The following is a 72,089-nucleotide window of genomic DNA, read 5'->3' on the forward strand; positions in this document are numbered from 1 at the left end:
CAAAACTTCTTTTACACACAACACAAAGATAGCTCCATGTTAATTTTTTTTGTAAAACAGTGTATCAGCTGCACTGCAAACTTCTTCCAATTCGCTCATACATTATTGATATATGGTAATCAGATGATCCTTAAGAACTTAAAATGCAAATTTGATACCTGGTATCTGACATGTGATTCCTGAAAACAAGACTTTTGACCAAAAATTGGGGGAAAATAACACATATATACCAATTTTATGCTTTTTAACCAAAATATTGCATACATTGTTCCTACTAACATATGTACCAAATAATAAAGTAATAACTCTCTTATCAATATAACTATTGCGATTCAATGTTTTTTTCTTATTCTTTTTATCAACGCCTTCAAGGTTAACCATCTAAACATTCCGAAGCTGGCCACATTTAATGTTGAAATTATTCAGTTCTGACCTCCATACACTTGGTCTACAGAACGACTGGTGGATGGATGGACAGACAGAGAGACACACACAGACTGGCAGTGACGACATTGGCTGCGTAGTGTGCCCTGGCCCACAGAGAGTGAAAAACATATACCAAACAGCAGAATGTATTGATAAAATTTATATTTAGGCACTCAGAGTGAATATACATCAATTTGATTAGTTTCTTGTTCTCTTTCTACTTATGTGGTAATTTCCCCCTCATTTGCATATTTTGACACTGACATGTTCATTCGAACAATTCACATCTCCACCCTAGAAGTAGCAGTTTTAGTGCTGTCATATCACTTTCAATTGACGTGAGTGGACAATGCCATACCCCCGGGGGGGGGGTAACTCCATGGCTAATAGTACGGGGGGGCTCCGCACGAACATGGAAACCCAAACTGTTGTGATACCAGTTTTGAGCGAAAAAACCTACCCTTTCTGATACCTAGTTGTCGAAACGCAGCTATCTCTTGGCGGGGGTAGCGTGGGGTTGACCTTTGACCCGCATAGCAACTCACGCTACCCCGCCAACATACAATACCATACGTATACAGATACGGGTCGACTCACTCGCCTTGCGTACCAGGGGTACCAACAGTCAAACCGACAGAGCTGAAATATTGATGGTAGATCTGGGATGTAGATACATGGGTTTCCAGTGTTCACAGCATGATTTTTAACAAATGTCAGTTTGTGTTTAAAACCGGACCCTTTCTCATACCAACACCTCGTGAAAAGTATACCCTTTCTGATACCAAACAGTGCAAAAAAAACGACCCCTTTCGCGCGGACCCTCCCCGTATAGCAATCTATGGGAGTTACCCCCCCGGGGCCATACCTATTGGAAGATGGTTCCTTCCATATCACATAATAAAGGGCCAAGGTTGGTGCTTTTTTCTTGTGATATAATTACATGGAGATGATGAAGCCCTAAAATGCAATTCTGATGCTACTTTATCCGTTTTTGTAAAAAAATCACGCGAGTTATAAATGGTAAAAATGGTTTTTTTCCGGAATAAGCGACCAAAAAGCTAGCACATGTGTAAAATCGCCCTTGATGAACTTCCCCTTTAAGTGACTGTAATTGTAAATAATTAGTCATGTTGACCATAAGCTTATGTGAGAGAAAAACAATTGACTGCGACGCAGACTTTGAATGCGAAGACATATGTGAGAGAAAAACAATTGAATAGGACGCAGACTTGAATGCGGAGACATATGTGAGATAAAAACAATTGAATGCGACGCAGACTTTGAATGCGGAGACACAAGCTTATGTGAGAAAAAAACAATTGACTGCGACGCAGACTTTGAATGCGAAAACATATGTGAGAGAAAAACAATTGAATAGGACGCAGACTTTGAATGCAGAGACATATGTGAGAGAAAAACAACTGAATGCGCCGCAGACTTTGAATGCGGAGACATAAGCTTATGTGAGAGAAAAACAATTGAATGCGACGCAGACTTTGAATGCGGAGACATATGTGAGATAAAAACAATTGAATGCGACGCAGACTTTGAATGCGGAGACACAAGCTTATGTGAGAAAAAAACAATTGACTGCGACGCAGACTTGAATGCGAAGACATATGTGAGAGAAAAACAATTGAATAGGACGCAGACTTTGAATGCAGAGACATATGTGAGAGAAAAACAACTGAATGCGCCGCAGACTTTGAATGCGGAGACATATGTGAGAGAAAAACAATTGAATGCGATGCAGACTTTAAATGCGGAGAACAGGTAGTTTTGGGCCACCGTATTTAAGTGTAAGCAATAGGACTGGCTTCTTTGGAAAAGAAATTTCAAATAAAAAAGAAGATGGACGCTTCCACTGCCAATATGGGACGAAATATGGTGGACAGCAATCTTTCTGTCAGCTCTGCATCACAGAAAGTGGAGCTAACAAGAACAAGGTTGTTGATTATTGTTGTATCCAGGTGTAACAAAGTCTTGAAGTCCTGTTGTAAGTGATATTCATACAGAAGTTACATTGGGTCTGGCAGTTAAAGAGAGGACAGCAGTATAAGTCCACAGATAGCAAGACAGAATTCAACATACCTGATGTATTGTGGCTGAGTTGGCAAATTCTGTCCTTTAGCTGGCAGTGAGTTATTCAAATGCGCCAACTGATGACCATGTAGCGCCCACTATTCTCAAGAAAGTACAAGTCATCACAGGGAAGTTAACAGTCACATGTAGCAAATTGTCAACAGGTACTGTAAGGTCAAAGGTCGGAGGCTATCAACCATTTTATCGCAGGGAATTCTAGCAAGAACAAAATGTCTCTCAGCAAAGCCTCTCCGTTAGAATGTAATAAATGTTAGTAACTGAATCATAGACTTTTGTGATGGTATAAAGTTGGACGGCTTCACAATATTCATGCCTTTACAGACATAAAACTCATTGTATTTAATTCATCTAACCTTCTTAAGAAGTACTGTGGGCCTGTAGGTATGTATAGAAAGTTCATCTAAGGTCATTTGGTTGGTATTGTGCCTGAGTTTTATGTATTGTATCACAACATTTTTACAAATGTGAAACATCGAAAAAAGCCAGCAGGTGGAGGCCTTGTATCATCCAGTGGGAAGTAAAACTATTGCATAGTATATTTTGGTTTGAAGATTATGCAGAATTTTCACCTCAGAGTCCACACACAATGGTTAACCAACCTCTTTCCACTCTTGCTTTCACGTCTAATTCATATTCAAATTGTGACAAAGACGTTTGAAACAAAGCATCAAGTTGGCATGATGACAAATAAAAATGTCACTTAAGGTTAACGCAAGCCACAGAAATGCTATATTGAAGACAACATTTTCAAGTTATAGATGTTTTCAATGAGAAAATCCCTGTCACTGATACAGTTGCACTATAAAATATCAACGGTCAGTTCAGTAAACTTACCGTCTTGCATCACAGCATTCTGATTGTGTAAATCTTTCTCATCAGTAGATGAACTATAGTCAGTTTAACCCATACTACTCAGTGGAAAAATCACATGTACACAACAGCAGAATTTCTATTGTCAATGAAATTTCAGCATGTCTGGCAAACAGTTAAGCTTGGCAAACTTCCCATAAGACAGGAATACAATTGGCTGAAAGCATTTTTTACACCCCGTACGAAAGATCAAAACTTGCTACATATTAGTACATATATGTTACAAATTTGATACACACTTTAATTGAACATGTGAATATGCACCAAGTTTGTACTAGTTTGGTACACACTATGGGATTTTCACCATGGTAGTTGTGACATTTGTACCAAGCTTGTAGATATATATGAAATACAAATCAAGTTTGGTACGAACTTCAGATTTTTTTAGCTGTGACCCTGTGGCACTGTTTTGTCACAGAATGAAACAATGATCGAACTACGTACCCTGTGTTCATTGTACAAATGACAAATTAATTCTTTTTATTCAATTTTTTTTTAAATACTCTCGGTTGTTAAACACATATGAATTAGGTTACGCGTGGAATGCACAAATTTATAAAAACCATTGAGGTAGCTACCTCCATATCAAACCATTGCAACATCATGAATGAAAAACATCAAAAGTCAACTAAGCTGCCATTTTTCAAACAATTTCCTTGGACATATTTTAAATGATAAGGATCCAAAAATGGTACTCGAATTCCATTTAAAGACTTTTTGTTCCGTTCACTAGTCGTAACCACTGAAAGTACCTGTCATGTGTCCGCCAAAACACATTCACACTGTCATACCAGTACGCTCAGAGCAGGGAAAAGTCATTGCCACGGCTATAAATGATTACTTGCATTATTACACATGTCCAAAGACCATGGATCCCAGCTGACACCAAATGTCTTCAAATGATTGATTTCAAGTGCATAAAAGTTGGTAAAAAAGTAATATACTCTCCCATTTCTCGAGAAACTGACGTTTCAGATAAATGAGAGCATCGAGGTCACAGGTCACACAGCCTATTATGTATTGAACTTCGACCTTACAAGATCACATGTCGTGAAGAGAGACACTTGATTGGCTAATTTGGCCAACACCAGCATTTGAATTCCACTGCACCATAGCAAGTCATGGATCATGCACTGCTTCAGCAGTCAAATTTACAACGTTTTTACCTGCCGTTTTGGGGAGAAATTGTAGACTATTTCTGTCATCCGACGATTAAGGGAACAAAGAAGAGATTTGGGAGTACAATTGTTGTTTGATGAAGGACACATTGCCTCCGTTCGACACCGAGAGTTTATGTAAGTTAAACACATTCAGTGGATCATGGATGTCCGTTAATACACTCAAATGACCTTGGACAATTCCGCGGGATTTCAGTTAAGTTTCAAGCTAGAGTTTGCTGCTTTGACACTTTCCATGCCACAGAGGACCATTTCAAACCAACCACTGTTCATTGAGAACATCATGATGACAAGAAGTGAGACTGTCCCTATCGATCATTGCATTGGTTCTTATGATAGAAACTCCACTGCATGCTGTGCATTGGACAAATCGGACATGGCAGAGTTATTTTCGTCACCGTAACAATATTTTGGACTCGGCGGAACTAATCTATCATCCAAGTGATGTGGAATGTGGTTGTGTTTAGTTGTTTGCTTTTTGAAGTTGGACTGAACACTAAGTGTCTGTTCAAATATCGCTGTTAAGTCAAGGTCATCCCATGAAGTTTTTATTTTTTTGTAGCTCTGGACAATGTTTTTCGATGATTTTGCGTTTTGATTTGAACATGTAATAATACAACATTAAGTTAAAACTCTTATGTTTTCCATGTACATTCAATCGGAAAGGTATTTTGAAATGTTTAAAGTGAATTTTATTCGTCAACAAAAGCATATATGTCACAAAAATTACAAATATTTTTTGAATAAGTTTTTCATAGTTAACTATCTATGAGACTTTAATATTTTTTCACCACTCAGTTTCTATTTGGTACACATTTAAAAAAATTGTGATCTGTATGATCTTCTTTAAAGAGACAGAATTTACCATTTTTCAATCTAAATTCCATGTCAGGGAATGTTTTGAATTAGAGTGTACTGTACATATATGCCAAAAAGAATATATTTTACAGCTCAATTTATGTATAAAGTACAAAGATTGTATGTTTATTATAGTAGAGATACTGTTTTATTCTGCAGTAATATATTGTGTTTTTAGTTAACAAAATTTATTGTGTGAGAAGTTTTTTCTTTTTACAGTGTAGTATAGTTGAATGTGTCGTAGGGTGAGTGCGTGTTGGATGTAGTAATATCCTCTCAACTTTTTCATAGATGTTCAACCTAACATCTGGATACATGACTCTAAGGTGAATTTTAGAATCTGCTGCTCACAAGGTAAACATATCTAAAGAGTGTACATTTATAAGCCAGTTTAGAAATTATCATTTGTATACAATACAATGGGGAGTAGCAGCACGATGATGTCATGTACCACATGTTGTGTGAGCATTACTTTGAAAAAGACGCTGTCAGGAATTACAATCATCTAAATCCCCTGAAATGTAACCAGGGCAACAGTATATGTCTGTTGTTGCTAAGGCAACAGATACCATGCCCACGATATTGAATCCCCCCCCCCCCCCACATCTCCAAGCTTGGTGCACACTCAATACAAACAAAAACAAAATGACCTCTACATTCTCTGTACAAACTTGGTGCAATGTTCATCACACTCTCCACACATACTTGCTGCAAACTTAGCCTATTTTTGAATCAAAGTGTATATAACTGACTAGCAAGATTGGTGCTTGTTTGGATGTCAGAATTGTATCAAGTTTGTAACAAATAAGGAATGCAAACTTGTGGCAAATTTTGATCTTTCGTAAGGGACGTTTCAATGTCAAAATGACCTTTTTTGAAGTAAATTATGGACTCATTATTACACCCTTTGTTGTTGGATGCCATGGAGAACACATGAAGGGAGACAGGTGACATAGTCATTGAATTTGACTTCAAAAGTCACAAAAATTGTGTAAAAAATATCTGATGACACAAACACTTTCATTTTGAAATCATGCTAATAAAAGCGTGATTTTTGTGATACAATTATATGAACTTACAAGGTCAAGGTAGTTGCAAGTGAGTGATAGACTTTGCACAAGTGCAGCATTCAATTTTTTCACAAAAGTCACGGACTGTGTTTATGAACATGTAAGGGGATTGTATACTGATGAATGATAAAATAAAAATACCGCCAATGACACAGTGTTGCTCACATTTGATTGGAATACAAGTATGGGTGCCAAAGATCAACAATGAATGTTGTTTCTATCTGTTTAATGCAGCAAAATTCTACGTTGATGTTACGACCATGCTTTCTGCACAGTAAAACCGGAAAAACAATAATGACGAAAGCAAATAAGATCTGCAAATTAGGTACTGGAGGTCAACATGCATATCAATTTCTATGGCAATGGGACAAGCAGATCCTTCCTACATAATAGCAAATGTCAATAGAAAAAATCAGCCTGAGAAGGCTTGACAAAAAGAAAAGGTGGGAGAGGGGGGCAAAAATAATGTACAAAGGATCAAGTAAAAAAATTAATGCTACCTCATCAACCTTCTACACGCCTCCCTCCCCCATATAAAATTGACGAATCGCTCAGGCTTGTTAAAAACATATTTAGTTGTTGTTCTCGAGAACTTTGACTCTTCTATTTACAAATATTTTTATGATAACTTCGAGCTTTTACATATTCCTTCCGCGCTTTTTCATTATTATTTTCATTAAATATACCACTACTATAGGAGAGTGTTCAATGAAATACTCTGGTGTTACACTCTGGAACCAAATCCAAGAAAGTATAAGATCTTTGAGATCTAAGTCAAAAGTTAAAAGACACCTGAAACGTCATCTCTTATTTATCTGACAGGTTTCTTCTTTCTCATGTATATTTTCTACCATAAAGTTTTATAATATGTACTTACATTGACATAGAATTTATTTCAAATATCGAGGATAGTGTGACCGCTTGGGGTGAGGTGGTTCGTAGATACCCAGAGAACAGAACGAACAGACGCACGTGTTCAGTTGACAACAGCAAAACTCAACTCAGCTTTATTCCGCCAAAGTCTCAGAACCCACGTGCCCGTGAAAGAGGGCGTGGTACAATACAAATATGGAAAGTCTCTCGGTGATTGACAGCGAGACAATACGCCAATAGGCAGAAGGCAATAAACATACTCTTGTTCTCAACATTACTCTGCCCGGCGAAAGTGCTGCAATTACTGAACAACTGAATTAAACTGTAACTGAATCTGCAAACACAATAATAACACGATAATAAACATGACTCCTTCAAGTTTGCAAATAAAACATGGCAATCAAATGTTTTGACCTGTAAACGAAAAGTCAATGTTTTTGCGTCCGATTTGAAAAAACACTATTACTGTGACGTACGTATCACACAAATGTCCAATGATGCTCAATGAAAACTCGATAATACTAATGTTGTGCAATGACAATGTTCAAATGTTCACAACAAGTGAAATTAAAGTCAGTGCTCGTATGGTGAGTATTATACTGATAGATCACATGAAATAGCTCTCTATTTCAACAGATCATGTGTCCACTTTTTATACATTAACGCGCTTTCTTGGCAGCAGCGCGGGTAAGTTTGTCCGGCTGAGTAAGGGAGCATTCAGTATTATGGCCGGGGGTGGGCCGGCAAAATCCAGGGGGGGGGGTTTCATCTCAAATTTGAAAACTGCAAAGGGGGGTCATGTGTTTTTCAAACAGCTCAGAGGGGGGTCACTTAATTTTCATAAGTATCTGTCCCATCAAAAAGCAGTTTCAGTGTTCATAAATATTCTGAGAGATAAAAATGATTCGTTGCATGATTTCATTCTCTGAAGTTATTCACCTGTAAATCTGAACAAAAGTATAATTATCTATCACATGAACATCTTGACTTGACAACTCTGAGGCTTGTCTTATTGTAAATCAAGCTCACTGAACTGAGGGCAATGAACAATTCCTATTACTTACATATTAGAGATATAGCATGTTTTGTCAGGGAAATTATTTAACCTGTACTGAGACTACTAGTACCATGGAAAGTTAAGTAATACTTTTAGGTGAAATTCCAATATAATTGTTGTCCACATCCGAACTTTTAAATACCCTATTTGAAGCAAGTACATTTGTATCAATTATCAAACACCTATAAAAGCACAAATTAATTTAGTTTAGCATTGTAAAAAAATTATTTCTAGTTTTTTCATAGAATCCAATGTATATTGCATCAACATTTCGGTGAAATTCCAAAATCCAATTTCTTGCACATATATCAACCTTTAACCATCCTAGGCTAACTAAGTACTTTAAAATGAATTATCAAATGTCTCTAAATACACAGATTTTGATATTTTGTATTGGAAAAAAATTATTCATATTTTCCTCATAGACTCCCATGTACAGTGAATCTACATTTTGGTATAGTTCCAAAATCCAATTTCTGGCAAACACATCCATTTGTTACCACCCTAATCTAATCTAGTACATTGACATCAATAATCGAGAGTACATAAATACATTGGTTTACCAATTTTTGTATTGGAAAAAAATTATTCATACTTTCCTCATAGACTCCCATGTATAGTGGATGAACATTTTCAGTGAAATTCCATAATAAGATTTCTTGTACGCATAATACCATCATATTCTAATCAAGTACAATTATGTTAATTATTGAACGTCTGTATATGCACAAGTATACCAAGTTTTTCATATTCACAATTTTATCATTGACTCCCATGTATAGTGGATGAACATTTTTGGTGAAATTCTAAGGTCAAACTTTTTGTCCACATGCCAGTTGTAACAACCCTATTTCATTTAAGTACATTTATGTAAATTATCAAATATCTATAAATGCATATATATAGTTTTGCATTGAAAAAGTACTACATAGATTTCTCATACATGTATGAGAAAATATATGTATACCATGTATAGTGAATCAACATTATCAACAGCTGATTTTTAATTAAATCCAAATATCAAAATTTTGTACACACACGCTTGCGCAAAAATATTGCGTTCCACCAGTTATTTCTGTCCAACCCCTTTGAGGGGTAATTTCAAAATTATAAGCAAGTCAGAAGGGGAAATCTGAGCATCAACACCTTTTGAGTTTGTAAGGAAGGTCATTTGAAAAAATCTAAGCTCTTTTTTGGTGGGTTCTATCGCTCCATACCCCCGAGGTGTTTGTGTGTGCAACTTTACTCAAGCAATGTGTGGGGGGGGGGGGGTCATGAAATTTTTGTCATCTTGAAAGGGGGGGTCATCATTTTTTTGGTACAATGGGTAGGGGGGTTCACTTATTTTGACTGATGCGCAGGAAGAATTTGCCGGCCCACCCCCGGCCATAATAACTGAACGCTCCCTAACAGTCTTTGATTCGTTGCAATCCGTTTGACCATCATTGGTTTCAGAGCTGTTGAGATCACACAAATTGTTGCCGTCGATGTTCGCACCCAGTTCCAAAATTGGGTATAGTTTCTTGATAGGTCGATTTGTGCGACCAATTTTGTTTTGATTTCTGCCGAGCGTACGAGATTGTCGTTACCATAGTTCAAATCTCGACGACAGCAAGATTCCATTTCATTCGCGGTACACGATTGTCCTCGACTAGAACAATGTCACCGATGTTAATGACATTCTCATTTGTTCCTTTGAAGTGTTCAAACTGTTCCGTTCAATAAGTGAGGTGAGATATTCCCTTGACCAACGTTGCCAAAAATGGCCAAGCAATTTCGCGAGAAGGTCTGATCGTTTCTGGAGAGCTGATTATGTCACACCGCATATCAGATGTTCCAACTGTTCGATATCCGGCGTGTAGTATGGTAATCCAGTAAGGTGTCTACCATGTAGGAGGTGTGACGGCGTTAAAGGTTGATGATCGCCGAACAGGCTCGCCAGACGTATACGTGAGAGACCGATCATTGATGATCGCTTCGATCTCCGTAACTTCTGTTTGTTGTTCATCGAACGTAACATATGATCGTCCGAGTACGTTCTTCAGAGCGATCTTTGTGATGCCAATTAGGCGTTCATAGAAACCCCCGAACCACGGGGCCCGCTTAGGAATAAATTTCCAATCGATTCTGCGATTTGCTAGATAAGACTTGACCGCTGGCGAATTGAACAGTATTTTCAATTCATCTGCTGCGCACTCGTAAGTTGTGGCATTGTCCGAAATCATGTAGCGAGGTATTGATCTCCTTGCACAGAATCTACGAAATGCGCGTAGGAAAGTTTGAGTGGAGAGGTCATGTACGAGTTCAAGGTGAACAGCACGAGAAACACAACACGTAAACAAACATATGTAGGCCTTTTCTTCACGCTTTTCACCCAGCACGAAAAGTGCCCCGGTGAAGTCGACACCAGTCACTGTAAATGGGGGCGCTTCTAGTAATCTCATAGATTGAAGTGGTGCTGGTATCGGAATTTTGTAGAAGAATTTTGTGTAGAATGGATTTTACGATTTGTCGTATCTTGGTAATCCAGAACCTTCTACGGATATAGGTGACTGTAGCATTCAGTCCTGCATGCGCGACATTTTGATGCGCGTCTGATATGAGCAGCCGTGTGAAATGTTCGCGTGTCGGCAGAAGCAATGGGAACTTAGTTTCAAAGTCTAGAGGAGCATTGTGTAGTCTGCCTCCGACGCGAAGTAAACCAATCTCATCTACAAACAAGTGAAGTTGTCTGCACAATGATCCGATTTTTTGAGATTTCGTTTGAAGTGTATTTATCTCGTTCTTGTAATGTTCTCGTTGAATGCTCTTAATCCACGTAGTTTCAGCCGTTTGGATTTCTATAGCGGAGAGCGGTCCGAGCATTCTTTTATTGCTAGGCTTTGCGATATTTGACGTGAATCTCATCACAAGCGCAGTTACGCGTAGAAGTTTGTTGTATGTGCTGTACCGGCTTGGATTAATAAAATTCTTGATATTATCGTGTGTGTCACGCTGACATGTGACGGTTTTAAACGCAGCCGTGGTTTCTTCTGAGTCGCGTGTGGTGATGTCAACATCTGACTGTGGTATGGCGTCATTCATAGCACAAGTTGGCCAGTTACCGTTTCCAAGCCAACGGGGGCCATTCCACCACAGTGAATTTTCTTGAAGTTTAGATGCGGGGATGCCCCTTGTGATTATGTCCGCGGGATTGTCTTTCGTAGGACAATACATCAGTGCGTCGAAAGAAGTTGATCTGATCTCTCTTACGCGGTTTTGTACGAAGACAGGCAATTTCTGACTATTATTGTTGACCCAGTGAAGTACTATCTGGCTGTCTGACCACAAGACACAACGCGTGATGTTCACAGGTTTTGTAAGACTTTCACGGATGAATTTCGATAATCTAGCAGCAATCAATGTGGCCATCAATTCGAGGCACGAAAGTGTTACTGTTTTGACCGGTGTGACTCAGGTTTTGCTCATAATTAAGCGGTATTTTGTTCATGGCGAAGGTAGGCTACAGCACCGTAAGCTTTGGTGCTGGTGTCTTCAAATACATGTAACTCGAATGGCTCTCTGCAAGACTCCGTACAACAAAAGTACTTCCTGTCGATGGAAAGGTTGCTTGTGGGCGGCAGAAAATTCAGCATGGAGAGTACACAAAGTATCACTAAGTGATCGTGGTAGAGGTTCGTCCTACTGTGTATCACGTGTCAAGAGTTCTTGGATAAAGCATTTTGCAGTTCCGTAAACTTGCACCAGAAATTCAAGCAGGTCGTATATGCTAGCAGTACTCCGTACGACCTCTCTAGATCTCTTTGTGGCTAAATGTCCGTCTTCCATAACTTTCTCTTTGTAGGATAACTTGTCCGACTCTGTATTCCAAAGTAAACCCAAGGCGTTCACGGTCGTTTCGCTGTCTAAGTTTCCTTGCTCCCGAGCAAGGTCGCGGAGTTCTGTGCAGTTTGAAGCCCACGAACGGAGGTTGAATCCGCCTTTCGACCATCTTCGCTTGCCAAGGTCTCCGCTCCGGGCAGCTGGATGCTTCCCGAAATCAGACCTTGGCTGATAGACCCCCTAAATCGTGTTTTTTAAAGCGCCACCACACGACTGTATGTGACCAGTAAATAGCCAATCAGATAATCGGTTACAGCGAATGTAGTTGTATAGGTCTTTTCCCCACTTTTTTCTCGGTGTTACATTTACAAGTATTCGTGGTCGCTGTTTACATTTCATGCTACTGAAATCACTGATGTGTTCAAAACGTTAAAACAAAGGCCCAGCCGCCAGCGCGTCGTACCGCAAGATATTCCCGTCGCTCAACTTGTAAGGTGAAAACATCAACCCGCCAAACTCAAAAGATAGTGACGCGAAATAGAAAAGTTCTACCCGCCGAAGTAACTCTGTTAACCACTCCTCCAATTTTGACCTCAAAATTTCACGATAAACCATTACTCAGACGTTGTTCAGACATTGTTGTCCTGTCAACTGGCGCGGCCGACAGCTATTCTGTTGTTCATATCTTTGGAAATTGTGAACATTGTGAGACGATTAACAGGATTTACCAGAACAGAACACCGACACGCCGCGGGAGAAACAACTGGAAGCGTGGCTCGAAAACGTGGACTAGGACTTTGTGAAATATGCTAGAACTGGAAATTAAAGAACCGGATTTTGTTTGGGTGTCGTTCAAAAAAAAATTGACCTATTCATCACAGCAAGCAATATACTCATCGGTGAATTTTTCATTGACTACAAGCGTCAGCAAGCAATATAAGCTTACTCATCGGTGAATTTTTCATAGATTACAAGCGTCAGTTTTTTCAAAGTCATCTTCTGCACTATCGCCATATTTATTCGTCGATTTTTTTTCTTAGGGAGATATCTAATGCCCGTAACTTTATCCCCACCACGCAGTAAGATTTCCATGCATGACAATCAAATCCTGTATTAAACTCGGGCAAGATTGCCTTCCCACTCCTAAATCTCCGTTTGAGCCATTAGGGCATTAGGGTGTCGCAGGACGAATGTAAACCAGAGACTTGGTTCAAGTCGGTGAATTTTCAAAAAATAAAATGATTTGTAAAAGTTCCTCGTGTAAAATTTGGTAGCGATCGAACGCGTTTTTAGTCTTATTTAGTCTGTGCAGCTATAGCAGTAGTGAGTTAGTTTGTGCCGGGTATAACTGCCCTGTATCGCGTTCACCCGACTCAACGCGTTCACATAATCCTACTCACACATTTCACATGAAAACAGAACACAGATCATTGCATTCGAGACGTTCACACAACTCACATGTTCACAATCACGCACTTGAACCAAGTCTAGTAAACCAGTAAGTAAATCGAGAGAAAAGCTGTGCACAAACAGTGCGGTGGTCGGCGTTTGGAAGGTAGGCGTGGTTTTCTCTTTGAGTGTAACGCGTGCTCTGATTGGTCCGCCTGATTTTCTAATTCCATCAAACTCCTTAACGCAAAATAGTGGGGGTATCCCGCACGGCGTGGTTAGTGGAAGACTCCTGTCTGGCTAACGAGCCGTGCGAGCGGACGATGCCTTACGACATCACCTCATTCGCTTCGTTATGATAATTCAGTATGTTGTTACGGAGATATTTTATCCCTCACAAAGGTTAATGAACCTAGCGGTCATCGACACCAGTAAAATGGTTAATTAAAACAACAAGATCTTAATTATAAGTTGATTTCCATAAAAACATATGTGAGACAAACGCACCATAATGCTAATTACGTTTTACGAGGATGTTTACGGAAGTCTGGATGAAAACAAGAATATGTTTGAATTATATTAAGAATTATGAAGGTAGTCAATTACGTTTGCATATTAATGGAAACCTGTCAATGTAAGATCAAGACCTGCATTGATGTTTATGATTGGATGTATCATTTTATCTTTAATTCATGTCTATCGTATGATCAAAGCCACGCCTTAAAGATAATGTTTAAAATCCCATTCTAAAACAATACAAGTAAGATTAGATTGGGATAGAGAGAGAGGAACACAGCGGACCCAAGACATTTAGACTATGGGAGAAGCGTATCTTGGGCGATGGCAACTGTCAAGCTTGTCTACAGAGAAATAAAGTCTATGTAGTACCAACGAACTCTAAACGTCTCGTGTAGTCAATACACTGAAGATCCCCAGGTTACCTCTCAGCGGCCAAGGCGAGTTTAACAAACAAACATCCCCCTTTTGAAAAAACGAATAGTAAAAGAGAACGTTACTACTACAATGAAGAAGAAAAAACGCTTAGTAACAATGTCTTCTCTGGTTTGTGCTCCGCTCATTGCGTTGTCAACATAAATGTTTTCCTTTAGATCTTGACAGACGTCGGATCCATTTGCTTCAAGGTGAGAACGGACAACTGTGTTCAAAATGAACGGCGAAGAGACTGCTCCGAACAACACCGATTTGAAACGGTAAACATCAAAATCGCTATTTGGGTTATTACAGTCCGATAACCATAGGAATTTCGTAAAGTTGCGGTCGTCTTCATGTAATCCAATTTGTAGAAATGCCTTTTCTATGTCTGCTGACAAGGCATAGCGATGAACACGGAAGCGAATCAGTATTGATACCAGATCGTTTAGTAGCGGCGTTCCTGTTGACAAACAATCATTTAAACTGACTCCGTTCCCTGCCTTGCAACTGCAATCATATACGATTCATATGGGGGCTGTTTCTGAGTCCTTTTTCCCGGGTGGTGCGGTAGGTAGTGTCCTTGTGACGTATCATCGTCTATGACTTTCTCTATGAAGCCCTTGCGCTCTTGTTCTTGTATTATTTTGTCATATGTACTGCGCAGATCACCGCTGAGTCTATTCACCATTGAGCGAGTGCGCGTTTCGCTGATTGAGAAGTTTGTCGGGAGCGGTGGATGGTCCGGTTTCCAGGGAAGTTTTGCAACATACCGGTTGCCATGGAATTCTATTTTTGTACTGCGGTAGAGCTCGTAGTCAGCTGCACTCTCTGTAGCTTGTGGGTCGTCCCTAATGCCGATCGATTCTAATTCCCAAAATGAGTTCATATCAGTTTCTTCTTGTTTGAGATTAGTAGCGACGTGAAGGACAGTGTTCGTCTTTGTACTGCGGGAGTGAACTGGACCTGACAGAAGGTATCCCAGTTTAGATTTGACAGCGGTGGGACCATTTCCGCGAATAATCTTGTCTTCGATCAGCTGCCAGTAACAATCTGCGCCAAGGAGTATAGCTATTTCAAATGTGTCAGTGTCCGAGCGTGGATGAGCAAAATGTAGCCCTTTCAAATGTGGCAAATCTAGTACTGATTGATTTATCAGATTTCGCATGGGAGCAGATATTTTGGGGACGATCAATGCGGTTATGTCTACTTTTGTCCCGGATGTAGTATGTAGCGAGAAAGTAACTTGACTCAGAGACCTTGTTTGACATGTTTTGTCTCCGAACGCGGCAAGTTCAATTATCTGCGAGCTATCTGGCGCCAATTGTAACTTTTCCACCATGTCCTGTGTGATGAACGATCTCGTCGCGCCTTCATCGAAGAGAATCGTTGCTGATGTGGTTACCGACCGACTTGAAACTTGAGCGACTGCAGTTTTTAGTAATACAGCTCCGACATTGGATGAGGTCGCGAGGGTAACGTCACCGACACCTGTAGCTACTGATTTCGCGTGGACTTCTGCGGGTGCGGGTTTAACTGAATTTGGTTTTGTGTCCGTTTTGGAGGTGGGTTGCGACGGTGAACATAACGATGTGTGATGTTTTCTCTTACAGTTTCTACAGCGGTATTTCGATTTGCAATCAGAAGCCTTATGGTTTCCTAGGCAATTGAAGCAGAGGCGGTCATGCTTGACAATTTCTAAGCGTTGATCTGGCGAGTTGACCTTGATACAGTTCAGCGGTTTATGTGTAGTTTCCTTGCAGAAGGCGCATTTTCGCGGTGGCGGCGGTTTTGTCTCACTTCTGGTTAAGAATGCGGCGGTTGCGCGGGGTTGAGTATCTCCATGGTTAGATGAACCTTTCAATAGTTCAAATAGCGGCTGTCCAGCTAGACTCGCATCTATTTCCCTAGATATAGCTTCTCTCAGTTCCTGAAGTGACCATTCTCGTGATGTACCATGATCTCTTGTTATGAGTTCGCGGATTCTGCTCGGTAGTTTTTCCATGATGATTGGTACGAGGAGGTCGCCGTACGATGATTCGTCTTTTCCAACGATTGTAAGGGACTGGTCAGTTTCTTTGGCCTGGGAGGGGGGGGGGTTGGATTATTTTTTGCCGACGTCAAAAAGTGGCTGACCCCCCTATTCCAAATTTTGAAAACAGGGTGACCCCCCCTATTCCAAAGTTTGAAAACAGGGTGACCCCCCCCCCTGCACGCGACAACCTGTAATATGTAATAATATACCGGTAATACTGTAATACACACACACACACACACACACACACACACACACACACACACACACACATATATATATATATATATATATATATATATATATATATATATATATATGTGTGTGTGTTTTGACGTCGGCAAAAAATAATCCCCCTCCCCCTCCCAGGCCAAAGAAACTGACCAGTCCCTTGTCATGAATATGCATTAGGGCTCGTGAATATTATATTACTAAAACAACACTGCCTAAAAATGAGATAACAACAGAAAATCTCTAAAATTACATCACAAACGAAGGTCCTAACGGGAACATCATCGAGCCAATGGATTGGCAAAGAACACACTAGTGTTCACAACAAAATATAGCCCATTAAAGCACTGTGTGGAAATTGGAACACAAGGCCGATCATCGCATACAAACAAAATCCATCCATCAGCCATGCTAAGGCCAAAGTCCACGGCATCAGAAATGACGTGACAAGTGTTAATGAACAGAGTCGGACACAAAACTATCAAAACATGAGTATTCTTGTTTCTCTGCAAGAAGAATGCAGAGATCAACAACATAGATACAATATAAAATTAAGGAAGAGATATGCTTATGTCATGGAGGTACATTAGGTACCTCCATGTTTATAAGCCAGTAAGGAATGAACTGGTTAGGAAATGTGGGGTCTAAAGGTCATGGTGGTCTAAGACATACTTCCACTTCTCACTATGGCTTTAAAAACCCATTTGTTCATTTTCACATCAACAATCTTACCCTATACAGACAGAAACACATTAAAGCACATACAAGACAAGAGGGATGATGTGCGAAACCACTTTCCAATTTACAATTATAAACAGTTTTAGTAACAGGCGATGGGGTCATGACCTTTTGGATAGCTTGCGAGATGGCCCGATTGCGTACAAAGCGACCAGATTTCTTTCGAAAACTCCAATTTGTAGATCGCATTTCCCCCCAGAAAGTTTGCTATTCTCGAACTAAGGCTTAAAATATCTCTACAACCATACCTTTAACATATATGATTTGGTAAAGTTGCTTTAAAATATTATCGAAATTCAAAAAGAATAGACTTTTCCTACGATTCGTACGCATTTGGCAAAAATATGAAGCGATTAACTCAGAAATATTTCTTTGAAAAGGATGCTGATCGATTGTACTGAACCCAATCTACTGTCATATGCCGAAAAAATATAGTTTAAATGTGGTTTACAAGTTGGAATATGCCAGTAAATAATATACTCGATTTTGGCGGGAACGTGTCGATATAACACTCATGTGACACCTTTTATGCAAATTTAAGTGACAAAAACTGAAAGAGCTGTCAAAACTACGTCTGTGTACCAAATTTCATCACAATATGACTGGTAGTTTTTTCAGCTCGAAATTGGTCTGGGCCCCTGACTCAAACTCACTTGCATACTTAGAAATTGTACATATGACATATGACAATGAACAAGTAATTGGAAAGCTGCCAAATGTGTTTTCCAGATGGAGAATTCCAGAAGAAATATTCTCCAACAATAGTCTGCAGTTTTCATCAGCAGATTTCCAAGAGTTCGGCAGACAGAAAGTATGGATTCCGATGCACCACATCAAGTCCACATTACCCACAATCCAATGGGGAGGCAGAAGTGGAGTACGCATAGCCGAGAAAATCCTAAAGTAAGATGACGTATTTCTTGCATTAGTTTAAATCCATGAAAATATGCGGTTCCACTACGATCAAGATAGTTACTGCAGCGCGCCTACAAAGCTAGAATTTTCCATAATTCCATCATTGATACAATGTTTCAAGTTATGCGTTCAAGCTTTACCACTATCACAACATGAATATAAACTAATTGAACTAGTATCCATGGATACTGAACCAAAACTACCTCGCCAGCTGTTCTTTTGGATGCATACACTACCTGTCAAGCAGTCACCAAAACTCAATGACAGGCAATATTTTGTCTTTTCCAAGGGGGTATTATGACTAGAAACAACAACATATTCACAGGGCTCTACACTATGTGATGGGTTGCCATCATAAGGACGTCTTTGCTTGCTGTGTGTTATGCGCGATTTTCGTGTTGTCAGTAACTTTTTCAGGGCAGACAATGACTCGAAATGCGCAGTTTGCGTAATTGCGTAATTGAAAAAACCCACTATAACATGTTCAAAATGACAAAAGTAGGCATATTTTGCTCTTTCTTTTTCATAGAAAATATAACAATTGACCAATAAAACCCGCTGACACTTGAAAATTAACAATAAAACATGCTTTTTATTCAGATCACTTAAAATTGCCATGGGTACATAGATGTGTATAAATAGAGACCTGAACATACTCATAACAAACAACTATTGATTTACATGCATTATCTTTTAGGATTATACAATATTTCCCACCAGACACGAATTATTGCCGCGACTACAAATCTGCACAACTGGTTGAATACATCCAAACTTCACAGTAAAATTTATAAAATATATATTTCTCTCTAATATTCAAAATACACTTGAAATTTAAAATTAGAAATTCAAAATTGTACTGGCTGACAAATAAGCCTACCAAACAGTCAGTCTATTCAATAAGTTACAAACGACTTGCTTCCTTAAAGTATTGATACATCAATTTCCACCAATAAGCAACACAAAACGCATTGAAAATATAACTCATAATATTTTTGTAACTTACCAACAAAATGACTGTAAAAACTCTGAAGGAGCATAATTCATCACATAAATATACATCTGTGAAATTCGTCGTTAACTGAAACAGCTGTGATGTTTCTCGGAAAAATCTTTATGTATGACAGTACAAAGTATTTAATTTTCGCTTCAAAACTTAATGCTAAAGTTAGTACAGATAAAAGTACAATGCGATCACATGACTGTTGTATATATAAAAATCACGAGGTGACGTTCATATATTCTTGTACATATTGGTAAAAGTTGGATTGAAATCTAAAATATAAAGATTTGGTATCATGAATTTCACAAGAAATAAACAACAATGACATAAATCGTGATCTAAGCTCGTGATCATATTTCATGTTTGTTTACACACGTCTGGAATGTAAGAGTTCTTAATTACTGCTCTAACTTTGATACATTGTTTCTCGAAACTATTGCAATTTCATCTGGCAGCAACCACTTTTCTCAGGAAGGAGACAGATTATTCTCTCCCTAACGATCGAGATTAAGCTGTCCAGAAAATATCTAAAATACAAGTACAAAATATGGTACATGAAGAAACCACTGTGAATTTTTCAAAACTACCCCATAAAAGTCTGTACAACGAAGAAATGACTCAAGTAGACCTCTCTGTCAACATAGTGAGATCAAAGGGAATACATCATGTAGTTCTTGAACTTGGAATGGCGTAGATCACTAAGGGTAAAGTTGTTGTGGACGTTTTCGGCAAAAATGTCTCAAAATTTGCAAGATTGTATGGTCAGTACACAGATGATGTGAGCGACTGCATCTCTGAGATTGTCAAATCCACAATTTTAATTTCAAAGTGAAAAATAACACCAATATTTAAACATCAACAAACATTTTTGACCAATGTTTTCATTGATGTATGCCGTGTACAATGGCAGTCAAATACCTCCATGACAAATTTGTCAAAATTTGTCAAAATTGTTGATAATAACCACATTACATCTCCGTTTTCGATTTCTAATATCCCAGAGATGAATGAAATGACCAAAATCACAATCAATTTTGGTATTTCTAAATTTGAAAAATAACCTTGCAATCAACTTGTTGCCATGACGTTGTTGTCAACGATGCCGTCGATGCAATGTGTTCAAACTTCAACACTCACAATATTATTTCTTTCAAAACGTTCCTCCAAAGTCTGACATTTTGATGTCATGTAGAAATACACTTCATATTGGTGTATTCATCTACTGGGAAAATACTTTGATTTGATCTCTGTTCCTCTCTACAACACAAATTGTATTACCCATGACTGCAATCCACATTGGTTGTATCACATCATCTTTCAATAGATCACATATCAAATTTCCATCACATTGATATTTTCTGATCCTATCTCTGACATCACAAACATAAATATTATCATCTTCATCCACACTAATGTAGCCCTCAATCTCCCCTGGTAGCCGAATTTGCCCGTATTGATGTAAAAAATTCAGTTCACTGTCAAAACACTTTATGCACCGATTGCCATTGTCATAAACCATGATGACATTTTTGCTGTTTACAGCCACAGACATGGGCCATTTGAACTGTGTTTGGCCACTACTTTGACCACCAACCTCTGCAACAAACCGTCCATTTGGAGTGTACTTGACCAGTCTGTCATCTCTTTCATGTCTCACGTGGATGTCTGGAGAGATCAAGCGCAAAGTTACCAAAACAAAGTCATCCATCAGAGCTATGTCCCAGACTTCTTTGGTGTTTTCAGGTAGAGTAATTATTTGTATAATTCCACCGTTTTCATCACAAACAACAATTTGTTTATTTTCATCATCAAGTATGAAATAGTGGTTGAAATGTGAGATGGCTACATTCTTTGGCCGGAATGGCTTTGCAAACTGACCATCAAAGCTTCCTAGAACTTTGTCACAGATATAATCTTTGTTCAATATCTGTACAATATTGTTACCACTGTCACACACCACAAGTTTATCTCGGTGGAAAGCTAAACCTCTTGGACTCTTGAACTTTTGTCCTTGGTCTTGATGTTGACCATTGATTAATTTCAAAGACCAGTCACCTGAAAGGTCAAAGTCACATTACTCAATGCATTGTTGCACAACTATTTTTTGTTCTGCTGTAAAAAGAAACATACTTTTCCTCACACTTTTTTGACTGCGACAAAACTTTTTGAATACATAAATTCTCTTCAGTTAATTTGTATCTACAGGTAATTTTGCTGGTTTTCCTATGTTTTGTTCCCTATGTTTTGCTGAGATATATGGCTGAAATTTGTGTAAGCGCAAGCTGTCCTAAGGATCTTCTACAGTGCGTCTCAGAACATTTACAAACCTTCTTGAACTTTTTTTATGCCAGAGAAACTTCCAGAGCTTTTAATTTAACCCAACTGATTTCTTTAAAATTGTGCTCTAAAAAACTAAGCAAGATATAAAAAAAATCTGAGAACGCTTTGGAAGAGCGTCGTGACAGCTTGCAAGTTTGAGTCAGATATTTGGAATATTGAGACAAAACATAGGGAAACCGATTTTGGAAAGGTTATGCAAATTACCTTTCACGTGATAGTTATGTAAACAATGGTGACACTATGGTTACCAAAATGTTTCCCAATATCTAGGCTTTCAGAATGGGGCAAGTACCATGCCCTGGGGTGCACCTGTATTTGTGTTCAGAATCTTGGAAAGAATGGTGCTATGCTTACCAGAGCCAAGTCTAACAAACTGGGGCCTGTTGGTGAGAGAATCAAAAATCCATGCGGCTATTGAAGGAGATACATTCATTTTCCGCAACTTTTGGACTAAGATATGTGGTTGGATAGTGTTAAATGCGCTAGAAAAATCTAAAATCATCAGATGGACAGAATTTCCACGTCGATCCAATTGTGAATAAACTGTACTTTTAACACCTGTAATATGGCGTCATCAACACCATTTTTTGTTCTCTATGCAAATTGAAGTGGATCAATAAATTGAGAAACTTTTCCTTGTAAATGGTTTAAAACAATTCTCTCACAGACCTTCATCACTGCTGACGTAAGAGCAACTGGTCTGAAATCATTCAAAGTGGTTGCGGAAGGCTTTCTAGGGATAATGCATGACATTTTCCAGGTACGTAGCACATGACATAATTGTAGTAGATCCTTTGTGACAATAATTGTCATATGCAATAATTAGAGAGGTAATTAAATATCACACATAGCAGAATGTCAATGTCAGCATTAAGTATGTAGCTTAAGGACTGCTGCATCCTGAAAGGACGTGGTTAGATCGGTGAACTTACCAACTAGATCTGTGTCATCACATATGATTACATCAAAATTTCACATTTCTTCATAACATTTCTCTTATTCAAAATATGATGATTATACTCTAGTATGAACAGTTATCATACTGTTGTCAAGATACAGTCATGGAATGTCTGACTGTTGTCCATGCATGGCAAAAGTTTCATGATTGAAACTCAAAAAAAATATATTTTCTTTTCATAACTTTTGCTTTTCCTTGAAACATTTGAAATCGATTTTCTCGGAATTTCTGACCAGTACTGTACATAATTATATTTGCTCATAGACACTTGTACTGTCAACGAAGTTTCTAGGTCATTTACATATTGCTATAACCTTAGTGCCTTAGTAGAAATATAAACAAATATTACATTGAATCTATTTCATATTGCGATTTTCTTCCATTTTAGTCGTACTGATTGTCAGGCATGGTGTTACGGTTTTAGAGATCTTTGAGATATTTTGTGAAGACAATATCCTTGTAAGTATCTAATTCTTGCAAACGTATATAGGTAATTTACAATATTTGACATTGACAGTTCATCAGGTCATTCAACATAAACGCCATTATCATATATGATCACATCACATGTCACCAAGATGGAGAGATATGGGCATTGGTATATATACCAATGCCCGTATCTCTCCATCTTGGTGACATGTAATGTAAAATATCAGCCATATTTCATGATAAGGTCGGGTTTAGCACTGTAAATATCATAAGTTTTGGAGTTTTCCTGGGCTACATGTGCAAACTGAGAGAGAAGTGTGTAATGTAGGTGATTTTCCTCCACCCATGACCTGAGTTTAATGTCAAGAACATTCTGAAGGTCATTCCAGGTCATTCTACTCTTATGACCTTGCATTCAAGTATTCATGTTTATAATGCTCTCCAGATTGCTCTGATATTTTATATAATCATTTCAGTATAAATACCAGGACGGTACAGATTTTCAGAGACACTTTGGGAGCACTTCAGCAATGTTAATTGAAAGGCTTTTCAAGACCTTCACTCTTTTGTGAGCTTTGCACGGATCGACCTCAAGACTACAAGCCAACGGACTGCTCACTCATAAGTCTTTCAAACTCTGGAACTTTGTACCCTCCCAGCTGTACTTTATCACTTGACTTAATGAATAGGTAATATTTTTACTAAATTTTATTTAAAGAAAATCACTGACTTCACCATTTTTTCAATGTAACACTTTAAAGAGTTAAGATGAGTTCGGACTGAGGCTTTGAAGAACCAAGGTGAGTTAGGACTGACACTTTGAAGAGTAAAAGTTAAGGTGAGTTTGGACTGAGGCTTTCAAGAGTTCAGAGGAGAGGACTCAGACTTTGAAACATTAACGTTAGTTAGGACTGGGACTTTCAAGAGTTAATGTGATTAAGCACTGAGACATTGGTGACTCAGTACTGAGACTGTATAGAGTTAAGGTGAGTAAGGACTGAGACTGTATAGAGTTTGAATACACTACCGCTAAGTTGAGGGAAAAAGAGGAGGCTTTATTGCAAAAAGAAGAACAGAAACAATGACAAAGTATAGAATAAAGCACAAAATGAAACGGCAAATATACCGGTGCAGATAAAGTATCGCTCAAAGCTTCGCTTTTTTAGCCTCATTATCGTTTCCGTATCGTTTCCGCATCGCCCAACCCCAATCCAACATCACTCACTCAGTTGTTTCGTATCGTTTCCACATCGTTTCCATATCGTTTCCGTATCCTTTCACTAGCGCATCGCCTCATTCCCGCCCATAAAAGGTGTGTCCTTTCATTTTAAACTTGCATCGCGTCGAACAATAAAGAGAACGATACAAGTTGTCTATAGAGTGAAGTTCAAAAATTTGAATATCAATTACCGCCCCAGGCAAAAAAAACTCGTTTGTTCACGCTGCAACATCATTCTCCATTATGAATTCAAACGCAATGCAACCAGTTCGAATAAATCGCCTGAATATGTACTAACGCAGAAGAATAGTCGCTCTGAAAAACATTGGTCTGCGAACAGTGGATATAAAACTTTGCCTGGAGCAAGAAGGGTAACCAGAGAAGTCGGCCATTTGCGAACTCAGCCAGCGCCGGTGCAACCAACTCGCCAGTGGGAGAAGTCAGCGAGGAGAAATCGGCCACTCGCAACAAAGCAATATGATTGCATATGCATTCTCTTCACAGTTGAATACTTAATTGGCACAAGCCAGTTTTAACTTTTTTACTACCATAGTTTTTGTTATTTTGTCGGTTTAATATTACTACGAACATTCAGAAAACAACTAAAAGAGCTCCCATGTCCACCCTGCAAAACATGTACGGTCTGCCTCAGTGTTTCTGCAGATCGTGCGCATACCGTATTAAAGTTCAGGCAAACATTATGCCATTTCTTCATGGCTTGAAGACCCTTAACTAATTTGCTTCACCATCTCCTATGACTTTTTAACGAACTTCAAGTGTAACCATGACAAAGGCTGCAAAACTCGCTGCCACGATCGCGATACACTGCCATCTTTAATTTTACCCAATGTGTGTATTATCATACGTGCGTTGAACTGTGATCTGTGAAGTTTGCAAACATTACGCTCACCTTATGCATGACATTTAGATCGCTTTCGCATATAACTTTGGTGAGACATCAAAAAAAGAAACGCTATTATAGAGCATATATTCTAATGGGGTGCATACTGTAATGGCCGAGTTCGCACACTGGCCGACTTCTCCAACTGGCCGAGTTCGTAACTGGCAGACTTCTCCCACTGGTCGAGCTCGCAACTGGCCGACTTCTCTTGTATTCGCAAGGGGAGGGGATCATAGCGTCTCGATGTGTGATCGGAAAGTTTTTGAAACGATACCGAGAAACAGGTCGTTTGAAAGACCAGCCAAGAAAGAATGTGGGCCAGAGAGCTGTGCTTACCATATGTACAACCAGGATATCCAAATTTATACTCATTTCATTTTACTTGGAAAAGTGACCAAAAATAAATTCAGATAGTTTTACTACACTGAGCTACTGTTAACTTGAATGTAAAAGTTGGTTTTGAAAAGAAGGTAACGTAATTAGGTCACTGCCATGTTACAACGTTGGAATGATTTATGAGCTGTGTTCTATAAACTACGTAATGTGATAGCCGTGTACCTATATACCTGTCGCCAAAATGACTTTTTTCAATTTAAGAGACACAAAAGTACTTGAGATTATGTAAGTGACAAGTGTTATATATTTCAGACGCACGGGCGCTTGCATGTGGCGTTGTAGGGCCTAGTAGTCAAAATATTGTAAATCGTGTTTACACAGACACTTTGAAATTTCATTGACGGTAAATTAGAGGTTAAACTAGTTCATAGATATGGCGATAAAGTTAGAAAACACAGGCAGAAGTCAGCCTGGAAAGGATTTGTCGGTTGAAAAGATTGAAAGATTATCAAAATTAATTTTTTTAATGGATAATTGGTTGCGGAGTGTAACTCTATTTCATGAATTGCGTAGCAATTATTGAAACACTTGGAAGTTCCCGCTATCAGACTGTTATCAATGTGTTGTGGCTAAAGGTCACGGACTTCCTTCTACGTCATAATTTATTTACGTCAATCGGGTTTAAAGGTCACTGTGTAAAGTGTTAGGAGAATTCATGGCGGCATCACCGTATGTGTTAAACTAGTATATGATACACTGCAGTTATTATTTTAGCAATTCTCCTTACTTTGTACGGCCAGGTTTTCTTGTGCGCTTTCACCGAAGTATTTATGCGTAAAAATACTAATTTCTGAAAATGGTCATTCGCATACAGTACCGCACATTTCTGGGTTTATAGTCAGTGGAAAAGTTGTCCCACGTCATTTTTTGACACTTGTCTCATCGGGCAACCGGTACTGGTGTTTCAGTTGCAGTTGCCCGAACGCGACTTTCACTTGCAACTGTTAATGTCTGTCCCTGGCAGAGTGCTATCTTGTTACAAAAATGTTCGCGAATAAATAAGAGTTTAATAAGAGTTAGTGGTCTGTGGTATGTAGATATCGACTTCTTGTGATAACTGACACGCTTATTTCGTGCCCGGCAGTGCCCTGTGTGTCGCCGGGCAGTGCCGGGCAGTTTGAGTAGGACCCTTTTGTATACCTTTTCTCTCAAAAACATCGGCAATGCCAGGCGGTAAAATTTCCGAAGACGGCAACTTTGCTGTTGCATTTTGAGTGAATATAACTGGCCAATTGGGACCATGAAATTGACTTGATACAATGCAGCAGCGATGTAAGGCTGTAATGAAACGATATAGTAAATAAACAAACTGAGGCAACAGCGATAATGAGGCCATGTCGGAAACGATATGGAGGCTATCTGAAGCAAAGTTTATGCCATACTTTATGTGTAAAGCAGTAAAGGGCATAGAACTAGTGCCCTCGCAGATCCCAAACTAAGTACTACCAAAACTTACAATACAAAACAGTCAAAATAGAAGTAGGAAACTAACCTACGAAAAAAATAAGCAAAATACACGGGAGAGGGCCCCTTCAGTCAAGCAACCCAGCAAAGGTCATTGGTGACCTTGGGGTCAAGGTCTGAATGACCTTGATGATGAATCCATCCTGAGAGGCCGAAATGTGGGAAAGGAGTGGAATTCCCAAGAAATGGGGGTCAGGATGGAATCCAAAGCCCAAACGAAGAAGAATGACTGAATTAAGTGACCCCCCAAAAGGAGGGAAGAATTGAGAATGATGTTAGTAAAGGGGTTCTTGCACCCAGGAGATCAACGTGGTGGTGATACAGCCTAGGGGGGGGGGGGTCCTGGGGGACAGGTAAACTATACGAGCCCAGGAGGAAACATGATAAAATGAAGACGAGGTTCTCGCACCCAAGGGATCACCGCGATGGTGATACGGCTTGGGGGAGGGGGTCCTGGGGGACAGGTAAACTTTACAAGCCCGGATGGAAACACGGAACGAAGACATGGTTCTCGCGCCCAAGGATCACCGCGGTGATGATACGGCTTGGGGGAAGGGGGTCCCAGGGGACAGGTAAACTGTACGAGCCCAGCCGGAAACATGGATGGAACAAGACAAGGTTCTCGCGCCCAATGGATCACCGCGGTGGTGATACGGCTTGGGGGAAGGGAGTCCTGGGGGACAAGTAAACTGTACGAGCCCAGGTGGGAACATGAATGGAATGAAAGGGTGTCTCATGCCCAAGGGATCACTGCAGTGGTGATACGGCTTGGGGGGAGGGAGTCCTGGGGGACAGGTAAACTGTGCGAGCCCAGGTGGAAACAACGTACATGTAGGAACGTTAGGTGACAGAACACAGACATGAAACAGGAAAAGACATATAATGTGCGAGTCATAATGCAATAAAATGAGGCTGACTTGCAGTGACGAAATGGACAGCAGTTAAAAAGTGTTGGAGTGTTCACGCAGTGAGTCCAGAATTAAACAGGGTAGCGCTATGAGAATTAGGAGGCTAGCTGTTGAAAAGCATGACGCAAGGAAGTTTCTGATGTTCTTATGTAAAGTCGGTAGCAGTTGCTGGACCATCTGCCTAATGTCTGGATCAGGTGGTCTGGGATTTGTGATGCTGCGGCTGAAGTGGCTGCCCCAATGCGGAAGGAATTGTTGGCGAAGAAATCTGGCCGAAGAATGATACGTGATAAACAGTCCGCAGAAATGCTGTGAAAGTTTTGCGGTCTAATGGTGTTCTTTCTGGCAGGAGGAAAAAGGGCTCGGATGCACTGGGAGACATAGCTTGACGAACAGACATGAAACAGAGTAGTGCGGAAAAAGGACAGATCGGGGTACCCGTTGGGAAGAGGCGCAGGTTGAAGCCGCAGCGAAATTGGTCAGTTTTTGACTACTTCAGTCATACTGACAGACAGGAGACCCGTCCGTTGGATGCAGTGGTGGTAACGTCCCCAAAGCAGAGGTTACACCGAGGGTCAAACTTATGAGTGGTGGATGTGAACTCATTACAGCGCAGAAACCCGTAGAAGGCGAGGAGGAATGCCAATTGCAACAGAAGGTCTACGTATGGGCCGAATACTCCTTCATTGAGGATGTTGCACATGCGCCGGAGAATGTCGGCTGTAATAGGGAGGCGTGGTGTTGTGCTTGAACCTTGTACATGATGGATCCCCTTGAGAACATTCTTGAGGCGCGGGTAAGGATGGCCGTATTCTGACACGAGGGGATTGCGATGGCCATTCATAATGTAATAGGAGCGTATTCTCGCTAGATACAGTTTAATAGTGGACAATTTCAGGTGAAGGAAGGTGGCACAGTGGGAAACGAAATAGACTAAAAGTTCTTCAGACACATCAGGCAGAGACGTAGAACTTACAGAAACATCTGACAATGAGCAGAAAGTTTTCCGTGCGCGAACCCCGATGTATAGGATCCAATTGTCCTCTTGCTAAGTGATGCTTGTTTGAAGATTGCCACAGCTTCATTTAGTGGAACATTACTTCTGAGGGCACCAGGCAGGGGGCTTGATCCGCATGTGGTGCCTTGTCCTGAAAACGCTGCATCTGGAAACAAGACAGAGAGTCAGCAATCGTGTTCAACTTCCCAGGGATGTGTTCGGCATGAAACATGAAGTGATGTGTGGCTGCCAGAAGAACGAGGCGCCTCATTAATTTCATGAGTGATTTCATGGGTAACTTGGAGCATCCTTTGTTGATGATGTGGACGATAGCTGAATTGTCGCAGTGGAACAGTATGCGTTTGCGCGCCCAGAGATGGCCCCACAGGAGAGCGGCAATGACAATCGGATACAGTTCTTGGAAGGCTATAGAAAGTGCAGGGTCGCAGTCTAAACACAAGTTGCTGTCCCAGTGTTCTTGGAACCAGTGGCCGATAAACTAGCTGCCGTGACCGATGCCACTGGCATCTGTATAAAGTTCCATGTCTGATGCCGCTGTTGTACTTGTGTCAAGGAACATGGAAATGCCGTTCCATCTTACAAGAAAATGGTGCCACATTGTGAGATCAAGCCTGCTTTCTGATGAAATGGTGATGTGATAGTCGAGTTTTTGTGTGGCCTTGGACAATTCAGTAAGTCTAGAATGAAAGTTCTTCCTGGAACCACGATGTGACATGCAAACGTGAGATGACCGAGTAGACTGAGTAGTTGCCTTTTCGTGCATGATTTGGAATTTAGGAAAGAAGTGACGAGATCGAGTATTCTGTCGAGTTTCTCTTGTGGCAGGCGGGCTTGCATCTTTATGGTGTCTAATTCAATGCCGAGGTATTCTAGGCAGGTGGTGGGCCCAACGGTTTTGTGCGGTGCAATCGGGATAGCGAGACGACGGAGTATCAAGGTCAGGAGGGCCATCGTTTGATTGGCATCAAATGATGGAGCTTCGACAGTGAGGAAATCGTCAAGGAGATGGAAAATGGTGTCGATATCGTACACTTCTCTGCTATCCAAGAGATGGCGGTTGAAAGTTGGTCGAAAATCTTTGGGCTAGAACGAGAGCCAAAGGGAAGACATACTAAGAAGTAAAATGGCCTTGCCACGGGATAACGTATAGATGCCATAGCGATGGATGGATAGGGATCAACTTGAAGGCATCAACAATGTCCGTTTTGCAGAGCCAAGAACCCTTTCCAAGTCTGAGAATAGAAGTAATGGCGTCATCAACTTTAGGGTATGATAGACTGAATTCTTCCTTGTCAATAAGTTCATTTATGCTTGAAGTGACTGGGTCGTTACGCGGCAAGGATAGATCAACAATGAGAGGTTTCTTCAAAGAGTATTTCTTCTCGGTGAGACTAATAGGACTACAGTGGAAGTTAGCAAAGGGTGGCTGCTCAAACGGGCCGAGCAAATACCCCTTGCTTACTTCAGAATCTATTAGTTCTGAGACAGGTTGTGGCTGAGAGCGGGCTGAAAGTAAGTTACGGCCGATGTAAGTTTACAACGGTGCATTGCGGACACCTGTGTGGAAGCCATCTTGCAAGCCTGAAATTAGAGCGTTGACAAAGTTCCAATCCGGATGAAGGGCTAAATGGTCAATCAGACTTGCAATATTAATTGGAGTAGAGACCTTTAATGGTAGTCAGTTCGTTGTGGGGTTTTTGCTAGAGCATTTTCCTTGGGCTTTACTGTGTTTATATGAGAAACATTGAGAACAGTAGTGCGCATATGGACAGTTCACCTTGGTGCAGCCGCTGGAGGCATTGAAATTATTGCATAGTTCTCTACCTTGATGGAATACACGCAGTCGTCCTTTTCTGTCTTGTGACAATGATCGAGTGGTAGCTGCAGAAGAAACCGGTTTCCTACTGTCTGGGGCCAGTTGAGGGCAGATTTCTGTAGCATGGGAAACGCTGCCGCAGAGGTTACACAATACCGCCCGGAGACCAGAAAAAATAGAGCAGAAGAGGTCGTTATCACGATAGGGCCCAATCGACTTTGGTATTGTGATTGAGAGGTAAAGCTGCCGCCCCCGTGGAAAAACGCCGTTGGTACTCGTAAAATGCTAGGCCACTGAAACGGCTGGACATGTCCATGATTTCACGTTGATACGTATCTAACTGCGCAACGGTTCGAGAAAGCCTTGCACATAGATGGAGAAGGCTAGGATGAATTCCTGGACAGTAAGCAAGCGGGCTACTCATATAGCGGTTTCAGTGATAGTGCTTCGTCGCCGATCACGATGTGAGTAAACAGGCAAGATTCACATCCTTACCTGCCAGAATATCGCTGCGAATCGCTGGAGACACCATTTCAATATGTGGTAGGCTTTCTGAAGGCGTTACGCGGGTCCGTAGAAAGTTGTTGGACAACAATGAGGAGGGGATGACATCAACGTTGTTAGAATGTTGGGCGCCGCCATCTTGGATTGTGTTGTTTACCTTCTGGAGTGGAACTGTACATCAGGGAGTTCATAGGTGACTCAGTGGCCGCTGGTCGAAGTTGCTGTTGCAGGATATTGGATAGCGTGTTGACCGAGTCTTGCAGCTGGGTAAACATGGCAGTTGTTACATAACTATCTTCTTGGTGGTAATGAATGTTGGCTTGGGACGCTGCCTGCCGAAATGCTGGCCGAAGGGACCATTGCAGACAATGGAACTTCGGAAGGTGACCTGGTTCCGAACTTGGTTTGAATGCCAGGACCGTCATTCGCCTGAGGCCAATTAGAAGCATTGTGAGTAATACGTGTAGTACCGCGGACGTGTTCCGTATTTGCAGCTAGAGTATCCAATGTTGCACTTGCAGCGGAGCGGGACAGGGATCGAGTGGCCGGCCTTGTGTAAGGCTGCGTGCTGGGTCTTGAAGCTGGTCGAGCATTCGGACACTGAGATTTCTTGGCTGTCTTTGGACGTCCTTGTCTGGCATAGTTGTTCAATGGAAGGGATCGTAAGCGAATCCGGACGTAGAGTAACTGGCTGAGTGGGAATGGCATGAACCCAGTGGCTGAATGAATGAATGAATGAATGGGAGCGATGAGACAAAGGCTTGATTATGTAGTGTCGTGTGCAAACGTGGCTGATTGGCTGGGAAGGAGGATTGATAAAAGTCATGGGTAGAAGAGCCGATTGGTGAAGGGAAGACAGTGAAGATGTAAGGAAGGCAGATAGCTAGGTGTAATCACAAAACACATCTGTGAAAAAACATAGATTCCACTTAAGGTGAGTTAGGGCTGAGACTTTGAAGAGTTAATGTGAGTAAAGACTAAGACTTTGAAGAATTAAGGTGAGTCAGGACTGAGACTGAAGAGTTAATGAGTTAAGATTGATACTTTGAAGAGTTAAGGTGACTTAGGACTGATACTTTTAGATGTTGAGGTGAGTTAGGACTGAGACTTTGACAAGTCTTTTGTACCATGATGTGACAGAGTCAAATTAATTCTATCATTTTCAAAATATTCAATGTGAATTAACTAAAAATTAGTGAAAATTAGTTCGACATACTCTGGTTTGTTGGATGAAATGAGCATCTGAGAGGTTTCACAAAGGGCAAGATGTTTATCAATCCTCATACGAGCATTGATTGTTTTCTGAGATCAGGAAAAATTTTCATGTTTCAAGAATCGGATAGGTTATCAGGCTGGTTGATAACGTATCAGCAAAAATAAAAGATGATCACCATAAAACCATTTTTTTTTCACAATGCTTTTAGCGTCCACCTCTCCTTAAGACAATAATTTTAGTTTTATCAGTGCTAACACTGAGTCTCCATTGACACTAATATCCATGTAACTGGTTGAGTAGTTTATGTAGCTCTATTCTAGAATCGCTGACAAGGGGGTGAGATCATGTGCATAAAAATGTTACATGATTTCAATAAAAACAATCTCACTATCGGAATATTGGTGCCTATTACTCAATGTTTTACCGATGTCATTGAAGAAAGTACTGAATAAAAAGGAGATAATACTGAGACTTATTGAACATCAAAGCTAAAGGCCAAGCAGTCTTTTGAAACATTGTTTGGTTCTCATGAAGGATTTAACATTTTGATACATGGAATAAATAACTCTGTACATTTTTCTCTTTACTCCATAGTTAAACAATTTGTAGAAGAGACAGCAGTGATCAATACGATGAAATGCCTTCTAAAAATTGATAAAGGCGATGTACACTCTTTCTATTTCATGTGCTATAGTATTTCGAGTTGATTATTGGCAAGATAAATATACCAGTATTATTTGAAGGTCAGTAAGGTTTACGAAAACCAGCTTGATCTCCAAAAACAGGGTGCTTACTTTCAAGCCAAATTCGGTTTATTTTTCAATAATATTGCAAATATTTTCCCCAATATCTGTGGTAATATAATTCCCCTGTGGTTGTTGACACAATCTTTATCACCATTTTTGTAGATTGGAGCAAAGATTCCTTAAACCCATTGAGAAGGGAAAGTTCCACAATCGAAAATGGCATTGAAAAGTCTACGTAACATTTTTATAAAAATAAGTTGATAATGTTTAAAAATATCTGGAGTGAAACCATCTACCAGTATACAAGGAGCCTTGTCTATTTTAAGCTTATTGATACTTGAGTCTACTTCTTCTAAAGTAAAACATCATCTTTATGGTTTACATCAATAGTTGCACTTTTGCTCGCATATACATTGTCACCAAATTCTTGATTGCCTCATCACAAAAATCACGAAAATCGTCGTGTTCCATTCCACCTATATTCAATAGATTAGTGAATCCAACTATCATTATCAATCTTACTTGATGAGGAAATTGCTTTGCCCCTTAGAAATAACTAGAAATACTTGAAGTTGGTTTGTTTGGCTCCAATTTCAAATTTGTCTAGATTGCGAAGATTGTAGCTCCTCTTTTTTCTCTTTACCAACTCTTGAATCAAATTTCAACAATTTTTACTCGTATGAGTTGTACACAGATCTGTTGTTTCTAAATCTATTCATCTGACGATTTACGATACATTTAATTCTCTGGCACGTACTTACTGTCATACCATGAGTTTTCAGGGTGTTGTACAACTCTGTCAGAACTCTGCATATATTTGCTTGTACGGTATGTTCCATGCAACATTTCCAGCAAACAAGGCGTAGCGTAATCAATATTCAAATTTGCAACAACAGTATTAAACTCTGCTATAGGCACACTTGTTTGCGATAAATTCCAATAATCAATAAAGTTAGACGGCAGTGTTATCCCAAATAAACTTAGTAAATGATGAGGTGAAACCAGCATTTGAGTTACTTTCTATAAAATTAGAGTCTTTACTACATGGCCCATACCGTCATCATTTGACTGAAAATGAATCAGAACTATTTTAAACTTGACAGCTGTAAGATTTAAAATATTCAAATTTCATATTTTACATAGTAAATCAGGTTGGTAAAAAACTTATTGCTAAAAATTGATAAACTGCATGACAGAAATTTTAAAACTGCATGACAGAAATTTTAAAATACAGATGCATCATTGATGTTGAAAAAAACATTCCATTTTTCAAACTGATTTTCCTCTAAAATGGAAATAAAGCAAATGATTTTCATTTGCCAACAAAACTTGGACATTTGGAGTGAAACCTATGTAAGAGTGGAATGTAATAAAAACATTTTGGCCAAAATAGTGGGCTAGGAGGGCATTGGTGAAATGTAAGTACATAGGGCATAAGTCCTGGTAACCTTGTGGTAAACCGTTACTAAGCTCCTGTCTATAAATGAAGTTTTCACCCCTGGTGAATCGAAAACACAATGTCCAAGATACTGTACCTTTTTCTCCTGCTTTCTTAAGGCTAGATGGTTCCAATTTCAATTCTAAATCATCCACCGTATCCTGAAGTTCCTTTTTCTGCTTTTCCTTCTTTTCAAGTTCAGACTGTAATTTCTGTCTCTCCACACTGTTCCAAATACGTTGACTGACCAATGACTGCTCAGTGCTCTCTAACTTCTGTGTCAGTTCCTTGCATCTCTCTTCCAAGGTAGACTTTTCTTCTTTTGCCTCCTTCAGTTGAGATTCAAGAGTTGCCCTTTTCATCTCAAGTTTAGATTGGATATCTTCCAGGGCTGGCAGAAACAAAAATGTACAGATTTTTAAATATAATAATAAATGTTTAACATTTCATGGCATCATTTGATTGTATAGCAATTCAGTGACTAATTTACACTATGTCATTGGATCCAACAGTAGTGTATGTCCAGGGTGAGTGGGAGTCACCGGAGTGTGTTAAAAGATCACAATTGCATTGTGGGTTACATGTGAGGATTCAAATGCCAATAACGATACACTCCTCAGTAGACAATCATAAATACTGATCAGAATATAAATTTTGTGTAATTTTGGACTTTAATATCTGGTGTTCTCCCACTGAAATACACAAATCTAAATATCAGTCACTTACATTTTCCTTGTTCATTCTCAGAACTACTATCAACTCTTTCTGTGACCATTGTGTGAGATTTCTGATCAGCGACCGTGTCGTCATCCTGAAATTGTTAATGTAAAAGTACAAGAGCTGGGATATGTATGATTGAAGTCTCGTTGGTTTTAATGGCATCATATGCCATTCTGTAGCACATGTGCAAGCACACAAGCACAATAGCTGCAAGACAGCAAAAGGTAGCTGACCACAACGTTGCTGGGGCAAGAAGCGGCTAGAAATTGAGATACTCTAATAGATGCAAATTATACAGATATCACATTGGAATAGGATTTTTTTGCAGGTTATTTTGATGACTTAATATAATTATGCCAATCTGATTAAATCAGATGTAGAGAACGGTGACGTCTATCCTTAAGCGATATTCTCCTGCTGTTGTTTCTCACTACATCTGAGCAACTCCCATAGGTCGTGTTCAAATTTCACTCTCTGATGCTGCAAATCAGATTGTATGTTACTTGAGGTCAAGTTTGTCGATGCGATGCGATATCTATGTAAACATCCGATCGCTGTTCAAATCTGCAGAGACAATTACAGAACACGACATACTTTCAATTTTTTAGTCTAGAAATTTGCGGCTGCTTGGCTGTCTTGTACACATTACACTGGAGTGTATCAGTAACAGTAGAGCTGAGCAGCCAAAGCCGTGCACTGAGCGCTGCTCACTGTATGTCTTAAAAGTAGCCCTGTACGATGGCTGTGTGTTCCCAGCATTTTTATGGCCTCCCACCACAGCCCTGACTCTCATAAGAAAACATGCCAATCGCTGTCCTGATTTAGACCGAATAACTCAACCGCTCACAGACTGCAAAAATTGCTCTCCTGATGTCCCAACCTGTAAGTTTGCCGGTGACACATGGTCAAAGGCCAAGTGGCTCGCAATTAGATATGTTAATGCAAGATACCGGTATGGCCAGCTATGGGACCCTTGACAGTGAACCGCTGGTAAACTAATGGTTTGGGATGTCACGAGAGCAATTTTGTTTGCAGTCTGTAAGCGATTGAGTGATTGGGTAGGCATACATCGAAATCGAGTTGATTTTGGCTGAAAGTAGTTAGAAGGGGTTTTTCGTGCACTGTCAAAATCGGAGCCGTGGTCGCCGTGTATTCTTATGAGAGTCAGCAGGGCGGGGAAGCCGCGGTTCCGCCAGAACACAAATTGTACACAGGGCTAGTCTCAAAAGCTGCCGCATGATTTCCGTTCGACAGTTATTAATAAAATGCATGTTTCAACATTGAAACAACAGACAAGTGATTTTAAAATTTTCTGTGCACCTGTGTTTATAACTGAGTGGATGGCTCGGTTGCACACTTTGATTCAATTTTCATGTGTCTTCTCGCTCGCGAGTCATACCTATTGTTCTCTGTAAGGCGCCTTCTGATAGGTCATCTGTTCTGGCCAGAGCATGAGATTTGAACGCGACCTTCTATGGGAGTTCAAGTGACAGACATATTTTGACAATTCTGTGCTGTTAGCGTATGCCTTACTCCGGAAAGATTGGACATGATTTGCATAGCATGTTTTAAATGTGTTGTCAGTTAGACCCATGTAATGTTTCGCCTCATTGGCATCGCTTGTAACAGTAGCTTTATAGATTATGGATTTAGATTGGCAAGCCCCCTGGAGTGGGCAATTGGTCTTGATGCAGCATTTATATACGTCAGTGAGTTTTCTATCATTGCGCTGGGTGACCCGTTTGTTGTGTGATTTATAAGTCAAATTAGGCTACAGCTGCATGCAGAACATGGACAGTATTATAAAAGCACACAACAAATGGGTCACCCAGCGCAATGATAGAAAACTCACTTATATATATATATATATATATATATATATATATATATATATATATATATATATATATATATATATATATTATTCAGTCTGGTGATTGCAGGATGCATGAAACTTAAGTAACAGATATTATTACTTTGTACTTGCAGTAATTTGTATTATCATTATAACGCTCTACTTTAGCATCGAGCACTGTAATTTCCCATGAGGACATCTGTATACTTCAATATATATATATATATATATATATATATATATATATATATATATATATATATATAAAATATATATATATAAATATATATATAAATATATATATATATATATATATATATATATATATATATATATATATATATATAGTTATGTAGGTCATTTTCCCCCATACTCATGACCTGAGTTTAATTAATCTAGAACATTCTTAAGGTCACTGTCCTTCATGACCTTTAATTCAATTAGTCGTGTTTGGAAAGTTCTGGAAATTTAATTAGTCTTGTGTTTACAAGAAGTGGAGTTTTTTTGGAACAGCAATTAGCATATCAATAGAAGTTCCAGATTGTTCTTATATTCTTTTATATAACCATAAAAGTATAAATACTGGGACAGCAAGCTTGCAGTCAGACATTTTGGGATCGTGTCTCATGCGTGTTACTTCAAGTCTTTGGAAGCTCCAGCAGTATTAATTTCAAGACTGCTCAAGACCTTCACTACCATGCTGGATTTATACTGTGGACTTTGTGCAACTTCAAGCCTGCAAGCCAAAGGACTGTTCATTCATCCGACTGACTGTTACAACTCTGAGACTGGAGCTTTGCTGTCCCAGCTGAGATAAGTAGCCTGTACACTTTTACAGTTTGTATTCTATCCCTGACTTAGTGATTAGTTTAATTTTTGTAATAAATTTCGTTATATAGGAAAATTGCTGAGTTCACTTTTTTTTGGTTCACTGTCACAGCTCAAACCAAACAGACGTGTTCCACAAACTTGTAAGTTCCTTTCTGGTTTCTTTTAGGAATTACAGTATTCACCTTTCAATATATTGCATTGTTTAATTTTCCTACTCAACTTCATTGCCGTTTTCAGCTATTTCATTTTTTGTTTGTTCCTTCTTTACAGTAGTCACATTTGTACTATAGAATTTACATGCTACCACACCATTTCTACATCGCCTAATATACACTAAATATCTGCGTATTTGTTCTCATATTCATCGACCGAGTAGAACAAAAATGCAATTTTCGTCCCCTTTTTTCCATTGGGCCTGTATAGCCTCTGATGAAGGTCATCTATATACGTCCCAAATGTAAGGAAGAATAAACATCTATTGTATAGTAGCAGATGGGTCTTGTCAACTATTTTTCACACCAGAAGTATCCATTATCTACAAGTACCCGCTGCAAATTTCACATATGGACTGTTGGACTATCCCACTTGACATTCACCACTATATATATATATATATATATATATATATATATATATATATATGGAATATATTTAGAATATAATACAGTTAGTTTCAATTCAATTTCTGACAGTCAGGCAAACCGTACTGGGTCAATTCAGAAATGTTTTCTACGATATTTACATCGTAAGCAGGTATATCACAGTGACTCTCATCTTGGTGTCATTGTGACTATAAATTGCTCTGTAATTTATTCAAAATTCAACCTTTGTTCTCACGTAGGAATGTTTGTTTGTAAATGCCTTTTATCTTCTTATGACTCTACAGATTGTACAGGTTTTTATGGCCTAAGGGTACCTAGATACTCTGCTAAACATAGACCTCTATTACACATCCTCACTGTAGAGTTGATGTTACAAAAATGGCCTGATTGGACGTACGTCGTGACTTTTAATGATTTTATTGATAAGGTTTGCAATGTCGATGTTTTTGTTTGATTTCATTCAACTTTTAAATACATGTCAGTGTTCGCGGTGACTTTTTCTCCTCGCGTACGGCATACGCATTAGTCTGCTAAAATTGCGTAATGGCTGGATTTGAGTGCGTAATTTCACTTCCGCACTCGATTGATGAAAAAACCGACAGCAAAATACAATGTGCCGTTGAATAAACCTACACTACATATTCGGATTGTACGATGTAACATTATTTTAATGAAAACAGTTTAACGAACAACTTGAACAATGTTGAAACGTAACAGCAAAGGGTATACATACAACCGTCACAACACATCGGGCAACCCAAAAGTTAGAGTTATGGCAGCTTATCCAGACGGTTTCTGGACGTTTCGGCACCAAGTCGTTTCGGCCCAAGACGTTTCGGCCTTCCAGTTTCAGGCCCCAAGTCCGAGTCGTTTCGGCACCGCAACCCAAGACGTTTCGACACCGCTGAAGGCTACCTGTGGGAACTAGTGCTGGAGCGTAATGTTACAAATCAAAGTACTAAAAGTATAGTGTCAACTAACATTCATGTACATGTGAGAACATGGGAAGTTACCGTAAGAAAAACTTCATATCATTTATAAATCTGTGACACAAGTTTATCGATATCAATAGCTGCCGACACAGAAAAAGTTTGAAAGCGGTGAGGAAACAGCACGGCAAAATTCACACAAAATGCACATAAAGTACTGGTCAGAACGCAAAGGCCACGCTTACGAATATGACGGATCAGTCAATTACTAAACAGTTTGAAAAAAAATCGAAACACAGATGCCGAAACGTCTTGGGTGCAGTGCCGAAGTGACTTGGGACCGGAAATTGAGAGGCCGAAACGACTTGGCCGAAACGACTTGGTGCCTGAACGACCAGTTACCATCCAGACACTTCTGCAGTGTTCAACATTTATCGGGATTCCGATGAGCTCTACCAATGAATCATTTTTTTCACGGACTCGTAGAGCAAAGTTGAAAGAAATTAAAACAGATTTGTCTGCTTTGACGCCATGCTGCATGTGTGCTTGATCAAAATTTGGAACAGCGTGACGCGATGATCGTGCACGGTTGGCCTTTATATAATTTGTCGCAACATTTCTGTCAATCACTCACTTCAGAAACTATCGCTCGCCTGAAAATTAGCAACGTAATTCATAGGCACAGCTGACATGATAACGTGCCTAACGTGATAACGTATGGACTACGATGCCGATTTTTCAGACAACGCCCAGAGAATTCGAAACTTTCCACACAAAATGAGTGATTGACAGAAATGTGTTGCAACAAATTTCGTCTGGTTGTCGCCTAAGCTCAGTCATGGGGAGTGCTTTCGGTGTTATCCTTTGCATATAGAAAACGCATAACGATGAAAAAAATGCGTAGAGAGTCAATTTCAATGCGTAAATACGCACGATTTTTGCGTAAACGCGAACTCTGCATGTTAATTTTGTTTTTGCCATTGTTTGATGTTTAGGGTACTTAGTTTTTTATTTAAATTTTAGTGCATATTATCCTTTTTCTTTTATTTTATTGTCTGTAAGTGGCTGCCTGATGGCGCTGTTGATAAGAAAATAAACAAATAAGTAAATAAATTGTTTTTCTATCAGTTGGGCCTCCAAAGATGTTCTTAACAAAAGAGGGAGTTGTGGCAATTTTGGTTGATGTTGTGATAGGCTACAGTTGACAAGACATTTCCTTTTTATCTCCCCCCCCCCCTCAATTCTACACATTCCCTTCATTAACATCTTATTGACAGGGTCTCGTACAGCACTTCAGAGCAACAATGAATTTACATGTCCTATATCAGGTCTGCTTTATTACATGAGCAATAATTCTTGATGACCGGTTTGCTTTTCAATAAATAACTAACATCAATGTGTACCGTTATCTCTTCAGCATCCTTTGCTACATTGAAATCATCATAGAGTTTGACTGGTTCAAGTCCACCACCATCTCCTGAATGACAAGATATAGAAACTATCATGACAACTTGCCTTTTGAAAGCTAATATGCTTTTGTAAAATTACCAATGTTGATAGTTATGTAATTGTTCTTTAAATTAAAATGAAACTCTGACACTTGGTGGGAAGTGTATACAAGATTAAGATATATGTAATCTTTTGGACTTATAATGAAGGGGAGAGTATAGAAACGCAATAAATTGTATCAAGAAGGTGTCTGTATTGTATGTCTGACAGGAGCATAGATATGTGTAAGATTTAGAGTGCCCTGTGAGGCAGATTGACTAGATATACCTGGTATTACATCTTTAGTGCAAATAATTCATGAATCGTTAAGTTGCCTTAAAGAAATGAAGAAATGCAAAGTACGGTACAGTGTAGTGGCTCAAAAAAAAAACTAAAAAGAACTATAAAAAAAAATACGCTTTGGTGATAGTCGCTCTAAAAATATGCTCAAGAAGAAAAAAAACAAGAAGTTGTAGCAGCTCACACATTGACTTGTATCTGACTGTTGTCATATACATTATAAAAATATTGGACAAAATCTGAATATTATCAGTAACAGTATGTTATTGTCATAAACTCTTGAAACATCAACTGTGCCATTAAGCTTAACCAATTAGTTAATAAAGACATTTCAAGCTTACTGTTTATGAAGAACAGTTCCAGTTCATCAAATCTGGCTTGGTCATATATTGCTTTCAACTTGAGTTGTAATCCAACTTTGTCAGCTTCCTCTCTCATCTTATCAGTTATCAATAGTGGTTCAAATGAGTCAGGAAAACTACCAGATAGACATGTTTGTTTCAATCTGTACAGGTTATACAGAGTAGGTAGGTCAAGTGAGATTGCCAAGGAATCTTGTTTCATACTGGTCACTGAAACTTCACCAAAGTTGTCCCTACAGTTTTGATCTACTCTTTGGACAGAATTGTTATCTACTACAGCTTCACATTCAGTTTTGTCCATTCTGCTTGGATCTTCTCCCATGCTGATTTCAATTGCTCCTTTTTCTCCCTGACACTTATCGTTTGGACTTGACTGTCAAGATCTCTCATTTGTTGCTGGTAGGATTCTTCAGTAAGTCCAACATGAACTGTGAAAGCATTTGAATCTGGAGTACAAAAACCAGGTGGAACTATTTTATTTTGTATAAATTACCTCTCCACTAGAATCATACATGCAGCCAGGCTTTTGGATCTTCACTCCGTAACACCTTTGACTCAGTGCTGTCAAACTTGAGGGTAAGCAATACTATGACAAATCCCCATGGTGAGACAGCACAAGACGTACTCAGGGTATTTGCATAAGGACCTGTCGTGTATTCTGCTATTCCAATATAAGCTAGACACTCATGGGGATAGCAGACTACATCTCAAGCCTGGTTACATTTATGACAAGTCATTGATAATGACATAGTCCCCCTTGTAATTGGGACTTTGTCACTGGAAGTGACTAAAAATTCAAGTCGATGTGATGTGCATAAAAAAATAGATGCGGTTACCAAAGCCCTGTCTGTGACTGATGCCCAAATTGGGTTGGATTGTAAACAAGCTAGTAGACATCATTCATAGTAGAAATGCCCAAGGGATATGTCCTTTTACCAAGTTGGACAGAATCAGGTATGTCATGCCCTGGCTTTTAAATGTCAAAATTCAACTAATATAGGAGAAACTGGTCCAGGCAAGTCTGTGTAATGGCTCTTGACATAAAAAGTCAGAGCGCCAGATGTGAACCAAAAATGTCCTCATGTTCAGTACAGAAGAGACTTCCTTTCATTAGCTATTGAAACTTCTAAGATTAAAATACCTTTCTTGACTGATAAATCTTTGAATGATGAACATCTGCAGCAAGTGTCATCAGATTTAGTGCAGTAATTCAGAATATAGATCTCTCATTACAAACATTGTTTCCCTATTCAGCCAATCTGAGCTGCCACCCTAATCACAAAAGGTCATTAAATAAGTCAATAAATAATTTATCAACAGGATGTCACTATTCACTTTTACACTACTGGAAGATCAACATCTGTACCATGTTTCATAAAATTTGATGCAGGATTTCTGGACGTATCACACTAATTAGTAAAAGTCATTAAATATGCAAATTAGAAATTAATTAACATGATACTGATAAATGTCCTTATACACAGTTAAAGCAACATGAGCTCAACATCTATACCAAGTTTCAACAAATCTTAAGTATTTCTTGACGTATCAGCCAAATTATGAAAATGTATTAAAGATGCAAATACGCAATTAATTGACATGATATGATTAATGTCTTTGCATGCTACTACAACACTTTGAGATCAACATCTTTACCGAGTTTCATCAAATTTGGTGCAATATTTTTGGATATTGCACACTAATTAGAAAAGTTCATTAAATATGCAAATTAGCAATTAATTGACAAGATACTGCTGAATGTCTTGTTTTTATTACAACACTTTGAGATCAACACATTTACCAAGTTTCATCAAATTTGCTGCTGCATTTCGAGACACATTTCCTTAATTACAGAAATTCATAAAATATGTAAATTAACAATGTAATGACATGAACCTGCAAAATGCTTTTGCACTCAGTTACAGCTTTGATATATGACTATCTGTACCAAGTTTCATGAAATTTGAGTAAGTATTTTTTGACATAAAATCGGAATTATGAAAATTCATTGAATATGTAAATTAGCAATTAAATGACATGATCCTGCTAAATGTCTTTGCATACTGTTACAGCTCTGGTATATCAACATCTGTACCATGTTTCATCAAATTTGAGCGGGTATTTTTCGACATAGCATCTTAATTACAAAATTTGTCAAATATGCAAATAAGCTATTAATTGCCATGATTTTGCTAAATACCTTTGCATAAAGTTAGAGCTCTGGTATGTATACATCTGTAATAAGTTTCATCACATTTGAGTCAGCTTTTATTGAAATATTAGGTGAATTATGAAAGTTCATAAAATATGCAAATTAGCAATTAATGGACATAATACTGACAAATGTCTTTGTGCGCTATTAGAGCTACAGTACAGTCCACGCAGAACCCGTCACTGGTGCGGGAACAATGCCCGCATAAAAAGTGCATTGTGCGCGCACGAAACGAGCATCATTGCCAGCACAATGCGGGCAGATAAAGTGCACTGTGCGGGCACGATTCGCGCATCGTCACTGTGCGGGCATTGTTGCAATGTGAGGCAAATTCACACCTTGACCTTGAATGTATGGCTGAGTTGAACGCTGTTGCATGTGAATGTAAGTTGGGCTTGTTGGAGTTTCATTGTTATGGACAAAAATTGCAACAAGTGGACGTACAAGTGACTACTGTAGTGCTGGGTTTTGTCCTTATCGGCTCAGCCAAACTTTGAGTTTGATCCATTGCTGATTGGGTGGGAGATGCGACGTTTAGTGTCATTTACTAATACTAGTACGATTTTAGGCCGGGGGTAAAGTGAAAACTCTTTACGTACAATGCATGATCTGTTACTGTGAAATTGTTTCTCTGACTTGGTACGCTGTGAAGTTCAAGTCCGATCGAAAATTATCGAATTTCTCAAATAAAGATGACATCACTGGTCGTGAGACGTGGTGTTGAAGAAACTGACTGAGGCTGTGATGGTGACGATAGGTACATGTAAGTTGTTGCCATAACCGTAACGCATCGCAATAAAAATTCTCGATCTGTTTTCTATTTTTCCAAATGTGTACTTATAACAGGAAGACGATTTATCATGGCAGAAGTGAATGCCTGTGAACTTAAAACTCTAGTCTATACGAGCTCATATTCTTTTTTTCAATTGTCAAAAAAGACGATTTAGAACTAAAAATGCTGAACTTCTGTGACAGTTTCACGGCTTTCTTCCTCTTTTTCATGCCTAATCGTAATCGTGACACTCATTTTCGGTTCACATTATCATGTTTATGCCATGCATAAAATGCAAGGAGGTCAGAAATAACGTTTCGTTGTTTACTCCCCTGTAGCGCGTCATACTTTCTCGATATACAGTAATCACGGTCCCTCTATCACAATGATATTACCGGTATGTACATGCAGGTGGGGTTGTTTTGTGTGACGCCTGGAAAGACCAAAATTCTACAAGACGCATACTCTTATATGGTTTGGTTTTTCCTTTCGATGTACGGAACGATTGAACTGAGAAGCACAAAAGTCGCGACTGAAGTTATGCTTCGTAAACCTGTCCTGTCGTAAATTTCAGTGATTTCACAAGCCGAACGTCACTATCAGCATTTTTTCTGGCCAACTATCACTATTAGTGGCACAAATAAAATGAATAATGCGAGTGGAGTAAACTGACCATGTTCGTAAGTAATAACTTGAATTTTCTCCACAGACATGAAAACAAAATATTCGTTTTGGGCAACAGCGCTCGACTTTTTGTTTTCTTGCCGATCATGCCGATGTTTACAGACGGTGAAAGGTTGCGCGACAGTACACGTTGGTCGAACCATTATCTAAGTTGCGATAGGAAAATCTCCATGAAGTTTTGATACGTTCCTCGGATATTCCGTACGAAAATATTAAATGGACAACATGGTAGTCGATGTAGAGAAAGTGATGATCATCATACTGCCAACGCAATCATACAAACTACAGTGACGCCGCGTAATTTTTCATCGCCACCGGTGCTTCACGATAAAGTCCAACATTAAAATTTGTTTCCCGGGTCATTACGACCATCGGAAAAAAAAACTACCGAAAAAAAAATACTGCTTCTGCTTATATTTTACATATGAGCTAATACCCGATAAGGTCCAATATTCAAAATTGTGCCCATTACACTCCGAATGAAATTGGGGGCCAAAAATATTGAAAAAATATCACGTCTTTACTGTGATAATATCAGACAATACCATGCCAAAAAAGTCCGATATTCAAAAACTGTTCCAACCCCAACTTTTAGGGACGACAACTAAAACATTGTGCCAGTTTCTGATAGTATTTTCCGTTCGAGTCGACACCTGACGAACCGAATTTTAAATGTTTCCCGCCCCCAACTATTTGCTGCAGAAAAAATATGTCTTTTTCATGCCGTATTTAACGTTGATCAAATCAAACTCGGTAAAATATGCGCGGTACGGTGTGTTCTAAATCGTACTCCAACTCTGAACGTTATTCGTATATCACAGTGAAGTCTATTACGTCACCACAGGTCTTCAGTGTCGTTTTATTTTGTGACAGTCGATCGGGCGACGACATTCCCTCCACATCGAATAAGTATACATTGAGGTACCAGAAGAACGAACTTTCCTGGTTATATTGTGAACAAAAGCTTGGGGCCGAAACGGGAAACGTTGCCCGGGAAACACGTCAAATTTTGCTACACTGTCGTCTAGATGACCTTGAAGACTTGACGTGGATTGCACTCGCCACCCAGAGCAAATGTAAGTAAACAGCAGACATTGTCCTCGGCCTATTCAATAGCGTCTACGCACTAATCAGGCGATGGGTCACAAAGGTCATCGAAGTATGCAACAATTTACAGTAAAGATTCGCGTCGGCATGATTGTTTAAATAATTGCGATCACATTGCTGGTGTATACTATCATGTTCGGAAACACTTTTAAAGTAATAAATATAATTTTTTTACAAAAACAATTCCGTAATAATTTTTGAGGGAATCAAAATTCTATGAACTTAAGTTTCGAATCTGCATCTGGGTTATTGTTTAGATGAACTCAACCACGCTGAAACATGGGTACTGTTAACATTGGCGGCACTTTCCCGACTTCAGTCATAACTTCAGTGCATTGGGTAGTCGTAACGAAAGAACGATGTCGCTTCTCGCGTCAACGTGTCAAAGAAGGCGACATTTTAGTGTTGAAGTAAAGCAGACATATAATCACCACTTTTAGAAAAACTAACGTACCGGCATTGGATATTTTTTGATAATAACGCATGCTGGTATCAGCCTTGATCCACGGATACATCAGCACCAAAAAATTCTCTAACTTTCCGAGGTCTGTGTTACAGTCGGTACGATTTAAAAATACTTGCGATTAAATCGTTGTTTGACGCAGTTTTAAATGTCGACAATGCATTTGACTATTCAAAAACTAAAAGAAAATAAAGTTAATGAGCCACATAACAAGTTGGCCTTTTAAGGGCCACCAAATTTGAAGAAGGAATTACGAGTAAAAGTTTGGAATAAATGAGACTCACACAAGGATTTCAAAGATTATGTTTTTATTTCCACCCCTAAAAATTAAAAAATCTGAACCGGCGATTGTCTGAATATTACACCTAATTAAAACTGCAATAAAAAGTTTTGGGCGGGGCGCTAACGCGGAGATGTATGACACCAATTTTCACCATTCGGAGAACTTCTCCACGGGTTATGCGATTTATTGAAGTACATGTTCGTCGTCTTTGAGTTTGCAGAATTGAATATTGACAGTATATAGCCTTGGTATGTATGGGAAAATGTATGGTGCGTTTTTACACCGACAATGACAACTTTTGACGTATTTTTTGCTATTTCCATCATTTTATATGACTCGAATCTTTGGTTCAAAGTGAAAGTTCGGCATGTAAAATGTTTATTGAACAAGACCGCATCGGTCAACAGTCAATGGTGTATACGTCGCATGGCAGTCTGGATACTTTCACGACCTATAGGTCATTTTGGAACTGGGTTTTCTCGTTTCACATTCTGGCATCTCAGTGTCCGGTTTAGTCGTAGAGTGTACTACTGACCCTCTTTAAACACAGTGCATGCGTGATGGCTCAGATATTTTTGAAAACGGACACGCACCGGACAGACCGCGGATGTATTTTTGTACATCCATGGACCACGGTCCCTCCACAAAACTCCAAAACAAAACTCGGACTTGGCATCTCAGCAAAATGGTTCGCCGATTCGGCTACCTTCGAAACTTCAGTCTGATTTTTTTTGCGACAAACACGGCAGAATTAGCACGAAAAATCAGTAAGCCAATGAAAAACACTTGCATTTTCCCACGACATCACCGCTGACTTTACTTCAGTATGATAGTGACTCGATATTGCTAACTGCTGTGTCTACTATAGACAGTCGGATCCAGAGCAAAGTCGTTCGTGTAATCGTAAAAAGTTCAGGACAAAAATACAAGCTGTTGATTTCAAAAACAAATTTTATTTCGATGCTAGTGGTTATTTCCTGGTCGCTCTCGTTTCCTTACCTGTGTAAAAAGGATGCGTTGTTTCAAATACAACAAATTGGCCGGGCAACAATTCAAAACTTGTTATTCTTCACCCTCCCTAATATAAAATTGTTTACAATCTGGTGCTTCTGTGTATCAGGTTTCGCCATCATAGCTCATGTACGATGTCTACTCTACGGCAAATGACGGACGAATTCATTCAGAAAATTCCCCTGGCATATTGCATAACAATGTGGTCTGTGCCTGTGATATTACTAATACTGTGTCATGAACTTTATTTATTGTAAATGCCCACAATAATGTTCACTTGTTGCCATATTTCACATCTATAAAGCACGTCCAACCACGGTCTACACGTCCGTGTTCCAACCTTAGACTACGATCCGTGAGAGGTCTAGTGTCGAGGTCCAGCAGAGTTTGAGCTCGGAGGGACCGTGGTTTGAGGTAGATTTCTTCGGAGCTCTACGCATACTGTACGCATGTGATATTATCTTACTGTGACCTGTTTACGACTAAGATTTTAGATTTGCCTTAGGCAAACAAAGAGAGTTTGCATGGAGCTGGTTTAGGACTCAAGATTATTCAGTTACTCCCAGCCGCCGCTATTTCAGTTAGGCAAGTGTAACAATGTTGTCACCGACAACTACCGGTACCTCTGCGCGCAATTTTTTGTGTTCAATACCCGCATTGTGCGGGCACATTTTGTTCAGTGCGGGCACAGTGCTCGTAAAGTGCTCGCACAGTGCTCCTAAAATGCTGGCACTTCACACCCAATTGTGCTGGCATAATGCGCTAAGAGTGCTGGCATTGTGCTCGCAAAATGCCAGCACAATGACAGGTTCTGCGTGGACTGTACTGTACATGCCAAGACATGTGTACAAGGTTTCATCAAACTTGGTGCAATCTCTTAAGAAACAGAGCTCTTTTCAAAAATAACTAATTATGCAAATTAGCGCTAATTACAGGTGCCATACCCAAAACAATTGGTGTGCATATGTATGCCATAGTGTATCATCCTTGTACCAAGTTCGAAAGGAATTGGCACAGACATGTCTGAGATATCTGCGTTGATGGACAGACACACGGAGGAACGGAACCCAAACCATAAGTCCCCTGGACTTCGTCTGGGGCACTAAAATCAGTATCTCTCATGCGTTTAGCTTCAACATTGTCCTGCTTTGGCTGCAATCATAGCAGGAAAGAACAGACCAAGTAGCAACTCATTTATAATTTACGGGGTCTGTGCTAAATTCTTTACAAACATGGTAGATGTATAGCAAAGAAATACAGTTGAACAATTATTATTTCATGGAAGAGCTAGAGCTTGAGCTGAAGCCTGTCAGAGCTAACATGATTGTGTGCGAAAGGAATATGGGATAACACTACGATCTAAATATATAAAAATGTTCAGAAATATGATTTTCTCTTGTAACAATATATACAGCATGCTTTGTCATAGTTATCATCTTTGAAATATTCCGTGCCGAAAGTTGTTTCTTTTGTGAAGTAGTACAGCTTGTAGATGACCATTCTCAGTTTGCCTATAATACGGCTAGTTTTCAATGGGGTTCGAACCCACAACATACGGCATCAGTCGCCTAGCTGAGAGGCCACAGAGAGAACCGCTCGGCTAAATCTCCACTCCCAAAAAGAGTGGTTCAATAGCCGGCTAAGTGTTACATTTTTCTGACTGAGACCGCTCCACACGTTGTAGAGTTTGTGAAGCACTCACTCACGCATGCTCACTATCACACTTTGCACATACAAACTTTATCGAAGCGAAGAAACAAATTTATTTAAGATACTACACAAACAAAAGAGGTTGAGTTTACAACTGGTCATTATATTTTGCACTGCTGTGCAAATGTCAATTGTGTGTGCCCGCTCCTGATAAATAATGTAATTAAGTTATTACTTTATCATATATGTACCATAATTTACTTACACCTGGAGTGCATGTTAACCATCAGTATTTGTACAACAATGCAAATTCTAAAATCCTATGAAAATAATCCTATGTAAATTGCATGCATACCTGCCACTATTTTTAAATTTCAGTACTTGGATGTATTTAATAAACAAACCAAATTGATGTCTGCAAGCTCTTTGCAAGAGAAACGACTTTTCAGCATGGAGACTTCAAAGGCGATGGCTATGACAAGGCTATTTATTTGTTTCAAAGACAGTAAGCTTATGTATCTGAAAGCATGTATCATTTTAGGTTGTGGTGTATTTCTACATTCCCTTCCCTTGTGATCACACCTGTCCCAGTAGGCTAAAGCTCATTCACTGCATTTCTCTGTTTCTTCCTTTCTAAATGTTTGTAAAGAATCTAGTAGACCCTGTAAACTTTAGCCTTCAATGAAAACATATAAGTAGTTCTGCACTTTTCTTTCTAACCATGATAACTAGCAGACCAAAGCGCAACCTGTAGTGCAAATCATGTACATCCTTTAGACAGCCTTTAGACCAGAATTTGACCTGTAAACAATTAAACAACTCCCAGTTTAAACTGTAGCCCAGTTTAAGCGATGTATTCATTGCTTCAATAAAGTTTGGGTGCAATGTGAGACAGTGAGTATATGAGAGTGCTTCATGAACTCTACAATCTATGAAGGGGTCACAGTCAGAAAAAAATGTAACAACCTAGCCTGATTACTGAACCATTCTTTTTAACAGTAGGGATTTGGCCGAGCAGTTCTGTCTGCTGCTTCTCTGCTAGGTGACTGGAGCCTTATGTTGTGAGTTTGATCCCGATTGTAAACAACATATTTACCCAGTCAGAACCTTAAGTTTTATCTAGTGTAACTAGCCAATGAGAAGTCAATGACAACATTCAATGCCAAATCTGATTACACAATAAGAAGTTTGTTTATGTGTTCAACCAACCTCCGACATCAAAACATAATATGCTGGGCATCATTATTTTTGTTTTCCTAGGACAATATGAAGTGATAACTGACCCACATGGCAAGAAGTGCAAGTGTGCTGTACTCATGATATTTGTACTGTGGCTGGCAGTATAATTTTGTTGTCCCTGCATGTGTTAGATTCTCATGCCAGGATGGCTGCAGAATACACTGAAAGCCCTTTTGCAAATACATTTTGCACAGCCACTCCCACCCCCGCAACACACTGTTTTGCCAGGGGGCTCAGTCATAATAACAATCGATGAAATTAAATGCATTATTGCATAAATTACAGGCCCTCTAAGGCGAAATTGTGTAAATAAAATTATCCACATTGCTCCGTACACAAACTGTCAAACACTGCAATGTATCGCCTTAAAGGTCTGGTGAAATGGTCACGTTCATGTGACTGAATATCTTCCAGGGGGTCAATACTATTACACTCGCAACATAATTGCAACCTAAAAGTACGCGCAAGTGTTAATTTTTTTGATATTTCTATGCGCGGCTTTCATGGGGTCATTTTGCGACACTCAGGTCACGCCCGCAGCGGGGATCATGGTTGGCCGTCTGTGACGTCACAGGTGTGTTCATTTACATTGAATAGCGGTCCAACGCCGCCTTATCTTTGCCCGGTATCCGCTAACAAAACAGCCGGCAGTGTTCGCGCTGCCCATTCGCCACGTTCTTCGCCAATGCGAATCGAAATCCGAAGTGGCGAAAAAAATCGATCCTAATTCGCCACAGTGGCGAAACTGATTTTTGTTTAAAAAATATGGTAAAATAAAGAAAAAACGTGGTTGTTTTAGTCTTTTGTTTAATCTGCGCTTCTCTCTCAAACAAAAACTGTGTCTACTTCCGTATTATTGCGTTCCTTCCGTCGTACATATTTGCAATCGAGCCAAGTCTCGCGAGAGATTTGACGTCATTTAGTCTAGTGTACAACATGCATAAATGGCTCTCGCGAGAATTGAAACTTGACACACGCAATCGAGCCCTCGTGATAAATTTGACGTCATTTTGTCTAGTGTACAGCAGGCATAGGAACGCTCGCTCGCGAGAATTGAAACTTTTGCTATACATAGCAGACATACGCATTTTAATCGAGGCAACAAGGTTCGGTGTTGCAGTTGATTTACATTGCGGTCTAGATGGTCTGTGTTGTGCATTTGTGGAGGGACCGTGATTTTAATCACGGTCTTCAACATTCCATGTTGCAGTCGATTTGCATCGCGGTCCTCATGGTCCGGTATTCCCCGTTCTTCAATTTAATCGCCGTCCCAATGACGCGTTCCGTGTTGCTGTCGATTTGTATCAGGGGGGACTCTACCTCCATGATTTGTATCGCGATCTCTACGTTCCGTGTTGTTGTTCGTTTTAATGGTAGTCTCAACGTTCAGTGTTGCTGTTCATGCAGCTGATTTGCATCGCGGTCCTAACCTTCCGTGTTGTAGTTCATTTTAATCACGGTCTCATTTACGTTTTAAGTTACTGTCGATTTGCATTGCGGTCCCGACGTTCCGTGTTGTAGACTAGTGCATTTTATAAGTGGCAGTCACAACGTTCAGTGTTGGTGTTCATGCAGTTGATTTGCATTACGGTCCCAACCTTCTGTGTAGCGAGTAGCGAGGCAGGCTCAGCCGAGGGACCGTGGCCGATCGTACGAACCAGAAGAGACAAGCACATTATGGTTCAAACACTCAACACTGAAAAAGTTTACAGTTGAGCCGTTCATGTTCTTGCCGCTGTCACAGCCACCAAAAGAACAACGTCTTCCCATAGTGAAGGAGGACACTGTCCTGATCATGTAAGCGGAAACCCTAGAAGTTACCCCCCGTGGGGAGCTTACGGAGGTGTGAAATACTTTAATTCCCGTTATGAGATACGGAGTCGGGCAAACTTCTGAAAGCCGAAAAAAGTCGACTGGAGAGGCTCGGGGGACACGCCCACATTGCATTTTTCTTTTGCCATATTTCATAATCATGCGCGCTAAACGAAAAAAGAAATGAATGCAACTGTTTTATAGACCATCAACTGTATTTCTGTGATTTTGTAACATGGGCATTTCACCAGACCTTTAATTGACCATATACCGTACTTTGAAATCATATTTACTCAACTGTTATTCCAATATTGTACATTTTGCAGCACAGGAAAATATTCAATCACAGTGTAATTTTAACAGTGAAGAAAAATCTTAATCATTACTTACCTGTGTTGTGTTTAGCCATTGTAGAATCTAAGGGTGGTTGTTTGCTTGCACTGGTGCTGATTTTTTCTGTCCTTTGTGTCTGTTGTTTGGTCTGTTTGGTTTTTATATGACCATTTTCATTTATTTCAGTCTGTTCATGTTTGGATTGTTTGCATTGTCCACTTCTAATTTCTCCTCCCCTCGCCATCTTAGGGTTTATTGTTTTGTCACTTTCATCGATTGGCTTTCTTTTCCTTTGGGATCTATGTTTTGTTTGTATGGAAGTTTCTTTATTTTCAAGTGTCTCAGTCTGTTTGATGTTTATTGAGGTTTTTGATTTTTTATGTCCGACTTTCCCATGGTACACTGCTGTAGCCTCTGTAGTCTCCTTATCTTCTGTAACTGATATCCCAGGGTGCACTGCTGTTGTTCCTGTAATCTTCTCATCTGCTGCGACTGACATCCCATGGTGTACTGCTTTATTCTCTGTAGTCTCCATATCTTCCGTGACTGACATGGACACATGATGCACGGCTTTATTTTCTTTAGTCTCCTTATCTTCTGTGACTGACATCCTAGATTGCACTGCTGTGTTTTCCGTAGTCCCCTCATCTTCTGTTTTTGACTTCCAACTAGATTGCACATCAGCAGTTTCCATTATAGTCCCCACATCTTCTGTATTTGACATGACAGGATGCACTGCTGTGGTTTTTCTTGTCTCTCTGTCCTTTGTAGCTGAAATCTCAACCTTCAAAGTTGTACTCCCTGGTATCTCTATATTCTCTTTGATAGGCATTTCAGCTTGCCTTGTTGTTGTAGTTTCTTCACATTCCTTATCTTCAGAAAGTGGCTTCCAAGATGACATTGTTCGACTATCTGTTCTCTTTGTGTCAGCCTCAAGTATATTTGGTCCCTTTACTGTAGCAACTGTAGTTTGTATACTTTCTGTTGTTGTAATGTCTGATTGTATTATTGTCCCTCTGCCACTTACCACTTCTCCCATTGTAGAATTCACTTCAGTGACTGTAAAATTCAAAAATGAAATTGCTCATGGTTGTTTTTAAATAGATCAACTTTTACCCCTTCAAATTTAGTATTAAAACGTTTACACACATGCATTCACATACACTTTGATGAACATATTCTGTAATCGCAAATCATCTTAAAAATTATAATTTAGTGATTATATTATTGCATTAAATTCATTCATCTTTATCTTAAATGATAAATTGCATTCACTAAACTGTGACTGTTGCTTTAAATATTACTCCTATCACACAATTAAAGCTGCTGTTTGTCTACCTTGTTCATCAGAATCTTGTGTGTCAGCTCCTTTTGCTATGAATATAGAAGCAAATTTTGCCAGGCTTTTTGTCACAGCTTCACTTTTAGCAAAGTCTTCTTTCAGTTTTTCTGCTTTCTGGAAAGCTTCAATGTTTTGGATTAGGTTTTTGGTGATTTTGGCTGCGAGATTAGTTGATGCATTTTTAACAACACAGTAATCCTTGTGTTCTTCAAAGTGTTTTTCAATCATAGCAGCAATGTGTGAATCATCCTGGACTGTTGTTGGTAGACCAGCTGCCATTGCTTCCAAGCCTTCAAAACTGTAGTCAGTGTAGCATGATGGAGGAAGACAGAGGTGAGACTGTTGAATCGATCGTAAGAGTGTTGGTGCTGAAGATGTTGGGTAGAGTTTTGGCAGAACTTTACTACTTTCCATTTTTTCGCTCAGGATTTTTTGTGCCTGCTTGCTCATCTTTGAAGAAACTCCACAGAGTTTCCATTCTGGGAGCTTCTTTTCCAATTCATCACAGTTGTTTGCTACAGTTCTGACAGCATGTGCCATTGAAAAACATCTTTCTACGGCTTCAAGTGAGTCTAGTTGTCCATATGTTAGTATGCTACGTGCTCTCATTTCTTTAACAATTACAGGTTGACTATCAAAGTAAACTTGTCCAGGTTTTGGAAGAATCTCTTCATGAGGTATATCTGAAAGCTGTCTTCCATCAATGATTGCCCTGTAAGCATTTTGAAAATACTCATATATTGTAGGACCAATGGAGAACAACACATCAGCTACACTTGCCATGTTTAACATCTCCTCTTCTAATTCAGAATCTTCTTCATCACCATTTTCAAGGAGACGGTTTTTCTCTGGAAAAACATGGTTAATCAGAACTAGCTTTGCATCGGGAAACAGTGTCTCCTTGATATCTGCAGCAGCCCATCCAGTCTTTGGGGCATAACCAACCACATACTTGACGTTCTCTAACTTTCTAAGGTCCGGAAAGCGGCTCTGATGTTCCATCAACCACTCTAGCTTTGGCAAATTTTTTTTCTTATTAGCTCTCTTCTTCTTTTGTGCAGGAATCAAGGTAACACCACATTTCTCAGCATCTTTCTTCTGGTCTTCAGTAAGCTTTACATCAAGCACAGTGGAGTATGCTTTTAGTAGTTCTCCTGTTCTCCCCTTCCTTACACAGAAGTCGTGAATTATAGATCTGTGACATCCTGCCAGTCCACAGGCATCTTTACTCCAGACATCAAAGGTAAACAACACACCATTCGGCTCAGAAGGAGAAAGTTGATGAAGTTTAGCCTCATAAAAAAGACTTGTGTGAATTGCAGCTGCTGCTTTTTGTGTCTTTAGAGAAAAGCTGACACGTGTTTAATGTTCTGCATATCCTTCAGTTGTGGGTAGTATTTGTCATGATGTACAAGCCAGTGAACTCCTGGTGGGTCTTCTTGAGGATCCAACCATTTGTTTCTTGTCGCAGGGATCAGAGTAACTCCAACACTCTCTGCATCTTTCTTCTGGTCTTCACTGACTTCAACATCAAGGACAGTACAGTAGAGTTTAGAAACTTTATCAGACTTTAGTGTGTTTTCACAGAAATCTTTGACCAGTGTTCTAGTTGGTTGTGATGTCAGGTCATCTGATGCTGTATGCCATGATGTAGATACAAGCAGTGCTGATGAAGATGTACTGTCCATTGTTCCTGAAGGAATGAAACTGTTATCAGATTAATAGAATAAGACAGAAAATATCTGAATCTAGATAAAACAATTTTGGTGAAATTAGAAATGAGTCTCAAACATGCTTCACAAATATAGTGGAATGTTTGTTTGTTTGATTCATATTAGTGTCCATGTATGATGTGTGGATTTAATATGTACTTAAAATATTTGCAATCTAATATCTTAAGCTTCTTTATGTATCATGGTTTCACTACATTAAAATGTTACTAGAACAGCAAAGAGGAAAAGAAATCATTTCATCCTTCTGTAGATATTGGCAATTTTTACAGGTAATTTCTGTCTTAACAAACTCAAAATAACATACCAAGATGTTTTAACAAATTAGCAGAAGTATTCTTTAAAAAGAAAACTTCTAGATTTCGTCACAATTTGAAGACGCCTGATTTTGGTTATGCTAAGAGATTTGCATGCCAACTTTCGGTCAAACTAGCTGTAAAATCAGACAAATATATAAGATGTGAAAAGACAGATGAGGCCAAAGCGCTACTTGAGGCCATATCTATTGCCAGTATTAAAACTAACATGTAGCAGTTTTCTGCTACTTTGCCTGTTACTCATTAGTATTTTCAATTCAGTTTGTATTTTTTGTAAACAGATTTCAGGACAAATGATAGTGTCTGGTACCAAATACGATAATGGTTACATTGCTTTAAAAAATAGTTCAGAGAAATAGAGCTGTGAAAATGTATTTTACAATTAATGCACACTTGTGCATTTTGAGATAAGTGCTCATTCTGATTTATGCAAGCACAGGCAAATAACATCTCAACATTCAATCTGTGTGTAACTAATAACGGGGCTGAAGTAATTTTATGCTGTCAATTCTTTGCAGTTACTGACTGCTTCTCACTTTTTCAAATGACAAATTTGCTAATGTCATTGTTATTACCTGAATATTTTGACTGCTATAATTGCAAGTGATATGTCAAATATCTTTTGGGATTTCCGGATTTTAAAATATCAAAATGGAACCAGCTCAGTTAAATAAGCCAATTTCTTTACCGGTATGTTAAAAGTGCTTTTTATAGTAACTAACATAATAATTATTATGTTGATAACCAAAACGAAAGCAGAAGTTGTTGATAAATTTAGTTCACTCCCACTTCTGTAAAAAAAAATCCCCAATCACTAACAGTTGCATTCAGTTTTAGTTGACCTATTGGTAAATAAGAGTAGTTTCATGAAACTGAGTTTGCAATAAATAATATATTATTTCCGATGTTTGCCTCATGCTAATGATTCTTGGAAAAAAGCTCATGTGATTTTCGGCTGAGAAATTATTGTAAATTCCTGCAATAGCACATTTTACATTTTCAATATGTAGAAATATTCAGCTGTTAATGTTCACTAAAATTCAACAAGAAAGCCTTGAGATCTGTGACTGGGCTGCCTTTGATGAAAACACAAACATACAATTACAATGTGACAACCATTAGAGAGAATGTAACATACCTTGGTTGATATGGCTTGATAAATTCTATCAACAGAAGGAGGTACTGATACAGATGGAGTACCACAATATGACTAAAAAGTTTTGAAATATATATTCCTGAATTTGGTATAATTTGACCTGAAAGGTGTCAGGAAGGTTTTGTGTTTGGTCATCACACCTAGCTATGTAGTACCTGTCATGTGATTTACCGGTATAACAAACTGACTGTGCTACTTTGATTAAACAATACAAAAATAGATCTAAAGTTCAGTTTAGGTCAACCTGTGCATGACATGGTAATTGTTTACAGAATACCCCGATAAATCTGTTCAAACTCGGAGTACCAGAATATGAATAGAAAGTTTTGAAATATTCCTGGGTTGGTAGAGTTTGACTATTTTGGAATAACCCTGAGTTTAGCAGAGTTCGACTCTGAAGATGTCTGGAATTTTTCTGTGTCTGCTCAGAACATGTAGCTGCCAAGTCTTTAATGATTTATAACAAAATTATTGTGTTACTAAAGCAATGAGTTTAAAGTTCAGTTTAGGTCAACCTGTGCATGATATGGTGATTGTTTACAGACACACATCTGGTAAATCATTGCTGATAGAGACATTGATAAATGTCAACCAGCACAGCATTGTGACATTTTAATTGTTTATTGTTTGTCTTTTTTTATCAGTAGAGCTCACAAAACACAATGTCACATTCTGAAAGTAACAATGCTAATCTAGTGTATGGTACGATCAGATTTATATCATGACATCAAACACAGCAGACTGTATGCAATAGATAACTCACTTGATTCTACCTCCACACAAAGACAGTGCATTCCAATGGATCATTCCATATTGTGGCTAGGGATGTAACATTACCTGAGCTTAACATCTTTATGTAAATTTCCATAATGAACAATCTATTCTTGCTTTTTAAACTTTTAGGTGTTGCAGATTCACTAAGGAATATATACTTAATTTGTGTGTGGTTATTAATTTAAGGAGTTAAACTGTTGAATATGAAATTGCTCCCCTTTGAAAATAATCGGATAGTTTTCAAGAGTGTCAAACTGCACACTTCTAGAAGAGAATGATAACTGCAAATTTACAGACTGTAATAGGGAAATAAATTCAAAGCTGTGTTCGATAACGAGTTTAATTACAGCCAATATCCTTTTTTCATATTTGGTGAAGTATTTATGTCAAACCAACTTACCAAAGTTCTAATTTATGGACAAATTCTTTCCAGCCATTGTAACTTTGAGTGCCAGAGTTTGAATACAAGTATATGTATTGATATTAAAAGAGGTAAAAATACTTTGCTACTTGGCACACAATAAGTAATGTACCTAACATTCACCAACAACTATCAGAAAAAAACATTGGAATTCATTGAAATACAGTACATTATGATTTCTAGTCATCTTTCGAGCTGCGTCAGTGTTTGTGAACAAATATTTTGAAATCACTGAGGAGCTGTAGATAACCCTGTCCATTTATGAAATCATTCTGAAAGTTTCGTCTCTTTTTTGCTCATGTGTTGACACACGTGGGCATATGTCGCAGCGATGTCTGTCTGTCTGTGTGTCTGTCTGTCTGTCTGTGTACTCAATATCTCAAAAACGGCTCATCAGATCAGAATTAAATCTGGTACATAGATTAAGTTTGCAAATGGCAAGAACTGATTAGTTTTTGGTGGGTGTGGCTTGCTTACTTTTTGCTTATTTGCATAATTAATGATTATAGAAAAAACTGATATATATTGACAACGACCACATAAAATTTGATGAGATTCACTACAAATGTTGATCACACCAAGATATATCAGCTTTGAAAGATATTAAGGGGTGACATGAAAGATAATTACTAATTTGCATGTTTAATGAAATTTCCTAATTAGGAGTATATATCTGAATTTACTCGATCAAAATTGACGAAACTTGGTATGCATATTGAAGATACTATGATTTAACCTTTTGAAAGTCATTAAGCATTTTTACTACATCTTTATCCCAATTTGCATATTTAATGAATTTTTGAAATTAAGGATATATATTTGAAGTTACATGACCAAAATCGATGAAACTTGCCATGTGCATTGAAGATACTACGATAAAACATTATTAAATGTAATTCAGCATTTTTACATCGGCCAATTCTAATTTGCATATTTATGAACTTTCTAATTAGGGGTATTATCTGAATTGACGAGACCAAAGTTGATGAAACTGGCTATGCACATTAAAGATACTATGATAGAACATTATTGAAAGTCACTAAGCATTTAAACTTCAGCCAATTCCTTATTTGCATTTTTAACCCTTTTCCTGCCGAGCGCCCCTGTCCGTTATCCTGCCAAGTCGGTCAAAACCGGCCCCTTTTCCGTGTCTACAGAAGATAGGCTCTCCTGCACGCTTTCCTGCCAGGCATTTGGCGGGAAAATACCGCATTTTCGGGGTACGATTACCGACCATATACGTGTTATACTTCAAAAATTTTTGCATGCCCGTATAGAGGGGCAACCGCTGATGAGGTTGTGTCCAGAAAATGACGAGGTCACGGGCGTTGTTTGCCCCGGGGGACGTGCACTTTTATGCCCTTTTCTAGCTTACTTTCGCGGAAGTAAAGCTCGTTCGCCGGCACGCACGGCCACACCGCGGAAACATCACCTCGCTCGTGGGTTAGTAGAAGACCCAGGGGTTAGTGCTATGGGTGCAGCAGCACCCTCAAACCTGTCCTGTTTCCCCTGGGTTGTGTCACTTGGCCACGTACTTTGAACGACTTGGAAGAGTCGCACAGTGCAGTCTGCTTTGACGTAGTGTCAACGACATAGTTCCGCCATTGAAGGAAGGCGTGTACGTAGTTTGGCCAGTTCAGTGAACACTTAGCTCGTTAGTGTTACCGTTTCCTAACAGGTTAGATGTGCAGTTGTTTCTAAGGTGCAGTTTTGTACCACCTTAGCTCTGGACAGTGCAACTGCACCATGCACTAACCCAAACGACAGATGGTCGGTACAACGTCTACGTCGCACGAGCACAGCCTCCGTTGGGCTGTGCCCCTCCCACGTGATACAACGCACGTTCATCCATTACTATAGCGTCCTTACGGATCTGCCAAAAACGAAAGTGGGGGTAAAAAGAAAAGAAACGAAAATATGCGATCCATAGATAGTATTTTATTCGGGAATAATTTACATTATGCCGAACAATAAATCTCGGAGTCTGTCTCGACGTCCGAGTGCATGGTCTGTGTTTCAAAAATTAAAAGGGGGGTGGCAGATCCGTGTTACAAAAATAATAATCGGGGAAATTGTACAAAATAATCCGTCTAAACAAAACAAAACAAACGAAAATATGCGATCCATAGATATAATTTTATTCGGAATAATTTACATTATGCCGAATAACAAGTCATTGTCAATGACATAGTCCCCACTTGTAAAAGGAGTATTAGTCTTGATGGGGCAGGGAAATGAGGTCATTAAGAAGTATCACTGGAGTGTATATGTTCAGATCTATGGACACATAGGTCTATGTCATTGTTCCCAATTTGAAACAAGAGGCATGTATAAGTTATGGTTCTAAATCAGGAAAAAAGATCAGACCTCAAGTTGTATTGGCCAGCCAAGAAATACATATGTGCATAATAAATGAGGTACAAGATGTGACATCTTAAGGTCTATTATCCTATCAAAATCAAAGCGTAAAGAACTTGTGGTTACAGAGATATGCATATATATGCATATTGAAGGTCAAAGGTCATCAAGGTCACATGACATTTTGAAAAAACATTGTATTGCTAATTAATCCATATATGCCAAAATTCAGACCTCCAGCTCTATGGCTTGGCCACAATTATATATGGGCATAATTAACGAGGTTAAGCATGTGTTGTCATAAGTTCTTCCAACCTACTCAATATAAAGGACATAGCACTTGTGGTTACTTATTTATTGACATTATCGTGTATTGTAGGTATAAGGTTATAGAGGTCACATGACATTTTGTCAAAAAATTTCTATCCTATAGTCTATCCCTATATACTAAAAATCGTACATTTACCTCTATTGGCTTGCTCAAAATAAGATATGTGCATAATTAATGAGGAACAATATGTGGCGTCATAAGCTGTCCCATCATACCAAATATGAAGGGTCTAGCACTTGTGGTTACTGAGTTATGGACAAATATGTATATTTGAGGTCAAAGGTCACCAAGGTCACGTGACATTTTGTCAAAAAATTGTATTGCTAAGTTATCCATATATACCAAAAATCAGACCTCTAGCTCTATCGGCTCGCTCAAAATTAGATATGCGCATAATTAATGAGGTACAATATGTGGCGTCATAAGGTGTCCCTTCATACCAAATATGAAGAGTGTGGCACTTGTGGTTACTGAGTTATGCACAAATATGTATATTTGAGGTCAAGGGTCATTGAGGTCACGTGACATTTTGTCAAAAAAATTGTATTGCTAAGTTATCCCTACAAACCAAAAATCAGACCTCTGGCTCTATTGGCTCGCTCAAAATTAGATATGCACATAATTAATGAGGAACAATATGTGGCGTCATAAGCTGTCCCATCATACCAAATATGAAGGGTGTAGCATTAGTGATTACTGAGTTATGGACAAATATGTATATTTGAGGTCAAAGGTCACCAAGGTCACGTGACATTTGTCAAAGTGTCTGAGATATCTGCGTGAACGGATGGACTCACATGGATGGACTCACGGACTGACATGACCCAATCTATGAGCCCCCTGGACTTTATCTGTGGGGACTAAAAACTGTGTCACTGCATCCTTTTGCAATATGAATACTATGAGAAACTAAATTTTTATTTTTCTTGGCCTTATACATGGGAGTCTATGGACTGCCTTATACATGGGAGTCTATGGACTGCCTTATACATGGGAGTCTATGGACTGCCTTATACATGGGAGTCTATGGACTGCCATATACATGGGAGTCTATGGACTGCCTTATACATGGGAGTCTATGGACTTCCTTATACATGGGAGTCTATGGACCGCCTTATACATGGGAGTCTATGGACGGCCTTATACATGGGAGTCTATGGACTGCCTTATACATGGGAGTCTATGGACTTCCTTATACATGGGAGTCTATGGACTGCCTTATACATGGGAGTCTATAGACCGCCTTATAGATGGGAGTCTATGGACTGCCTTATACATGGGAGTCTATGGACTGCCTTATACATGGGAGTCTATGGACTTCCTTATACATGGGAGTCTATGGACTTTCTTATACATGGGAGTCTATGGACGGCCTTATACATGGGAGTCTATGGACTGACTGCCTTATACATGGGAGCTATGGACTGCCTTATACATGGGAGTCTATAGACCGCCTTATACATGGGAGTCTATGGACTCCTTATACATGGGAGTCTATGGACTGCCTTATACATGGGAGTCTATGGACTTCCTTATACATGGGAGTCTATGGACTGCCTTATACATAGGAGTCTATGGACTTCCTTATACATGGGAGTCTATGGACTTCCTTATACATGGGAGTCTATGGACCGCCTTATACATGGGAGTCTATGGACGGCCTTATACATGGGAGTCTATGGACTGACTGCCTTATACATGGGAGTCTATGGAGGTGAAAACTAAAAAGTCCTCTAACACCGCCAAATTTCATCGCATTGTGAAACAAATCGACGTGCATCTGTATGAGGTAGGGTACTATCCTTGTACCAAGTTTGAACGAAATCGCTCCAGGCGTCTCTGAGATATCTGCGTGAACGGACGGACGCACGGACGGACGGACGCACGCACGCACGGACGCACGCACGGACATGACCAAACCTATAAGTCCCCCCGGACGGTGTCCGTGGGGACTAAAAATCTCAGAGTCTGTCTCGACGTCCGAGTGCATGGTCCGTGTTACAAAGATTACAATCGGGGGGATTGTACAAAATAATCCGTGTTTCAATTTACAATCAGCGGGATCGTAAAGCACAAACAAACGGCACAACCGTGCTCAAAATGTGATCATGGTCCGTGTTAATAATACAGTCAAGCCACTGTAAGGCGAAGCTATCCCCTGTCCGTTATTTACGTCGGGTTCTCTTGCTGATGGGTGTCGTCGGGGCTGTGTGAGTAGAGGTCTGCACGCCAACGCTCCTCTTACCTCGTAGCATCATGCGATGATGAAAAGCCGCAAAACACTCGCCCTCGTGAAGATGAACCCCGCACAGACTACATCCTTTGGACGTCTCAGACAGTCGTCCGTCGCAGTGGTCTTACCCTCTCTGCTGCATACTTTACAGCATTTCTGCCGCCCCTCCAAACGGCTGACAACGTGCATCGGCTGATTTTGTGGATTTATGTACGAGGAAAGAGAAACGGTGGCCTCGACCTCTCTCACACTGGGCTGCGATCGCCCACAATAACCGCCAATGAGTTGTTTCCCGACACGCAGATGAAATATCTTATGGGTCAGCTTACTATCAGGGTGTACATGCTTGAAGCATATATATGCATTTACCAAGGCAACATCAATCAGGTAACATGCCAGATATGTCCACCATCTGTGATTCTTGCGCCCAGTGTGAAAGTACTTGCGCTTCTGGTTGGCTCGGTCGACACCTCCCATGTACCGGCGATAATTATACAGCGACAGAGGCACTTGTCGCTGCTCGTCTCCCTCCCCCACTGGCACGCACTCCAAGGGTGGATAGACCGTATTCAAGATCAGCACCTGAGCGTTACTATCCTGATAAGCAGTGATGTTAAGACGAGAGTCCGTTCTGGTCGTGGCTTTCATATCCCCAACAGACAGAGGAAGGCGCTTCCTCTTACCCGGCGGAATTAATTGAGGGGGCATGGTGCGACGATTACGGCAGTTAAAACTCCCGACCATGTAGATCCCGGTCTCCATCAGCTCTCTAGCAGTAACGACCGTGCTAAACAGGCTATCACAAAATAGGCTGTGATTATATCCACAAAATGGCTGGACCAGCTCCATCGTAATTCTTTTCACCACACCTCGCTCCTGCCGTCTCCCATCAGTCCAATCCAGAAATTTCACACCTAGGTACGGTGCAAAGTTAGCGATGTATGCAGTGGTGGAGTCGCATAGCTGCCATATCTTAAAACCGTCTCGGTCAGGCTTATGCGATAATCTCTGCTTAAATTTAGAACGGCCCTTGAATCGCACCATGCCCTCGTCGATGGAGATCTCTCTACCCATCTTATAATTATTTACGCACCTGTCAACTATGGGCTCCATCCATGGATTGATTTTATAAAGGGGATCCTCCTGACACCGACGTCGGCGGCGTGCCTCATCAGGATCACGACGTGGATCGTTCTCTGGGTCTGCCAGATGAAAATATCGCATAAGCTGCTGAAAGCGACTGCGGGTAATCACAGTAGAAATACCCTGGTTTCTCAGAAAGGATCGCTAGACCAATAATCCTCCACTGATGATTTACGGTCGATACCCATACAGACTAAGACGCCAATGAACGCCTGCACCTCTCGGTAGTCAGCGTTACGCCAGTATTTATCGATCTTTCTAGCGATATATCGCTGGTGGAACTTGGCGTATTTATTAGTCTCGTCCTTTGCCAATCTGATCAGTGTAGCTGGAATAAACTTAAAAAAGTAATCGATCTCACGGGAGTGGCTAGGCAAGGTGAAAGTCGGTCCTCTCTCATGGTCAAAATCGATCTCCTCAAATATATTAGCATCGGTAGTTTCCGACATACGCCAGACAGGAGGGGTGTCATCCTCCGCCAACACAGCAGCAACGTCATCATCGTCGTCAGAGCTTGCCTCACCTACATACTGCCTGTCATAAAAGTCATCGTCCTCTGCCGCATCCTCGTCAACCTCCGAGTCGGACTCAGCGGTGATATCACCATCGTCTGGGCGTCTGGGCCTGAACTCGCCCGTAGCTGCATCAAGGATCATATCTGGCTCAAAATCAGGTGGGCTATCCTGATAACGAACCCTCCGCACTATCTTTTTCGGCGGGGACATCGCAGCACACGAAACTATGGCAGGAGCGGGCTGGGCAGCCTCTGCTGATGACGAGGACTCAAGCTCTTTCGCACTGGGCACAGGAACCTCTCCTGACGCAGGATGAGGGCTCATGGTGCACGCAACAGGTGGTGTCTCTCCCGGAGCAGCCGGGGGAGAACCAATGGCATCAGCCGTCTCGTTACTAACTGTCTCACTAGCAGCAGCAGACGTAGTCTGTGCAGGTGAAGTATCTCCCACAAGAGCAGCAGATGTCTCTGCAGGTGAAGTAGTCTCTCCCGGAGCAGCCGGGTGAGAACCACTGGCAACCGGTGACCCACCATCATCATCGGTAGAACGATCAGTCTTACGTTTACGCTTACCACTGGGCTTTCCAGCCGGAGATAGCTTCGCCTTACAGGCGCGTTTCTTGCCCGACTTCTTCGAACGTTTACTAGGGACATCACAACGATCGCTACCACTACCGCCCGGAGACTCTGCATCTTTGAGCTTCAGTCGTCTGCTCGCCTTCAGAAAACTTTTGCGGTCCGTCAAGCTCATGTCTGGAACAGTGTCGACAGACTAGCAGGTCCCACCCTTTTAAAGCCACAGGGAAACAAAGCCCTGGACATGATTGGACGCAGGGGTGTTTATATATGCAGCCACCTGTTATTATAATGAACCTACGGCAATCAGGCCACCAACCGGCGCTGACATTCCTACCGTCATGTAAATTGCCTGTCCGTACCATTTGATATGCTAATAATACTTGTTTGCAATGCAAATCCCTCGAGCACTTAGCATACCATAGTCAATGGCATTAGCATCTCAACTTGACATTCCGTCCAGCTGGGTACGTGGCATGTGCACCTGCCACCCAAGGACGTTGGCCCAAGCCCATGCTCAGTACGGGTGGGAAACCCGTATCTTTAACCGGCTATTGACAAAGGTTGAGACGACCCAAACTAGCCAAAATTAGCCAAACCACCATAAACCACCATAAACGACCCATATCATCAAGTAAACGACCTAAAATAAGCACAGGGATGAAATATGTCTCAGATTTCTGGAGAAACCGCCCCAAAAACGGCGAAAACCAGCCGGCATTTTCGATCATTGCAAATTCCTATACATGCCATCAACGAGTTAAGGGGTTCGGTTTGTTTCTTCAATAGAGGGCGCTGTGCAAGGTTGTTACTGCTTTTACAACGTAAAGTGTAGCACAGGGAATTCCCCCGTTGTCGTGTTTAGTGGCTTACCAAGGAATGAGATCAAAGTTTTTAGTTTATTACATTTTTACAGCTCATTCACATTTTTTTTGATACCAACATTAATTTATTTGAATAAATTCTACAAACCAAATATTAAGATAACATGTGCCGTGGCCCTGGTTCCATACATGTACATACACATACCTGCATATATGTGCATGCATGCATGCATGCACACAAACATATATATGCGTGCATGCAGGTTACCATGGAAAGTTGAAGATCTAGCAAATAAATAGCAAATAGATGGCATTGATGGAAAATCATTAAAGAGTCTCTCTTTAAAAAAAAGCGCAAAATCTTCCAAAACATAGTTAAACACTAAAAATCGTAGAACTTAACCTTTTTTCACTCACCTGCACATTATTGGCGGTGAATGAGAGTCTGGAGACCACATGTTTTCGAAAATTCGTCAATTATGCCCCACTAGCACTGCACTGCACAAAGTTTGAAAAAGCGCCCTCCTTCGGTGAGCCCAGTTACGATGCTGAAGTTATTTTCGTTTTCAGTTGTGTCATCGAAATGAGCCCCACAACTTGGTAATTGATAGTACCAACAACATGGCTGCCCGCAATTCTGTCGACGGTTTCTCCAGAAGGTGGAGTTTTATTGTATCCCTGAATACCTAGAATGTTTGTTTTAGGTCGTTTACTTGATGATATGGGTCGTTTTTGGTGGTTTATGCTGGTTTGGCTAATTTTGGCTAGTTTGGGTCGTCTCAACCTTTGTCAATAGCCTCTTAAACTCATGTCCCTTCTAAGTACGCCCGAGCAAGGCGTATTGTCATCCAAGTCGGTGACAAGCCAACCCGACTGATCGCCCATTAAGCAGTAATGGACTGGCCGTCTCGTTCTTGTACGGCAACGAACAGTGCTTCAGCGGCTTGTTTAGGTCATAACCGTTGCCTTCCGAGCGGCTTACCCAACTAAGACGGTCAAAGATGAAGGATACCAAAATTGTCAACAGCTGTCTCAGCCTCATCCGTTGGGCAATCATGGCTCCTTCAAATAACATGGCCAGCACGTCTACGTCATCAGCGGTGATGACAACCCGTCATTGACGCCCGAGTGCGTAAAACTCGGAATATACCGACAGGTACCTCTACCTGAGTCGGTTATACCACGGTATAAACCAAACACAGGTCTGCCAACTCCCGTTAGACTCGGCCGTTAGCCGAACTTCACAGGGACAACATAGGCGTAACAAGTCGGTGAACAACGGTTCACGCACCTAACCGCAGCCGCCAAGTCAGTGAACAATGGGATCGAATTTCGAGGCCTTGTTCGTGAATGGCAAGGCTGAGGCGGTGTGTTTCGTTGCACGGCTTGAACGTCTAGAGCCAAGTGTAGCCGACAACGTCCGACATCTGACTGGGTAGTCTTTTCAAGAAGGTAACAAGTCGGTTAAAAGCGGTGGTTACCCTTCACAAATGTCGCTCAAGTCCGTTCGGATCAGTTCCATGTCAGGGACTAATCAAGCCGAGTCCGTCAAATCCGTCCGCACTTCCCGTCAATCAGGACTAAGTCCGTGATTTTCGTCTCGCACCATTGGCAAAAATTGCACCGCCAGCTGAGGCGGTCTTAGGCGGTTGCCTTATAGATTAGCATTGCCGAGACGGTCAATTTCGGCCGCAATCTATGTAGTGGCTCAGAGCCAAGTTAGACCAAACTCCGCTAGGATACGTCACCGTGCTAACCTGCCAAGTACGCTACTCGTCCCCCCCCAAAAAAACCAGTCCCCCAATGGGGTGGGGGACTGGCTGGGTAGCTTCTGCACCTTTCCCTGTCCTTGGACTCCCTGTGAACCCATTTCCAGAGCAAACGCCATTCCTCGCCCAAAACCTGTCCTCGAACGACCCCTAGCGTGAGCAAGGGTTTGCTACACGTAGTTCCGTCGACTAGGCAGGAAAGGGGGTACCAAAAGTAGCCCGATTTCCACCACCTTAGGAGAATAACGGCCGTGGCTGCTCAGCTTCTAGCTACACCGAATTTCAAGCGGATTTTCACCGACTTGGCAGGAAAAGGGTTAATGAACTTTCATAATCAGGGATATTTATCTGTATGGACTAAACCAAAGTTGACAAAACTTGCTATGTACATTAAAGATGCTACGATACGTCATTATTGAAAGTCATTAAGCATTTTTACTTCATCCAGCTCATAATTTGCATATTTAATGAATTTTTGAAATTAGGGATATATATTTGAATTTACATAATCAAAATTGATGAAACTTGCTATGTACGTTAAAGATACTATTATGTAGGCTAACATTATTGAAAAGCATTAAGCATTTTTGCTTCAGCCAATTCCTAATGTGTGTATTTAATTAACTTTCCTAATTAGGAGATATATACTGGATTTAAGTTGGAATAACATGCTATGTACATTGATGATTATACCTGGTTATACCATATTGGAATCATTTCACACTTAAGTTTTCATGTCAGCTAATTTATAGTTTGCATATCTAATGAGCTTTCAAAGTTTGGAATATATAGTTTGAAGGACTTGACCAAAGGCAATTAATTACACTTGCTATATAAAGTGGTGATACAATGATAGCAGTCAAAGAAATCAATTATTTTTATTTCAGTTAATTACATATTTGAATACTTAATGACCTATAGAGTTAATCTGTGGTGAATATTGTTTATTATGTTGATCATAATTATTTCAATGAAGTTGCAAACATGTGGCAAAGGTTCAAATTTACACATAACTGCAATATATAATGAAACACGTGAGCATTTACAGTTCATATCTGGTTAAATGTAAGCTGTAAATATTTTCTGGTTCATTGTAAGGAATTCATGGATTTACAACATACCATTGAAGTGCCCGGGAGCACCGCCGTCCTGTACTAATGTTTATTATTCGCCATAAATGAGAAGTCAAATTTTTTGGATACAAATGAAAGTTATTTGAACTGGTTGGTTATAGCTCCAGCAAACGTTCAAAAGTGGAGTCTATAAGTATCAACAGGTATGATATGTGTGAAAGAGAATTAAGGCACGGGACTCAATCAGATCAACAATATCTAATACAGGAAATGGTGAACTAATATAATGCAGAAGGGGAGAAAAATTTAGCAACAAACTATTGTACCATACTGGACATGACTAATCTCAACCAAATTACTTAAATTGGATTGTTGGCATTGATTACACATGTATCTATTGTCCATCGAATAGAAAATAAATTTGGGCCATTGACTAAAAGACATTTGCTTCACTCACCACTTGTACCAAGTATTTGGAGTGTACACCTATCTACAATACATGTTCAATGAAACAGAGTTTTTAGACTGTAAGTCAAAAGTGCATCTTAATCTGCGAGACTAAATAAAGCTTACCCCTCATGCACATTTATTAATTTATATACCGCAACAAATCATGAGAAATATGGCAGGCAATGTGGGGACTTTTAACCACAACTATGTGCCAGAAACCTTAAATTTTTGTAAGGGTTAAAATCTGTTCTACTATTTTTAACACATGGATCCCACAGTACCGGTATGTGATGTACTTGAAAGATTGACAGAATCATCAAAAGCAGTCAGTCCCAAATATTTGTGTTGTAATGTGTCAGCATATTCTGTGATATGAATGAAAAATAAAACATCAGTTTTGTTTCATATCGGTTATCAAGACTTCACAGTGTGTCGCAGAAAACTTTTTAGAATCTTAATAAATCAAATATACCGGTACACTGAATCATAATGACTATGGGCAATATTTCCGAAACGTTGTTAAATTTGCTTTGTGTGTGCTATATGAATTACATGCAGCTGCATTAAGTTGGTGGTTTACTTGTCAAGCATATTACATGATGCATTAGTCTTTCAGTCACTCCTACTACATTCAATTACATGATGCAGTAGTCTTTCTGCCACTCCTACTACATTCAATTACATGATGCAGTAGTCTTTCAGTCACTCCTACTACATTCAATTACATGATGCAGTAGTCTTTCAGTCACTCCTACTACATTCAATTACATGATGCAGTAGTCTTTCAGTCACTCCTACTACATTCAATGACATGATGCAGTAGTCTTTCTGCTACTCCTACTACATTCAATGACATGATGCAGTAGTCTTTCTGTCACTCCTACTACATTCAATTACATGATGTAGTAGTCTTTCAGTCACTCCTACTACATTCAATTACATGATGCAGTAGTCTTTCAGTCACTCCTACTACATTCAATTACATGATACAGTAGTCTTTCAGTCACTCCTACTACATTCAATGACATGATGCAGTAGTCTTTCAGTCACTCCTACTACATTCAATTACATGATGTAGTAGTCTTTCAGTCACTCCTACTACATTCAATTACATGATGCAGTAATCTTTCAGTCACTCCTACTACATTCAATTACATGATGTAGTAGTCTTTCTGTCACTCCTACTACATTCAATTACATGATGTAGTAGTCTTTCTGTCACTCCTACTACATTCAATTACATGATGCAGTAGTCTTTCAGTCACTCCTACTACATTCAATTACATGATGCAGTAGTCTTTCTGTCACTCCTACTACATTCAATTACATGATGTAGTAGTCTTTCTGTCACTTCTACTACATTCAATTACATGATGCAGTAGTCTTTCTGTCACTCCTACTACATTCAATTACATGATACAGTAGTCTCTCTGTCACTCCTACTACATTCAATTACATGATGCAGTAGTCTTTCAGTCACTCCTACTACATTCAAGTACATGATGCAGTAGTCTTTCTGCCACTCCTACTGCAGTAATTCTGTCAATACCACCTGTCTTGCTGTCTGGTAACTT

At 39.8% G+C, this 72,089-nt stretch overlaps 2 protein-coding genes across 4 annotated transcripts; both read right to left on the reverse strand.

Moving 5' to 3' along the window:
• Nucleotides 1-15,057: 15,057 nt before the first annotated feature.
• On the reverse strand, nucleotides 15,058-16,581 carry LOC139124311 (uncharacterized). Its single transcript, XM_070690452.1, has one exon. It carries the CDS (start codon nucleotides 16,579-16,581, stop codon nucleotides 15,058-15,060), a length of 1,524 nt encoding a protein of 507 aa, XP_070546553.1.
• A 2,516-nt stretch (nucleotides 16,582-19,097) lies between these two features.
• Nucleotides 19,098-56,217, reverse strand: LOC139123443 (uncharacterized). Of its 3 annotated transcripts, XR_011549670.1 has the most exons (7): nucleotides 54,843-56,217; nucleotides 53,562-54,563; nucleotides 41,918-42,384; nucleotides 41,192-41,265; nucleotides 35,578-35,662; nucleotides 34,949-35,242; nucleotides 19,098-21,553 (listed from the first exon to the last, which is right to left on the reverse strand). XR_011549670.1 is itself a non-coding variant. In XM_070689573.1 (6 exons), exons 2-6 carry the CDS (start codon nucleotides 42,258-42,260, stop codon nucleotides 20,718-20,720), a joined length of 1,632 nt encoding a protein of 543 aa, XP_070545674.1. In that variant the 5' UTR covers nucleotides 42,261-42,384; nucleotides 53,562-53,715; the 3' UTR covers nucleotides 19,099-20,717. The 3 variants fall into 3 exon arrangements, 1 of the variants encoding a protein (XP_070545674.1); XR_011549672.1 differs by lacking the exon at nucleotides 41,192-41,265; XM_070689573.1 differs by lacking the exon at nucleotides 54,843-56,217 and having other exon boundaries at nucleotides 19,099-21,553; nucleotides 53,562-53,715.
• Between the last annotated feature and the right edge of the window lie 15,872 nt (nucleotides 56,218-72,089).

Source organism: Ptychodera flava (genome assembly GCF_041260155.1).
Source record: "Ptychodera flava strain L36383 chromosome 23 unlocalized genomic scaffold, AS_Pfla_20210202 Scaffold_23__1_contigs__length_28996876_pilon, whole genome shotgun sequence".
NCBI classification, from domain to species: Eukaryota; Metazoa; Hemichordata; class Enteropneusta; family Ptychoderidae; genus Ptychodera; species Ptychodera flava.

What these genes read in the sequence shown, in the direction of transcription:
- LOC139124311 (XM_070690452.1), bottom strand. Translation starts at nt 16,581, where the DNA reads ATGGAAAAACTACCGAGCAGAATCCGCGAACTCATAACAAGAGATCAT.
- LOC139123443 (XM_070689573.1), bottom strand. Translation starts at nt 42,260, where the DNA reads ATGGGAGAAGATCCAAGCAGAATGGACAAAACTGAATGTGAAGCTGTA. An exon ending in GGAACTGTTCTTCATAAACA is followed by an intron (nt 41,266 to 41,917) that starts GTAAGCTTGAAA and finishes CTTGTCATTCAG; the next exon opens with GAGATGGTGGTGGACTTGAA. An exon ending in TAAGAAAGCAGGAGAAAAAG is followed by an intron (nt 21,554 to 34,948) that starts GTACAGTATCTT and finishes TTGACCTTTCAG; the next exon opens with GTGACTGGTCTTTGAAATTA.